General features: G+C 38.2%; 2 protein-coding genes across 2 annotated transcripts; one reads left to right on the plus strand and one right to left on the minus strand.

Moving 5' to 3' along the window:
- The first annotated feature begins 31105 nt into the window (after positions 1-31105).
- On the plus strand, positions 31106-36184 carry LOC127107905 (6,7-dimethyl-8-ribityllumazine synthase, chloroplastic). Its single transcript, XM_051045250.1, has 9 exons — positions 31106-31280; positions 31504-31665; positions 31834-31949; positions 33135-33230; positions 34204-34299; positions 34430-34508; positions 34641-34687; positions 34788-34847; positions 35887-36184. The coding sequence occupies exons 2-9, from the start codon at positions 31512-31514 to the stop codon at positions 35923-35925; spliced, it is 687 nt and encodes a 228-aa protein (XP_050901207.1). The 5' UTR covers positions 31106-31280; positions 31504-31511; the 3' UTR covers positions 35926-36184.
- A 1780-nt stretch (positions 36185-37964) lies between these two features.
- Positions 37965-43810, minus strand: LOC127107906 (copper-transporting ATPase RAN1). The gene is made up of 9 exons (XM_051045252.1): positions 43286-43810; positions 42537-43157; positions 41623-42052; positions 41121-41446; positions 40339-40397; positions 39891-40233; positions 39462-39659; positions 38989-39246; positions 37965-38738 (listed from the first exon to the last, which is right to left on the minus strand). Exons 1-9 carry the CDS (start codon positions 43553-43555, stop codon positions 38262-38264), a joined length of 2982 nt encoding a protein of 993 aa, XP_050901209.1. The 5' UTR covers positions 43556-43810; the 3' UTR covers positions 37965-38261.
- Between the last annotated feature and the right edge of the window lie 28279 nt (positions 43811-72089).

Below are 72089 nucleotides of genomic sequence, written 5' to 3' on the forward strand. Positions count from 1 at the left end.
GAAAAAGTTAAAACAGCAAAGAGCAAGTATCCAAAATCATGTTCAAACATTCAAGAAACAAAACCAATTGGGTTCACATTCATATCAATCATCATCATCATTTCATGAACAAATTAGGTCAAGGTATAGCAAACAGAAGCTCATAGAAGTCAACAGCAAGACTTAACTCAAAAGCAATCTTAAACATTTCCAAAAATCACCAAATAAATCATGACCAATCACAACCCACAGCATGGTAAGCATGTCAAATTTCATCTCATTTGGACAAGTGGAAGGCAGTCAATGAAAATCAGAAAGTCAAATCAATTTTGAACATGCTCAAAGAAGTCAACCAAACATGCATCAACTTAGAAAAATCATAAGTCAGAGATGGTGTATGATAAATGAATGGGATCAAAACCATGGCAAAGATGAGGATGTCTAGTTATCTCATGTAAAATTTCATGTCCATCCAATAAAGTATGAGAATTTCACAAATGAAATGGGAACATGTGTCACAAAAAGTCAACATATGACTAAACAGGGGAGAAAATCTCAAACAATTAGGAAATGCCACAAATAAATCCAAGAAAATTCACATGTGAACTAGACATACAATAGGAGGTTCATGCAAAAAATCAGATCAATTGGAGGTCAAGAAGCATGGTAATGAAAATCATGAAGTCGGACATCAATGGTGTGACACAAATTGTCACACCCTAATTCAAAAATTCATAACTCACAATCCAGATAAGATAAATTCACAAACTCTACACCAAAATCACCATGAGTGTGTCTAGTTTGAGCACAAAAAATTTGGGAGCCATTGGATAAAGTATCACCATTTCACAAATGTTTTGGCAAAGTGTACAAAATTTGCATACATGAACAAAACCCTAATGCCATTTAAAATCTATCCATGCAAAAATTCTGGAAAAAATCATGATAAAATAATAGAGATTCAGATGAACACAACACAAAAATTCCCATGAAATTTGGATTTGAGATGGATAAGTTATGATTTTTTCAAATAAGCCATGCCAAATGAAATAAAAATTGAAATTAAATGAATTAAAATGGATTAATTAAAGACCGGATGGCATTCTTGTAATTCCTGAATCCACTTATCAAAACACAGCCGTTTTGGTCCAGAAAATGAAATAAGCTGATTGGCTGTGAGGGATTGGAACAGTAACGAAGGCATGCACACACGTGAATGAAGAGAAAATCTGGAAAAATGGCTAGGGTTTACTGTAGCATCATGAAGCTTCATCATCTTCCCAATTCGATTCAAAAGAAAAAATTCCAGAAATCAACATTAAACATACCAAAATGATCAGCAAGCTTCACTCATGCATAATCCATCATCCATTTTCGTTAAAACAAGCCAGGCATTCGGAATCGAGTAAAAACACATTTCATCATCAAACTTTAAAACGGCATAACTCCTAAACTACTTAACCAAATCAAATGATTCAAAGCTTAACGTGCTCAGGGACAAGAGATCTACAAAGTACATATCATGGTTTTGGAAAAAATGAGGGTCGAAAATTTACCTAATTTGTAGAACAGTCGTGATGTAGCTGTTGTTTTGTTACAAATGGCCAAAACAGCTGCTCAACAAGTGTCCAGGAGGTGAATGGTGGAGAGACTTTGGCTTGCAACAGCTTGAAGAGACTTTAAACAAACTCTGCCATGGATGATGTGTGAAGAAAAACAGTCATGGAAGTGGTTGTCCAGCTGGAGAATGGTGGTGAAAAAAGGTTCAAAATGATGAATGGATGTTGTAGCAACAGTGGTATGGTCGTGCTCTTTGAAGGTTTTTACAGATTTTTGGAAAGTGCAAGCAATGAAGTTTTTTAGAGAATGAGTAATTGTTGTGTTTCTTTATGGCTGCTGCTGCTACTAGGGTTCTCAAAAATGACAGAAAATGATGTTAAGATCTGCTGTTTTTGTGGTACAAATCCAAGTTCATGAAAATATGGGATGGAGTGGTTGAAAGTTGTACTTTTGGCCAATTTTCAAGCAAGTAGGGAATGGCTACATGTACTGCATAAAAATGGTCTTGCAACAAGTCATAAACCACATTTCTGAACTTTTTTCAATTGGCCAAGTGGTTTAAAAATGATTATTTTGAAAAGTCAAAATTCAACTCACTTGAAATTAATCAAGGCAAGTCCAAAATGCCATTTTGATTGGTGAAGTTTTGGTACATGAAAGTTACATTTTTGGAAAGAGGGGATCAAATGTGACTTGTAGGAAAAAACCCCACCCAAATTGGCCAAATGGTTTGAGAGATATGGCCTTTTGAAGTTCAAGAATTTCTGAAAATGATTTGATCATAACTTGCCAACCATACATGGGAATTGAGTGTTCTTGGACTTTTTGGAAATGGGAGAACAAGATCTTCAACTTTCATGTTGGGCAAAAATTCATTTGAAGCTTGTATCATGATGTAAGTTTGAGGATCAAGACTTTCCATTTTTGGTAAGTTTCAGTTACAGGTCCAGTTTCCATTTTTGGAAATTTCTGATCTGGCTTCAAATTCTTCCATGATGGTGTTTGACATGATATATGAGACCTATTTGGACATGCATAAGCTCTCTCAAACCAAATCCCAACATCAAAACCATAAAATCAGACACAGTTGACCAAGTTTGACTTTTTAGGGTTTCTGACTGACTGTGCATTGACTGATGACTTCTGAACATCCAATCCTTGACCAAAACACTTCAAATGGATCCCCAAGTCATGTGAACATGTTGGACCAACCCTAGGGGCTTGGCTCCTTGAGAATTGTGCTTGCTTGCTTGACTGACTGATCTCCTGATCAGTTTGACCTAATTTTCTTGACTGGCTTGCACCTGAGGCAAATGGGACAATGCAATGCTATGCAGTGGACCATGTTACGTTATGACCTAATATGAGAATGTATGTACAATGATAGGTGCAAATTTGAGGTGCTACAGCTGCCCCTATTCAATCAGCTGGGAACCCGAACGGATGAGAGCAACGGCTGTCAGACTTTCAGGGTAAACAGGGATTGAATACCAAGAACCGTAGAAATTTGCACAATACAGGGATCCACCAATGGAAACGTCCACTGGGATTTGATATTTATTACTGGGTATATATATTTTTTTTTGGTTTTGTTTTGAAAGGGTACGGCCACATCCAGACATCGCAACGACGATGAATGGGAAAAGAAATCACAACTAGATGCCAACGGACAACTAGGAAAAACTCAACGTTTACCAAGACCAACGGAGAGGTAACCAGACATTAATGAATGACTGGAAGGGATACAACCATCCGTCAACGGACGAAATGGGAAAAAACTCAACGTTTACCAAGACCAACGGAGAGGTAAACAACTGGGGACGACCAGGAAAAATTCGACGTTTACAGACATCGAAAGATGATGTTTACAGACACCAAAAGGATCGACCAGACATTTACTGATGAATGGGAAGACTCGACGTTTACAGACATCGAAAGATGATGTTTACAGACACCAAAAAGATCGACCAGACATTTACTGATGAATGGGAAAACTCGACGTTTACAGACATCGAAAGATGATGTTTACAGACACCAAAAAGATCGACCAGACATTTACTGATGAATGGGAAAACTCGACGTTTACAGACATCGAAAGATGATGTTTACAGACACCAAAAAGGTCGACCAGACATTTACTGATGAATGGGAAAACTCGACATTTACAGACATCGAAAGATGATGTTTACAGACACCAAAAAGGTCGACCAGACATTTACTGATGAATGGGCAAAAGAGGAATACAACCAGACGTCAACGGACGAATGGGAAAAACTCGTCGTTTATCAAAACCAACAGAGAGGTAAGTCCACATGGGGAGGGTACAACTAGACATCACCGGATGACTAGGAAAAACTCGACGTTTATCGACACCAACGGAGAGGAGGAAACTCTTCTGGGAGGGACGACGTTACGAACATCGAAAGATGATGTTTACAGACATCAAAGAAGACCAGACACTTACGCACGACTGGGAATCACCGAAAGATGGTGTTATCGACACCAAGGAAAACAAACACACGCGGGTGCTGACGGGATACTGACATCCACAAGATGACCGGGCAAGGCTGAACACTTGCAGGGGGGTCTCACTGGGGAGAAGCAGGCTTTCCTTTCACCAACGGATGAGGAAATAAACCTCTGTGGGGATATCAATCCTGAGTACTGTCAGGAGCAACTGTAGCAAACGTGCTGTACAGGTTGAACAAAAATCCGTCTCTGCAAGGGATACGGTCTGATGGAGTTAACACATGAATGCATATGTTTGAATTTTTCCATGGCGTAATGCTCCATTTATGAATGGAAATGCTACGCGATTTTTGAGGATGCAATGATTACTACATGCAAAATGCAAATGAACCCTGGCTAGGGAGCCGAAATGATCAGATACTCTGACTCTGTGGGGAGACTCCTCTTGGGGAAATACCCTGCGGGGAACTCTGCTTGGGGAATGGTAAACTCCGCTGGGGATATCCTTCAGTCCACAGATAGGATAAATGTTGGAGATAAATTTCAATGAAACGGCCTCACTCGGGGAGGAAATCGGCAAATACAGGCCTGCTGGGGATGGGCAATCCTTAGATCTGCTGGGGAATAGAAGGCACTATCCACAGACGTCTCCGCAGGGGAACATAGCTCTGATAGCTTCCAAACTTGCTTGGGGGAAAATATCTGCTGAGAAAACGTCCTCACAGATGCCAACCTGAAAAACAACAAAATGCCCCCAGGGATACATGGACAAGATACGCTCAAGTGTCCTCAACATTCAAAATGATTTTCAAATGTTTTGTCATCCTGCAAGCCATTGTTTAGCCTTCATGTTCTTATATGCAATGCTTATCAAAAATTCGGACATTTTTGCAAACAAAACAGTAAAAACAAAAACAAAAGAGCTATTTATCTGAATAACGACTTTTATTGATTGAAAATGTTCCTGAAGAGGCAAATACACTGGGAAGCAATTCCTAGAAAGAGGTAATTGCGCATAAAAGGAAAAATCTATCCTAATGGCAACGTGAACACGGCATCCACTATTTCCCAATTCTGTTATAACTCACAGATCATCAGTTTTCCTCCCAACTCCTTGCTTTCTGAGAAGAATGACTGGACGGATCACATCTTTCGAGATGGCAGACGACAAAGCTCGATGAAGTACAGACAACTCAGATTGTAGTCTTCGCTTTAATCCCTCTTTTGGCTGGATTGCCCTTTCGGGTTTTCAATCCACCGGGATACCCATTTTTGCCTAAGTCGCCCTTGCGGGTTTTCGACTTACCGGGTGTACAAATTCTTTTCATTTTTATCCCTAATTTTTGCCCGAACCTTTTCTTTCTGTTTTTTGGTTCGCCGGGATGCCCTTTTTTTGCCTGGACTCTTTTTTTCTTTTTGTCCAGCGGGTCAATTTATGCGAAGTATTTTTTGACTACATCTGAGTTGACAGGAGACGGAAAATCTTCACCATCCATAGTTGTAAGCATCAAGGCTCCACCGGAGAATACCTTCTTCACAACATATGGACCTTCATAATTAGGAGTCCACTTGCCCCTGTTATCTGCACCGGGAGGGAGGATCCTCTTCAAAACTAGATCACCGATTTGATAGCTTCGAGGACGCACTTTCTGATCAAAGGCTCGCTTCATCCTTCTCTGATACAACTGTCCATGACATACAGCTGCTAGCCGTCTCTCCTCGATAAGGCTTAACTCGTTAAACCTTGTTCGAATCCACTCGGCTTCGTCTAGCTTGATATCCAATAAAACTCTCAAAGAAGGAATCTCCACTTCAACAGGTAGGACGGCTTCCATACCATACACAAGGGAGTAAGGGGTTGCCCCGGTCGACGTACGTACTGAGGTACGGTACCCATGCAAAGCGAAAGGCAGCATCTCATGCCAATCCTTGTACGTAACGACCATCTTCTGCACAATCTTCTTGATATTCTTGTTCGCCGCTTCTACAGCACCATTCATCTTCGGCCTGTAAGGAGAAGAATTGTGATGTTCAATCTTGAAATCTTTACAAAGCTCTTTCATCATCTTGTTATTGAGATTCGAACCATTGTCAGTGATGATTCTCTCAGGAACTCCATAACGACATATGATTTCTTTCTTGATGAACCGGGTAACCACTTGTTTGGTAACGTTAGCATAGGAAGCTGCTTCCACCCATTTGGTGAAATAGTCAATCGCAACCAAGATGAAGCGATGTCCATTCGAAGCAGTAGGCTCAATCTTCCCAATCATATCAATGCCCCACATGGCGAACGGCCAAGGCGAATTCATGACATTCAGAGGGCTTGGTGGTACATGCACCTTATCAGCATAAATTTGACACTTATGGCACTTCCGAGCATACTTGAAACAATCGGATTCCATAGTCATCCAGTAATAACCCGCTCTCAGCAATTTCTTAGCCATTGCATGTCCGCCGGCATGAGTACCGAAGGAACCGTCATGAACTTCCTGCATTAACATGTCCGCCTCGGGTCTGTCCACGCATCTGAGCAAGACCATGTCAAAGTTTCTCTTGTACAACACGTCATCCTGATTCAAATAAAAGCTTCCAGCTAGCCTTCTCAGGGTTTTCTTGTCATTCTTAGACGCACTTTCAGGATACTCCTGAGTCTTGAGGAAGTTCTTGATGTCATAATACCACGGCTTCTCATCACCCACAACAGACTCGGCTGCAAACACATACGCAGGCCTCTCGAGTCGATTCACCGCAACATGTGGCACATGATTCCACCAATGAACTTTGATCATAGATGACAAAGTTGCCAAAGCATCAGCCATCTGATTCTCATCCCGGGGGACATGGTACAACTTCACCTTCTTGAAGAACGTCAGTATTCTTCTGGTGTAATCTCTATACGGAATCAAATGCGGCTGATTCGTATTCCAATCTCCATTGACTTGATTGACCACTAGAGCGGAATCTCCAAATATGTCAAGAGTTTTGATCCTTAGATCAATGGCTTCTTCTATCCCCATGATACAAGCCTCATACTCAGCTTCGTTGTTGGTGACGTCAAACGTCAATCTGGCAGAAAAAGGTATATGAGCACCTTTAGGATTGATCAATACTGCCCCAACACCGTTACCATTCATATTCACAGCCCCATCAAACATCAGTGTCCATTTGTCATCCGGATCTGGTCCTTCCTCGACAAGAGGCTCTTCACAATCTTTCATCTTAAGATACATGATGTCTTCATCAGGGAATTCAAACATCATAGGCTGATAATCTTCAATCGGTTGCTCGGCGAGGTAGTCTGACAGAATACTACCTTTGATGGCCTTTTGTGACGTGTACTGAATATCATATTCTGTTAGAATCATCTGCCAACGAGCAACGCGTCCGGTGAGAGCTGGTTTCTCAAAGATGTACTTCACTGGATCCATCTTAGAAATCAATAAGGTAGTATGGTTCAACATATACTGCCTCAGTCGGCGAGCAGCCCAGGCCAAAGCACAGCAAGTTTTCTCGAGCAGTGAATATCTTGTTTCACAGTCGGTAAACTTTTTGCTAAGGTAGTATATGGCATGCTCTTTTCGACCAGACTCGTCATGCTGTCCCAATACACACCCCATCGAGTTCTCAGTCACTGACAGGTACATTATCAGAGGTCTCCCTGGAACTGGAGGTATAAGGATTGGAGGTTTCTGTAAATACTCTTTAATCTTGTCAAAAGCTTTCTGACAATCATCATTCCACTTGATCGCCTGATTCTTTCTGAGCAGTTTGAAAATTGGTTCACACGTGGCAGTTAGGTGAGATATGAACCTTGCAATGTAGTTCAATCTCCCTAAAAACCCACGGACTTGCTTCTCCGTTTTCGGTTCAGGCATCTCTTGAATAGCTTTGACTTTTGCTGGATCAACCTCAATCCCTTTCTCACTGACAATGAAGCCTAAAAGCTTCCCTGATCTCACCCCAAACGTACACTTGTTCGGATTCAACCTCAGCTTGAACTTTCTCAACCGGTCAAACAGCTTCTGCAAATTAACCAGGTGCTCCTCTTCTGTCTGCGACTTCGCGATCATATCATCTACGTACACTTCAATTTCTTTGTGCATCATGTCGTGAAAAAGAGTCGTCATTGCCCTCTGATAGGTAGCACCGACATTCTTTAGCCCAAATGGCATCACCTTATAGCAGAACGTGCCCCAAGGTGTAATGAATGTCGTCTTTTCCATGTCTTCTGGCGCCATCTTGATCTGATTATATCCAGAGAAACCATCCATGAAAGAGAATACCGAGGATTGAGCCGTATTATCAACCAATACATCAATGTGAGGTAATGGGAAATCATCTTTCGGACTCGCTCTATTCAAATCCCGGTAATCGACACACATTCTGACTTTGCCATCCTTCTTCGGTACAGGAACGATGTTGGCCACCCATGGGGGATAACTTGTAACAGCCAAAAAACCTGCATCCCACTGCTTCTGAACCTCTTCCTTGATCTTAGTAGCCATGTCAGGACTCGTTCTACGAAGCTTCTGCTTGACCGAAGGACATCCTTCTCTAAGAGGTAGTCTATGCACCACAATATCGGTATCCAACCCAGGCATATCTTGATACGACCAGGCGAATATCTCCACATATTCTCTCAGCATCTCAATCAGCCTCCTCTTGACAGAGTCCACTAAAGCAGCCCCAATCTTGACTTCTCTTTTGGCGTCCTCAGTACCCAAATTAACAACCTCCAACTCCTCCTGATGAGGTTGGATGACCCTTTCCTCCTGCTTCAGCAATCTGACCAATTCTGCAGGGAGTTCACAGTCTTCCTCACTCTCCTCTTCAGCTTGGTAGATGGGATTGTCGAAATCATACTGAGCCATAACAGAACTGTTCATAGTGAATGCCATAAGATCGCTTCTGCATGTTTAATGCTTTGTTTTAGAAAAAGAGTTCAATAAAGTCACAAAAAACAAAAACATTGCCATTTTTATTGTTTTTGAAAAAGGATGAAAACAAAAAATAGAAAGACAGGGATCACAAAGTTTGATTTCAAAAAATGTCCTTCATTAATGATAATCATTAAAACATGATGAGACCCTACAATGAATCACTACGCCTTGGGCAGATCGTAGGATTTTCATGCAAAATGACAAAACAACAGAAAATTACTCTGTCAGAAGAGTAACTTGAACCACTTCTTCAGCCGTCCAGTTGTTGATAGACCCCCCTGGTGCACACGGGCGAACCCAGTTGTCCAAATCACAATCACTGTCACAGTCTTCACTACCGGTTGCAGAGACGTCGCCATGATTCATCAGCCCAACGCTGGTAAAAGTACTCGGACCCGTTTGACCATTCTGCTCTGCTTGGAGAGGCTCGTAACCAACGCCAAATTTGTCTTCTTTGACAGGCAAATCCACCATCTTGCCCCAACCTTCAGCTTTGCCAGAATCAACAACCTCCTTAGCCTGCTTGTAAGAAGTAATTGAAACGCCTGGCTTCCTCTGCTCAGCGTACGCCACTTTCTCAAGAGCCACAGTCTCAAACGCCTGGCATAAGGTTTCGTGGATCTCGCTATCCACCTCAACATACTTGAACGAGGATAAATGACTCACCAGAATCTCTTCTTCACCGCACACAGTCACAATCTGACCGTTCCAGACATACTTGAGCTTTTGATGGAGAGTCGACGAGACTGCCCCTGCTGCATGAATCCATGGACGCCCCAATAAACAACTATAGGCGGGCTGGATGTCCATAACATAGAAGATGATATCGAATACCTCAGGACCTATCTTCACAGGCAAGGTAACTTCCCCACACACAGAACGTTTGGATCCGTCGAAAGCACGAACGATCAGGTCACTGGGAGTAAGCACAAACCCTTCCACATCAATCTTCTTCAGAATCTGCTTAGGCAGCACATTCAGCGACGACCCGGTGTCTACCAATACGTGAGACAACACTGCCCCCTTGCACTCCATGGTGATGTGCAAGGCTTTGTTATGGTTACGCCCTTCAGGCGGTAAGTCCAGGTTGGTGAATCCTACACCATGCCTGGTGCTCACATTGGCCATCACACCCTCCAGTTGATTGACAGAAATCTCCTGAGGCACGTAAGCCAGATTCAACATCTTCAGCAAGGCATTACGGTGTGCCTCAGAGCACAACAACAGTGAAAGTATAGAAATCTTGGACGGAGTTTGATTCAACTGATCTACAATCTTGTAGTCACTCTTCTTGATTATTTTCATAAACTCCTCCACGTCCTTCTCAAATGACCCCTCGGGCGCTTCCTTCTGGACAGGCTCTTCCTCAACCACAGCTTGCTTACCCTTTGCTTTGGCGAGAGCCTCAGCATTATTGTCCCTCAAAGGCTGCGGTGCGAACAGACGACCGCTTCTGGTAAAACCTCCTGGACCCCCTACATTATCCACAGCCGGACCAACCGTTGCAGGAACTCTATTCGGTAAACCAATTGTCACTGGAGTTTGATTCACTGGTCTCGTCTGACTTTCAGCCCTTCTGTAACTGCGGTGAGCATTATCATACTTCCACGGCACGGCTCTACTATTCTCAACAGCCCTTCTTCCAGACGCAGCGACAGTAGTTGGAGCACTGATGGTTATAGGCACGGAAATGGTAACTGGGGTACCATTTGCTGCCGGTGCACTAACGACCCTTTGTCCACGTTCTTCAGACGGTTTAAAGTAAATGGTGATAGTTGACACTGTCCCACGATCTTTTACAGCCCTACTGAATTGCAAACAACCCTCATCCATCATACCCTGGATACCGGCCCTTAACTGGTCGCAACCATTCTCAGATTCTGCACAGCCCAAACAATCCTCATCACAGCCCGAGTAGACACCCCCATTCAGCAGACGGCCCTTCACAACTAGCAGAGAAGTCTGAACATCATCAACATTAACAACCAGATCTTCAGCTTCTTTCCCCTCAATATTGTTCACTCTATGCCCACCATGCTGAGGCATAGGGTTGTTTACGACGTTAGGCACTGGAGCGAAGTTGATTGCTTTGGCATCGATCAAATCTTGGACCTTGTGCTGGAGAGCCCGACACTTCTCAGTATGATGCCCTGGTGCCCCAGAGTGAAAGTCACAACGGACGTTGGCGTCGTACCCAGGAGGCAATACTGTAGGCGAAGCCATTGTACGCAACTCAACCATCCCCAACCTGAGTAGTTCGGGCAGCAGTTCGGCGTACGACATGGGTAGCGAATCAAAACGTCGATCAGGCATCCTTTGTCTGGGCTGATACGGACGTTGCTGTTGTTGTTGCGGTTGTTGAACTCTTTGTTGTTGTTGTTGACGAGGTTGAGGTGCCGGAATGGTCACTGCAGCAACCTGACAGCGTTGACTTCTGTTCTGATCTCTGCGGTATTGAACAGCATTAGTTTCACCCTCTCTTCGACGAGGTGCCCCAGCAAACGGCTTCTTAGAAGAAGAGGAACCAGCATCTTGGATCTTCCCAGTTTTAATCAAGCTCTCAGTCCTCTCTCCACAAATGACAACATCAGAAAAACTACCGAACGGGCAGCTCCCCATCCGGTCCATAAACACACCCTGAAGAGTACCGATAAACATATCTGTCAACTCCCTCTCCAACATAGGGGGTTGAACTCTAGCAGCCAGTTCACGCCACCTCTAGGCGTACTCCTTGAAGCTCTCATTGGATTTCTGACAAAGACTCCGCAGCTGAGTCCGGCTCGGCGCCATGTCCATGTTATGTTTGTATTGCCTCAAGAAGGCCTCACCCAGATCCCTCCAGCAACGGATAGAATCTCTCTTCAATTCCATGTACCAGTCCAAAGAAGCCCCAGATAGACTATCTTGGAAAAAATACATCCACATCTTTTCATCATCTGTATACGCAGAGATTTTTCGATAATAAGCCTGCACATGGGTGCGAGGGCAAGAAGTACCGTTGTATTTATCGAAGGACGGTGCTTTGAACTTGTAAGGGATTCTCAAACCTTCCACCAACCCCATATTGGTAACATCAAAACCGAGAGAATTCTGACATTCCATAGCTCTAATTTTCTCAGCAAGGGCGTCAACTTTACGATCCCTCTCATTAACCCTTCCCAGAACGTCTTCGTCTTCACTGAGCAGAGAAAACATATCCTCTTGTCTGTCAACAATCGGAGCAGGATTACGGGCCGGGACACGGACCACTCTGGCATTAGCGGTATCTTGAACAATAGGTTGACCGTTGATTCGAATTCCCCCCAACTCATCACCTGTAGCATAGTTGTTGATGGGTACAGCAGCAGCAACATTGTTATCATTGACCGGGCCTCCCTCTGGCGGAGCATGGTTGACCGGTGAAATTGCAGCCTCTTGTCTCTGAACCATGGCTCACAGTTCTTCCTGACCTTGCGCAACCCCTTGCATCATATTCATAAACTGGGCCATGTTAGCCTTCATCTCAGCCAACTCTGCTTGAACTTGATCCATACCTCTTTGTTGATTCAGTCTTGTTGAGTAGCGGTGTGGACGTTGATCAGCTATCCTGCCTGAACAGGAACCAAGAGTGAGAAGTCACGACCAAGAACACCTGTTATGCAAAATGATATGAGTATGGTGCTAATGATGCGTATGATGCACATGATATGTTCATTTCTCAGGCATTCAAAGAGCCTGAGTCATCCTCAAAAGATGGCAACCTGCAGCAAGAACAACATAGAAGCACAGAAACAACATACACAAGAGTGATGAGTACAAGGTGAAACCAACAACCTCATCTATATGAGTAACAGGATCATACAACCAAGTCGACAAAGAAAATCCAAACAATCGGAGTACAACAATGGATCCCATCCAACAAGCCTGGAGGTGATTCTCAACATACATATCAAAGATACAAGCTAAGACAAACGGCCTTCCGGAATGAGAGTCTTCAAGTACTGACACTGGTCTATCAACAGGTCACATTCTGAACATTCTGGCAAAAGAGTGATCTTCTCCTTCAGTTGTCGTCTAAGCTCTACCACTTCTCCTCCAAGGTGGTTCTCTGATGCCTGTCTCAAGTCTACTTCCTTCTTCAATTGGATGTCTTTATCTCTGAGTTGCTTCTCCAAGTCTCTGATCTTCTTCTGATAGCAGGCCTCAACCCTCTGCAGCCTCAAGCACTCCCGGTGTTCTGCATCTAACATGCTCTCCATCTCCTCGTAGGATCTCTTCTTGCTTCTCAGTCTGCTAGCATCTTCTTCTCGCACTCCTCTGAGTTGATGAGCCAAATTCAAACTATCAGCTTTGGCTTTGTACAGCTCCATCTGGGTATCTTGCTCCTTCTCTCTCAAACGACGATTCTCCATCAGGGCTTGCTTGTAGTGCTCCGCAGGCACATTCTCAGCAAGGATCAAAGGTGGTTGCTCGTGCAACGGCTCCATCCTATCGTAGGGTAACAACAAAGTTTCTACTCTCTCCTTGACCCAATCAGTGTAATCGGGCATAGCAACGGCAAACTTCTTCCCTAAGACAGATCCATCCTTCACACCAATAGACTTCCAAGCTCTCCCTATCTGCTCCAATCTGGCCGGGTCACTTTGCTTCTCATAATACACACTTTCTGCTACCTCAGCCTCAAGTGGTCTTCCCTTCATCACAAACCCCAACTGGCGGAGAGAAAGAACCGGGTTGTAATTGATGCAACCCCTAGTCCCTATGAGTGGCACATTACGGAATCCTCCACAGCTCATAATGACGTTACGCACATCCATCCGGTAAGATTGCCACCTGATATCATAGGAGGTAAGAGACATAACCCTCTGAGTCCACTTATGCGTGCTCTGAGCATCCACAAAAGGTCCACTGACTGGCAGAAGAGACAAGAACCATCTGAGCAAAAGCGGGAGACAACACCTGATAGCCCCACCCTTACTATGCCTACTGTGAATAGCATAGTAAGTGTCAGCTAATAGAGTAGGAACTGGATTCCCTCCAATAAAAATACTGACTGCAGCATAGTCAACAAAATTGGGCATACTCGGAAACAGGACGATCCCATAGATCATGACGGCCAACTGAGCATGAAAGGCTTCCCAACTTCCCTTCTCTGCTTCTTCTCTAGCTACCCTCAACAGAAACTTCAAAGGCAATCCTACAACATCCCCACTGGACTTCCAACTATCACTGACTTCCTTGATACCCAAATGGAGAGCTCTGGCAACAACTCTGAAATCAACCTCCTTGGGCACATCCAAGAAAGGAACCTGATACCGGACCGGGACACTCAGCAGAATGGAGTACTCCTCAAGAGTAGGCGCCAACTGATAATCTTGAAAGGTGAAACAATGAAGCTCTGGGTCGTAGAACTGTAGAAGAGTCTGCAACGGCACCGGATCGACTACCATCTTCAACAGTGTCAGAATATCTCCATACTGGTCAACAAACCCCTTCTGGTTACCAATGGTCATAAGGTTGCTCAACTCAATCAGAGACGTCAAAGATTCACGGTGAAAGCTGTAGGAACAAGTCTTCCGCTTCAACTCTGGGACTGTTGCCATCTCTATCAGTGAACAAGCTCTGGAATGTACCTGAGAAATGATATGCATGCAGGGATTAGTTTTTTTTCTTTTTTTTCTTTTTCTTTTCCTTTTTTTTTGTATCTTTTTTTATTGCGTTTCTTTTGAAAAATAAATATGCTATGATGCAAATGATGCAGACACGACTGGTTGGCTGTGTCTCTCAGAACCCAGGATCAAAGCTTCGGCTTGAACTCGGAACCACAAATTCATCTGAAACCCAAAGTCATCTGAGACCCCAAATTTCTGAACCAAGAGTCACCAACAGGATCACAAGTCACCAACAAGTCACCAACAAGTCACCAACTGTACCTGTAAAAATGATCATTCCCTCCCCACTCACGGGTGTCATCTAGGCCAGGGTAAGGTCGGGAGAAACGCAGCATAAATAACCTTTCGCAGAACATCATCATATACATACCCGAAGTATGTAACGATAATATCCCACCAGGGTCTGAACTGCTCGTGATATCAATGTTCCACTAAGTGGCGCAATACCACCCGCTTCCCATGAATCACTCTATTCCTAAGTATCCTAGATTTCACTCATGGCCTGGGTATTGGGCCTTTTACCTCATGTAACTCCCACCCCAACAGAGAGAAACAGACAACCAGCCAGATGAATAATGAATATGAATGCAAACATTAATGCAAACATAAATGCAAACAATAAATAAATGAATGCAATAAATAACAGCAAACAGCAACCAAAACCCTAACCTAGAGAGCGCTAGGAGAGACTCGCTTAGGGAAGACGGACCAGCACAGGTCAACTTCTCTATGTCCCCAGCAGAGTCGCCAGCTGTCGCATCACGCGAAAAACCGGCGGGAAAACAAGAACAACAGAGCCGCCACCGTGCGTTATTTATCCCAAAAGAGGGAAAGGAAACGCTCAGAGTAAACCTGGGAAAAGACATGGTCTCGCGACCAAAGAGAATGGGTTCGGGAGTCGGTTATGCGAAGGGAAGGTATTAGCACCCCTACGCATCCGTAGTACTCTACGGGATCCACGCACAATAGGAAGGAAAAATGGTTGCTAAACACTGCTCAAACTCACACACACTGGCTGAAAGAGACAAAAGAGACTGACTGAAACTGACTCGGCAGGATACCGCATCCTGGGCCTACTTAGTCTATCAGGCATAGACATCAGAGTCGAAGTAGTTCGGACTGGGGAAACGACACATGCTCGCTAGGATATCGCATCCTATGCATACGTATCTCCTCGGACGAGAGAAGAATCAGAGCATTCGTAGCTCGGCTGACACGCACACAAACAAACACAGGCAAAGGTAAACGTGGAGCCTGAATGCCAATCACTGGACTTACATCAGCATCCGAACCAACAAACCCACACTGGAACCCGAATGCCACTCGATGGACTTACATCAGCTTCCAAGCACACAACAAGACAAAACAAAGACACAGGCGCCCGGAGAGATCAGCTCAATCTCCTGCCTACATACTTCATCTGGTATGAAGATCAGGGCGATGTAGTTCCCCTACGGAGGGATACAGGACTAGCCTAACCAGATAACAGAGGGAGACACAACTAGGGAGACTACGACTCGAGCCTAGATGTTATCATGCAAATTCATCCCTAAGTTAAGGTTTCTAGCTAACTGGCACAGGGAGCCAGCCTATCCTAATCATGACTTGCACAGGAAGCAAGCCACTCACACACTTAACTTGCACAGGAAGCAAGCCAAGCAGAACCTAACTTGCACAGGAAGCAGGTCTCAACTAAACCTGACTTGCACAGGAAGCAAGTCAAACAAACATACAAGCACAGGTAGCACACACTATACACAAGCAAGGGCTCAAACAAGGCTAGGTTTTAGTCGAGGGGTCATATCAACCTCAACAAACAAACCTCTGGAACTGGGTGAATGTGCTCTTAACCTTGCCATTGAGGGGCTAAGGTGAAGCAGATGAAAGGTGAGTGAAGATGAGACTTCACAGCTCTTATCCCTGGCCTGGGAGAGCTTAAGACAAGAATGTGTGGGTTCAGAAAGTGGGAACCCTTCTACACATTTGATACTGACTCAACTGTACAATTGTACAAGATCTTGGGTTTGTATCTGCAATGCTTCAACACAGTGGTGTGAGCAAAGCAGATGACACACAGAATAGCCGGGGATAGGTTGCTTATCCCTTGGGTTCTGCCAATTGCCTCTTCACTTAGGAGGTCTTTGACTCTAGGCAAGGACAAAAGTAAACAGTCACAAACATTGCCTCTTAAGGAGGACTTCAGACAGTTGCCTGGCCAAGTAACAGGCCAGGTCTTCCAGACTACATGAAGATTAGAAGTATACCTCAATGCAAATTGCTTTTAAGCAAAGCAAAGCAAGTTCAAAGAACTAAGCAACTAATGGTACCTGAAATAGTCAAACAGATCAGTACACAGTTCACAAGTTAAAACAAAGGAAATAGGAATCAACAGTCAAATCAGACAATCAAATGTGCAAAGTACAAGACTCAAATCATATGAGTCAAGCCACCTACAAAACCAAGAGGTTAGCTCAATGATATTCAAGCAAGCTCAATCAAAAAGTAATGATCTCATTGGAGCATTTGTTGGTCAACCTGAAAACACAAGCTCAGAAGTGAGTAACAGGACCACTAGGACAAGCCTAGGGTCAAAAAATGAATGAAAAAGTTAAAACAGCAAAGAGCAAGTATCCAAAATCATGTTCAAACATTCAAGAAACAAAACCAATTGGGTTCACATTCATATCAATCATCATCATCATTTCATGAACAAATTAGGTCAAGGTATAGCAAACAGAAGCTCATAGAAGTCAACAGCAAGACTTAACTCAAAAGCAATCTTAAACATTTCCAAAAATCACCAAATAAATCATGACCAATCACAACCCACAGCATGGTAAGCATGTCAAATTTCATCTCATTTGGACAAGTGGAAGGCAGTCAATGAAAATCAGAAAGTCAAATCAATTTTGAACATGCTCAAAGAAGTCAACCAAACATGCATCAACTTAGAAAAATCATAAGTCAGAGATGGTGTATGATAAATGAATGGGATCAAAACCATGGCAAAGATGAGGATGTCTAGTTATCTCATGTAAAATTTCATGTCCATCCAATAAAGTATGAGAATTTCACAAATGAAATGGGAACATGTGTCACAAAAAGTCAACATATGACTAAACAGGGGCGAAAATCTCAAACAATTAGGAAATGCCACAAATAAATCCAAGAAAATTCACATGTGAACTAGACATACAAGAGGAGGTTCATGCAAAAAATCAGATCAATTGGAGGTCAAGAAGCATGGTAATGAAAATCATGAAGTCGGACATCAATGGTGTGACACAAATTGTCACACCCTAATTCAAAAATTCATAACTCACAATCCAGATAAGATAAATTCACAAACTCTACACCAAAATCACCATGAGTGTGTCTAGTTTGAGCACAAAAAATTTGGGAGCCATTGGATAAAGTATCACCATTTCACAAATGTTTTGGCAAAGTGTACAAAATTTGCATACATGAACAAAACCCTAATGCCATTTAAAATCTATCCATGCAAAAATTCTGGAAAAAATCATGATAAAATAATAGAGATTCAGATGAACACAACACAAAAATTCCCATGAAATTTGGATTTGAGATGGATAAGTTATGATTTTTTCAAATAAGCCATGCCAAATGAAATAAAATTGAAATTAAATGAATTAAAATGGATTAATTAAAGACCGGATGGCATTCTTGTAATTCCTGAATCCACTTATCAAAACACAGCCGTTTTGGTCCAGAAAATGAAATAAGCTGATTGGCTGTGAGGGATTGGAACAGTAACGAAGGCATGCACACACGTGAATGAAGAGAAAATCTGGAAAAATGGCTAGGGTTTACTGTAGCATCATGAAGCTTCATCATCTTCCCAATTCGATTCAAAAGAAAAAATTCCAGAAATCAACATTAAACATACCAAAATGATCAGCAAGCTTCACTCATGCATAATCCATCATCCATTTTCGTTAAAACAAGCCAGGCATTCGGAATCGAGTAAAAACACATTTCATCATCAAACTTTAAAACGGCATAACTCCTAAACTACTTAACCAAATCAAATGATTCAAAGCTTAACGTGCTCAGGGACAAGAGATCTACAAAGTACATATCATGGTTTTGGAAAAAATGAGGGTCGAAAATTTACCTAATTTGTAGAACAGTCGTGATGTAGCTGTTGTTTTGTTACAAATGGCCAAAACAGCTGCTCAACAAGTGTCCAGGAGGTGAATGGTGGAGAGACTTTGGCTTGCAACAGCTTGAAGAGACTTTAAACAAACTCTGCCATGGATGATGTGTGAAGAAAAACAGTCATGGAAGTGGTTGTCCAGCTGGAGAATGGTGGTGAAAAAAGGTTCAAAATGATGAATGGATGTTGTAGCAACAGTGGTATGGTCGTGCTCTTTGAAGGTTTTTACAGATTTTTGGAAAGTGCAAGCAATGAAGTTTTTTAGAGAATGAGTAATTGTTGTGTTTCTTTATGGCTGCTGCTGCTACTAGGGTTCTCAAAAATGACAGAAAATGATGTTAAGATCTGCTGTTTTTGTGGTACAAATCCAAGTTCATGAAAATATGGGATGGAGTGGTTGAAAGTTGTACTTTTGGCCAATTTTCAAGCAAGTAGGGAATGGCTACATGTACTGCATAAAAATGGTCTTGCAACAAGTCATAAACCACATTTCTGAACTTTTTTCAATTGGCCAAGTGGTTTAAAAATGATTATTTTGAAAAGTCAAAATTCAACTCACTTGAAATTAATCAAGGCAAGTCCAAAAATGCCATTTTGATTGGTGAAGTTTTGGTACATGAAAGTTACATTTTTGGAAAGAGGGGATCAAATGTGACTTGTAGGAAAAAACCCCACCCAAATTGGCCAAATGGTTTGAGAGATATGGCCTTTTGAAGTTCAAGAATTTCTGAAAATGATTTGATCATAACTTGCCAACCATACATGGGAATTGAGTGTTCTTGGACTTTTTGGAAATGGGAGAACAAGATCTTCAACTTTCATGTTGGGCAAAAATTCATTTGAAGCTTGTATCATGATGTAAGTTTGAGGATCAAGACTTTCCATTTTTGGTAAGTTTCAGTTACAGGTCCAGTTTCCATTTTTGGAAATTTCTGATCTGGCTTCAAATTCTTCCATGATGGTGTTTGACATGATATATGAGACCTATTTGGACATGCATAAGCTCTCTCAAACCAAATCCCAACATCAAAACCATAAAATCAGACACAGTTGACCAAGTTTGACTTTTTAGGGTTTCTGACTGACTGTGCATTGACTGATGACTTCTGAACATCCAATCCTTGACCAAAACACTTCAAATGGATCCCCAAGTCATGTGAGCATGTTGGACCAACCCTAGGGGCTTGGCTCCTTGAGAATTGTGCTTGCTTGCTTGACTGACTGATCTCCTGATCAGTTTGACCTAATTTTCTTGACTGGCTTGCACCTGAGGCAAATGGGACAATGCAATGCTATGCAGTGGACCATGTTACGTTATGACCTAATATGAGAATGTATGTACAATGATAGGTGCAAATTTGAGGTGCTATAGAAGGTTGGAAAACAAAAGGTTATCAATCGTAAAGGTTGGAAACAAAAGGTTATCAACCATGAAGGTTGGAAATAATAGGTTATCAACCATGAAGGTTGAATAAAAGATTCATCAACCGTGAAGGTTGGAAACAAAAGGTTATCAACCATGAAGGTTGAAAAAGGTTCATCAACTGCGAAGGTTTGAAACAAAAGGTTATCAACCATGAAGGTTGAAAAAGTTTCATCAACTACGAAGGTTGGAAAAAGATACCCATCAAACTAGGCTTTAAAAGATGCTAAGAAAGTTGGATTTTGAAGGTGCCAAATAAAATATTGGGCTTCAATTTTCCAAATTTGCACACACAACTTCATTTTATGCTAGATGAATAATATGGATGAGTGAAGCGACGCGATTAATACATGATGATGATTTATGAAATGGTTAAGCCAAAAGCTCATATAAAGGAAAGTGGGAATTTTAGGCTAGGATAATGGTCATACAGTCACGATTCTCCAACACCTACTTCGAGCCGAACAGTCGTTGTCATACCTCTGGACTTGATCTAAAATATGGAGAGAGTTTGTACCTGCGTAGCCTACCTCTTCCCCACTATACTGGGTATATGCACCAATTGCCCCAGTCACAAGTTTTAAAGTAGTCTCATTAGCTGAGTATTTCTATCTGCCTTTACCCAACGTCTTAAAATTGTATTCTCTTGATTAACCATTTCTGGGAGTGATTGACTTCTCATGCTCTTGGAGTGGCCTACTCCAATATGAGCCTCAAAGTAACTTTGCCCTAGTCTGGATGATTTAGAGGTATTTGTAGAATCTCGACGTGGTTTCCCTAGATTGAGTGACTCTTGAAGAGATCTGAGCTATGGTATATTAGGAAAATGTCCAACCTTCCCATTGTGTAAGCTTTCTTGATGTTAAGTGCTTGTTCGCAAGTAAACATGCTAATTTTGAAAGTGATAATTGTAACGTCATCCTCATGCAAGTTTTTAAACTCAAGTATGTTCACTAAGACTATGACATATAATGAACAAATCACCGATTAGAATGCCATATCAGTATCAATACAATTGATAAGCAAATCTTTAGGAGTCAGCTTGACGCGATCTTACCATAGTATGCTTTCGAAATAAACCTTGCTTAAATTAGGTATTTTGAGGGTTATAACATGGCCTGGTTCACAATTTCAAAAAGAAAGGATATAAGGCTCAAAACCCATTATATCCCACCCATTCTCCGTGATGTTCTCCAGTCCTACATTCAGTTAGCTTGAAACAAGTGTTCATCTTTCAAAAAAGGATTTTGAATGTTAACAATGACTGTTATGGAACCCACGAGAGTTTGGAGTGACAGTCACTCACCTTTTACTTTTGTTTACAACCACATATATTTAGTCCTACTAAGGAATTTTTTGTTGATCCTCTTTTGTTCTTTTATTTTTCTTTCCTTTATTTTTGCCTGGGCAGATCCTTTGGGTCTGCAACCTACCGGGATGCCCTAACTTTTGCCTAAGTTAATTTTGTTTTCAAGTTTTTGACTCAGCGGGCTTTTCTCTTGCTTTTGATTTTTCATTTCATCTTTTCTTTTGTATCGGAGAAAATTTTGTGATATTTTGCTTCTTTGATTTGTTGCAAGGTTTGTGACTGTCTCACTCCTTTTATTGGTAAGGGATAACCATTCTAAATTTGTGATTTCATCCTATTGAGAGGGATATGATATGATTGATCACTTGATGGGATATTCTCCTTCTGAAATTTTAATGCAAGTTTAAACTAACCGAAGACTACCCTACCCCTGGTTAAACATGAGGGTTTTATGTGTATAAAGAAAATAAACACCTACTTCAAGGCACAAAGGGGTTGACTAGGGATTAACTTCCTTATATCTCTGGTGTTTAGGGATTTGAACCATTATCATCAGCACGATTTTATTCAAAAGTATACAAATAACAATCTTGCGCATTTTAATTGCATCATTCTTTTTTGATTTTGCTTGAGCAATAGTTTGATACTGATAAAATAAAATATGAGTGAACACGAATGGATTTAAACAAAACATGCATGTTTATTTCATTATTATTATCATCTGAAAACCAGACAAGTTTTACAAATGAACAACATATGACAAACAAGTAAAGATTACAAACGAGGCATGATTGAACAGTATGATATTGCTAGCCTTGATACTCCTCTGAAGAAGCAACTGAATCTGAGAAATCCTCACCACTGGCTGCATTCACTATTTGTCCATAATGATCTGAAAACAGGTTGGTTATAACGTTGGGTCCTGCCTCAGAGAAGGACAAGATCTTCTGATCGATCAACTTTTGTACTATGGCCTTGAAGACTAAGCAATCCTCTATAGAATGTCCTATGTATCTATCGTGAAATACGCAAGACACATTAGGGTTATGCGTGTGATTGTAGGCAGGAGTCATAGGCTGAATCTCCTTTGGCACAATTTCCCCTTGCTAGACAAGATATGAGAGTAACTGAGCATATGATACATGGATTTGGTCATGTTGAGGACGCTTTTTATCATAGCATTTGTCCTGACTCTGACTTTGGTTTCTGTTATCTTGCGAAGGTCACTGATTCAAAGAGACTTGAGCCTGTGGAGGTTGTTAATACTGAGGTCGGTATACATGTTGCTGATATTGAGCAGTGGCAATGTACAAATAAAGGTAATATGGCATAAGATCCATAAGAGCTTGAACATGAGGGTAGACATTTGCTATCACAACACTTGCCTCAACCTCTTTCTTCTTAGCGAAACCCTGAGATTTCTTATCCACTGTTTGGTTATCAACACTGGCAATCTTTCCTGTTTTCAACCCATTCTCAATGCGATCTCCAATGGTTACTATGTCGGAAAAGTTGGACGACGGGCTACCAACCATTTTCTCATAGTACAAACCTTGAAGAGTGCTCATGAAAATATCATCCAATTCAGCATTTGTCAATGTAGGTCTAACTCGGGAAGCTATTTCATGCCACCTTTGAGCGTATTCTTTGAATGTTTCACTGCTCTTGTAGTCTTGATTTTGCAGTTATAACCTGGTGGGAGTTATGTCCATGTTATACTTATATTGCTTGTGAAAGGCTTCAAACAAGTCCTTCAAAGATATGATTTGACTGCGTTCTAAGCTCATGTACCAGTCCAAGGATGCCCCAGATAAGCTGTCTTAGAAGCAATGGATAAGAAGCTCATCATTATCAATGTAGGATGTCAGCTTTATACAATACATAATAACATGACTTCCGGGACAGCTTAAACCCTTGTATTTTGGTAGGTATGACGCTTTGAACTTAAGAGGAAGCAACACATTAGGAACTAAGCATAAATCCTTAGCATCCATACCATAAGCGGAGAAACCTCCAATGACTATTATCCTCCCATCTAGTAACCTATGGTCTGCTCGTCTATTCTGATCTAAACCAAGAGCAATTTGATTAGCAGGTTGAATATTAGCTTGATAATTGGGGAGCCGAACACCCTGAGAAGTTGCCTGAGCAATGACTAGAGGAGAAGTCAATTGGGGATACTCTTGAGGATACATAAATTTCGAGTTAACCATTTGACCAACAGTCTGACCATACTGACCCTGATATGGAGCATAGGGTGCCCCAGGATACACAAATGGAGGTGCAACAACAGAAGATGCCCCATGATAAGGAGGAGGTATTTAAACACCTTGATTCAAATTCTAGATTGTAGGCTGGGTAGCTCGAGGGATAAGACGAAAATGAAGGCTAAGGCCTTTGTACTCATCTCCGCTATCATTAGGAGTTTCAACTATAATTGGTGCAGAAGTTTGAAGAGACTGTTCCGGATTGATCTCATGGTTGTTAGCACTAACCATCTGAGGAAAGTGGGTGGTCATACCCCAAGGATGAGCATAGAGTTACCATTGGCAGGATGTACAACAAACAATTGATATGGCACAAAAGCATTCCCATTAACAACCTGGGGAATAAAGTTTGGAGGCAACCCCCAGGGGTAGGCAACAACATGCCTACTAGGACCCGACTGACAGATCGAGTGGCTTACCATAGGGTGAATCACAGTGTCCACAATAGTATCAACAGAAGTAATGACGACAATGACATCAGTAACCATAACAATAGAAAGATTGGAAAAAGTGGAGGTAACAACCTTCTGAGCTTGAAGGTACTGCAATATGGTGTTCATGTTACCTTGGAAGGTATCCATTTTACCTTGGAACTAAGCCAAGGTTTCCCTATAAGTAGCATTCTCTTATTCCAGATCTGCCATAGGTTTCTATTTTTTAGCTCTCGTGAAGTATTGGTGTCGAAGAGTCGTCGTCTTTCTGGCTAAGAAAAGGACAAGGTGAGCTCTTTCTAGTTGATAGTCATGAGATGCAAATGAATGAATGCACAAGTTAGGAATGGAATGCAAATAATTATGCAACATCCATAGGTTCAAAGAATCAATGGTATAATAATTCAGGTTCAAAATTCTGGCATATGTACAACAATGCAATAATGATATGCAATAATGTATGTTAACAACACAAAATAATCAGGATAATCTGTGTATACTACCCGATGCAGGATTAAAGGTTCAGCGCATCCATGAGAATAAAGGTATGTATAGTCTATGGTTTCCTGCAGAAAAAACCCATATCCCCCTCACAGATAGGTTTTATCCTTCAAAAGCAACCCTAAAAAGGTTCCTAGAGTCGGGGACCCATTTTGAGATACCATTGCCTTAGACGACTAACTCGTCGGACAATGAAGCTCTCAAAAGGATTTACTCTAGGTGTGACGTCTCATGTCAACCATGATCTCAGAATAACTCCACGGAGGTCAAACACGACTCTAGTCACATTACTATCCTATGTCTATGCTCAAGCTCGGGTATAAAGCTTTTCTCTCATGTAACATAGCCCAACCCAACAGAGAGTATAATAGATAACCAGTATAAATAATATTTAAAGCGATAAAGAATGCGATAAATAAAGTGAGTAAAGCATAAAGGTAAACACCCAAGCAAAATGAGAAGCAATCAAAACTAGGCTCGATTCCTTTTAGCGACTAGGAAACACTCCAAGCAGCAAAGTCACCAACTAAAGCTAGCGGACATATACCTGAACGCATCACACACTCGAACATACAACAGAGTCACCATCGAACTTTATTTATTCCCGAAGGAAAGGGAAAACATCGATAAAACCCTAGGGAAAGAGATATTTGGATAAGGAAGTCGGTTATGCAAGGGGAAGATATTAGCATCCCTAACATACGGTACTCCATTAGAACCGTTTTGATTGTTCTTGCTCGAATGTATGTTATATCTAAGGATTACTCACGAAAGAATAAGGAAAAAGGAAAATAATATATAAAGTTCTTGGTGAGGATTGAGGCCCTCACGCCTACGTATCCTTATAGTGCAATAAGGAATTCATAGCTCCGTAGTTCATGGAACTAGTGATGGGAGGTGAAAGAAGTTATGATAAATGTATGGTCTGAACCAAAGGATTATATGATTTGAAATTCAATAAGGGGATGAAAACTGAACCCAAGAGTAAAACTGGCATTGACCAATATGTGGGCTAGGCAGAAGCGTCTGTCACTATATGGTATAGCAAAAAATAAGAAGAATTAAGTGTTTATGTACGAGACAAACATCTCCTGGTTCATAAGGTGATATAAGATAAAGCTCAAAGAGATAATGTATTTGGCTCAAATATGACAGTATATCACATGGAGTGAAGGAAGGTAGAATATGAGTGCATCATGAAGATGAGTGGAATAAATGACCAAAGTCACAGAATTGAAGGATTTGCTAACAATGACTGGAAAGGTGTAATTTGAAACCAAGGGTCAAGGTATATTGGAATCCATAGGAGAAATGAAATTTGCACCATTGAGGGAAACATCATCTTAGTCAAAAAATAAGGAATAAAATGTTTGGGTATGAGCCAAACAACTTTAGGTATATCGTCCTAAAAGGGTATATATGGAATTCCAAAGAAAATCGTATTTGGTTTCAAAGAAATGGTATGTCACTAGGGTGAACGGTTCAATGATTGCAGGTAGATCATGGATCGTGAAAGATATGAAAGGCGCCCTAAGGCAGGAGGAATAATTAGGAATGTGCTCTCCAAGGATTCACATCCTTATGCCTACATATTCTCACTATGCAATGAGAAAGTCAGGACATTTGTAGTTTGTGGAACCACGAGAGCAAATGGGGAGAAGAAAGTGATGAAAAGTGTGACTTGTACCAACAAAATGCTAACAAAAGGTATTTGTCTAAGCAACAGGGACTCACAAGACAAACCCAATTTCAAAGGTTAATTGCAATGGAAACAATGAGAGAGATATTTGTCTAAGTAATAGGGACTCACAAGACAAACACCGCTTCAAGGATTAGTTACAACACTGTATAATACAGGGAATAGTGTGTCATTTGCTGGGGAAGAAATAGTTTGAGATCAAAAATGAATGGTATCTTGGATCCATGAAGGAATGGACTCTGAACCGAAGAGTGAACAAGCGTCTTAGCCAAAAAGAAAGAATTAAATGTTTGGTTACGATCCAAACAACTATGGGTTCACAAGATAGACTGCCACTATATCATCCTAAAAGGATGTACATGGAGTCCAAGGAAAGGTGGTATTTGATCTCAAAGAAATGATATTGATTGATGAATGAAGAATGATAGATTAATAAATAGGGTAGCTCATGGAATATGAATTCTCCTGCCTACGTATTTTCACCATGCAATGAGAAAGTCAGAGCTTTTGTAGTTCAACCCACTAGGACTGACATCAAGAGATTGAGAAGGCAAGAGAAATGATATAATCAACCACAATGACAAATGAGACATGATTGACATACACACAAGAGGATTTATAAGGCAAGTGATCCCAAAGGGTTCGCCTAAGCACGAGAGGTCTTAGAAGGAGAACAATGAATAGGGGATAATTTTCCAACACATGAGAAGGGTTATATGGTAAGAGATTCGTCTAAGCACGTGAGGTCTTATATGACGAACAATGATTATGGAATTATTGGCCTACACACGAAAGGGTTTATAAGGTAAGAGATCAAAGGGTTTGTCTAAGCACAAGAGATCTTATAGGACAAACAAATAATTGGGGGGTTTGCCAGGGAACAAGAGGACTAATAAGGAAAACAATGATTGACTATAGTGGGCCTAAGCATAAGAGGTTTGATAAGGCTCACAATGAATAAGGGTTTGCCATAACACAAGAGGACTAAGAAAGATTTGATCACAAAGGAATTATCCAAAGGATATCTGAATACCAAGAGAGTATGATTGATGATCCACTGAGGAGGAAATTATTGAAGTGCAATTGTGCTTAACTGGTTGAAGTGTTGAACGATTGGTGCTTGCTTGAAGAAGACTTGCTAATTGCATGATTCAAATTACACTAAAGTCTGTGAACAAGGACAAATACTTTGAATAGGTAGGGCCTATGCCATGTACATAAAGTCACTCTAGACAAGGGTATGAGAAACTCCATCTCATCATTCCTCATTACTTAATGCTTATGGCATATGATATTTATCATAACTATACAAGTACGAAAATAACTACTTCTAACATTCCTATCTTCCGAGTTCGCCACGTGAAACTTTGTATGCAACTTGTCTCCGTGCTCTCTCCATGTGTCCTTCAGAAAGAAACCCATAGGTAGTTATGTTGGTGTAAGCCCTAGAGGCCAATACATTTTGGTACTTGTATCGAATAATAAAAGGCATTCTCTTTATTATGGTTGATTAATAACGTCCCTGGAATAGATAGTCCGTTTAATGTATTAAGTGTGACTTAATCATGAGAACACATTAAACATAAGGACATTATTCCTAAAGTATCTGTAGTCGAGCTTTAGTGTGAAGTGGGATAACATTAAAGCATTAAGACTATTATGTTTGTAGACTGATGATCACATCTCATGGATCATGGATAAAGAGTTATCAAGTCTTAAACATAGGTATGAATATTAGGAGTAATATTTATACCGGATTGATCCGCTATGAGAATACTATATAGAAAGTTATGCAAGGTGTCATAAGTTATTCTCATGGTGATAATAGTGTATTCCACTCTTCGACCTGAAACCACTATGGATCCTAGATGTAGAGTCGAGTGCTTTATTGCTGATCCAACGTTATCCGTAACTGGATAACCATAAAGGCAGTTGATGGGTACTCCACAAAGCATGCTGAGGGACATGAGTGACCTAGATGGAATTTGCCCATCCTGCATAACAGGATAAATGTCTATGGGCCCAATATTGAACTGGACAAGGATGACACGGTCTATGCCTTGTGTTCAATATAGACATAAGGGCAAAAGGGTAATTATACACATAAGTATTATCACAGAAGGAATTGTCAGATCACATGACATTTTCGTGTCTTGGGTAGCAGTGATGTGTTGCTAGATACCGCTCACTGTTTATTATGTTAAATACGTGATTTAATATAATTGCCAACGTCACGAAAACCTACAGGGTCACACACAAAGGACGGATTGATGAGAGATAGAGTAACTAAGGAATACCGTAAGGTACGGTGCCCTTAAGTGAGTTATAGAGCATCGTAAGGTATGATGTACTTGAGTAGAATACGAAATATGGTAAGGTACCATGAGCTTAAGTGATTTTGGGCATATTATAAGATATGGGCCAAAATACACTTAAGTGGGCTTTTAGCTTGAAGCCCACACAAGTGGTTCTATAAATAGAACCCTTGTGCAGAAGCAAAAATTTGCGGTTGCATTCTTTTCGTTTTCACTCTCTCTCTCTCTCTCTCATTCAAAGCCTTCATTCGTACCAGCTAGCACTGAGATTGAAGGAACCCGTTCGTGTGGACTGAGTAGAGACGTTGTCATCGTTCAACGTTCGTGATCGCTTCGTGGATCTGCATCAAAGGTTTTGATCGTCACAAGAGATCTGCACCAAAGGTTTCAACCGTCACAAGAGGTAAATACTCTATCACTGATCATGACCATTCGTAAGGATCTCTAAAGGAGAAAATTTTAATTTCCGCTGCGTTTTGGACCGCAATTCTCCTTCAAGTTATTCATGTTTGAATGTAACATCTGCACACTCAAATAACCGTTTTTTCGACCCATCCGCCACTATCGAGAATCCCACATAGTCAAAAGGTTCTTACAACATCCCAAATAACTAAGTCTTGAATCTAATTGAATCAAGACTCTCATGTACACGTCATCAGCGTACCTTCACCTTCGTCCTTTGTAGTGTACCTTCACCTTCGTCCTTTGTTGAGATATTTACCCTTGTCGAAAATCCCGACTAAAAATACCCCAGCGTGAGTTTCAATTTAAGAGTAAGCAATGTCGTATCAGTGGATCATTGAAATGAAATAGACCCGACCATCCATCTTTGTCCTCGTCAACACCGCTTCCTCACCTCTCAAATGTCTTAGAATTTGTAAAAAAAATACAAATAAACACAAACACGGGAAAAACAAAAATTGTAAATTACCTCAACGACATTCTATTTATAAGTTTCCAACAAAAACTTCATCTCTTTTCTTGAAACTAAAATATATCAAACATTAGGGAACAGAAAAATATTTTTTTTCTAAAATGGAAGAAACCCTAGCAAGGTCAAACCTTAATTTTGGTCTAGTAAGGTCGAACCTTAGTTCCAAAGAGGCCACACATGTTGAATACCTAACCAACAAAAGCGGGCCCACCACCACCTTTTACATTGGAATTGAGCATCGACACTCTAACATATTTGGTGGAAGGCGGGGTTGATTTGGAGGTGGATTGGAACGTCACGACAGAGAGCAGTGGCGCGAAGAAGAAAGGGAGGGAGACTGCAGAGGGTAGTTGAGGTAAAAGTGAAGGTGAAGGGTTATGTTGGTTATATATATATATATATATATATATATATATATATATATATATATATATATATATATATATATATATATATATATATAGAGAGAGAGAGAGAGAGAGAGAGAGAGAGAAAGAATTTGAAGATATGTTGTTATTTGTCTTCACACAATGCCTCTTGAATACCAACAATATATTCTTTTCATTTTTCCAGTGTGACTTTAGAGCTAACAAATGTATTGCATTTATTGAGAATCTAAAAAATTAACACTACATTAACAAGTATAACGGTAAATAGTAATGGTAATTAGGTCTTAGTGGACTAAGTATGTTAAATCCAAAATAACTCTATTTAATAAGTAATGACAAATTTTTGAAAAGGATGTTAATGGTATTTAATCAACCTTTAACTTTCAAACAAACAACAAGTTGTTCTGCTACCTCATTTTGGATGTTAAATTTAATCTTCTTAAAAACTACATTCATTTTTATAGGAGACACAACATTGTTATGCATGATTTTTTGGATTCTCCGTAAAAGATCCATTATCATTAGTGCTAGAAAATCAAAAATGTCAAAGACAAATGATATGAAAACATATTGATTATCGAAACACACTTCTTCAAATTTGATCCCTTTACTTGAAACAACTTTAAGGGATGTATTCCTCACAGTAAAACCTTAAGTCCTTAGTCCCACCAGTAGAGAAACTCTAGTTAAATCTACAAATACATATTTTCCTCCTACCCACTCATACACAAAAATATCAACTAACTTAAGTATCAATCGTCCCTCATATGGCTCAGTCAATAACTTAACAAGCGTTTCTTTCTTTACACATACTCTATCCATTCAAAATATATCAAATAAAATATTTCTAACAAAATTATGTCGATATTTAAAATCTAAAATTCCCTTATAATATATTGTATCTAAATGTAACCAAACACGGCTTGTGCAAACATCGGCAATTTAAATATTTAAACTGCTAACTTAAAAACAAAGCTAAATGAATGCGATGCTGAGAATATAAGGTGGACATATGAAATGGGTACCCGCTTTTGTTATTTAAGAAACGGCCACGTGGGAGCATCTGAGACATTGGAATGATCTGACGGCCCATAATGAGTCATTTTTAAACCTGCATCTTTCACTCTTTTATCTCCAGTCAAACGCCAACATTTGAATCTCCATCTCCGCAGTCACCCTCCGTTCCATTTCCGGTGAAAAGCATCTCTGCCGTCACCCTCCGCTCCATTTCCGGTGATTTTTCAGCTTCCTATTTCCATAGTTTTTCGTTTTCATTTTTAACTCACATATTGCAGCATTGCACTTATGTTAATCTGCTTTCAATTATAATTACATTATTAACTCCCACATTTCAGGGCTTTGGATTAGAAATGCAGCTTAAATACTTTTATTAGGGTTAATTTTAACGGTTATTGTTCAGATTAAGATGTTTATTGTGTTCATTATATGTTTTTAGCTTCCATAATGGCTTCATTTGTTTCCACCGATTGTTTCCTTCCCGCACTTAAGTCTCAGCTTGGATTTCTGAATCATGATGCCCAAGATCACTCTTCCGGTAGTATTAGCGTCTCACGTCTTCATAAAGCCCCTAAAAGCCCCTTTTTGCTTTCTTCGCGAGGTTATACTCCTTGTCCTTTCTATGGTTTTTCCTTAGTTTCGGTTTAATTGTGTCATAAAGGGATTAATATTTTCAGCATGTTTTATCATGCTTTTGACTTTGGTAATTTTCTTCTCTTGCATTGAAGCTGTTTTAGTAGCTGAACAGTTCACTGCTTTCATTCTATAGCTTTAGATGTTAAACCACAGGTTCAGAGCACGGGTCGATCATCTTTTTCGCAGACAGCTGCTGTGAAGCATCTGACGGGCTCTGTTACCAGGACTGAGGGACTCCGTTTTGCCGTGGTAAGTATTTCACAAAATTAATGTTAAACTATTTCATGCAATGCCTTTGACAGAGACTTGCCTTTGTTTGTCTTATATTATTTCACTGCTTTTTAAATTTCGACTTGAATACACATACAACATGTTTAGGTAAAAAACTTAGTTAAGCACTTGTTCAATAAGCTATTACGGGGAACTTATTGAAATCATTTAAAAAATGTAAATGTTATCTCATAAGTTGTTTTTATAAGTGTTTCCGAATACTAGTTCAAGCACTTATTGCAGGAGATGAGTTAAAATAAACTTTTCCAAATGCTTGTGTAATATTTGAAACAAAAAGAAAAAACAGAACAAACCAGCAATTTCAATGATATACATGTATGTTTGGAGTTATGATTTCCATCTTACTTTTAGTTGATTTATGGAAAACTCATCACATTCAAATCCGATGTTTTGACATGCCAATATCGCCATGCATTTGACAAAAACTACCCTCTAAATTACTCACCCGCCAAAGTAGAAAAGCACCACATAAAGGTTAGGAATACCGCTTTGTTCCTTGGAAGCAGCAATGCAAAGAAATTATCACTAAAATTCTAGCCTTCTTTTCAGTTATAGTCATCAAATCACAAAGCACTTTCTACATCACCAAAGGAAATTTCCATCTTTCCTCCTGCCAAACCTTTGAAGTAGCAGATAAAAAATTGATCCAAATACTGAAGATTATGCACCACAAATATCTTTTTATTGTCGCAACACAAGATTTAGGGGAGAGAGAGTTTTGTGTGATCTACAAACCTGTAACAATCATTTGTATTATTACTATCTAGTACAACAGCCCATATAAATTGTTGTGTTAGAGGAAATCTTGAGCTTGCCCATTTAGAGTTGGATTCCAAGAATAAAGCGTTGTCTTCTTGGAGAATGAATGTGGAAACTCAAACAGAGTAGTGCCCAAGTCTCATTTTCCAGAGATGAGAGAATTTTAGACAGCAAGGAAGTTGCTAATGGGATTGTTGTATGTAGAGGTTAAACAACAAATGCAGTGATATGTAGTATTGAAATAACATAAGTCTCTACCATGAGGAAGTATCATATTATGCTTCCAGATTTTACATTTCTTTTCCATTTAAAATGGATTATAATCATGTAGATTTTCTTATTGGTTTATGTGTCTTTGCGAGTTTCTAAACACTTTTCTTTTAGGTTGTTGCACGGTTTAATGAAATAATCACCAGGCCGCTCTTGGAGGGAGCTTTGGGCACTTTCAAGAATTATTCAGTTCAAGATGAAGACATTGATGTAAGTGATCTGTTATATAACTTACTGGGATATGACTTATTATTCTATATGATATTACTTTCATAATATTTATTATAAATATAATATATAAAGTATATTAATTTAATCTAATACATCTTTAAGTATCACTTAGAAAAAAAATTGTTTTTTTAAAGTGTCATTTCAAAGTTCAATGTAGTATTGATTGTAGTATTGTCAAAATTACCCCTAATCATTTATTATAGAGAGAAAAAAGTTAAATAAATTACTAAAAAATTAAGGGTATTGTAGGAAAAAAAATCATTGTTTAAAAAATAACAACAATTATTAGTTGTCTTGGTATGTGTAAAAAGTTAAAAAAAAACACTTAAAAAAGAACGGAGGGAGTATTATTTAAAAAAAAAAAGTACTTTATTATGTTTTTCCACATAATAAAGTTTGAAATTGTTCAAAATAATACATAAATGTCCAACATAAAACATTAATAAAATACGGAAAAGTTGTAAAGTGAAACTAGAAATAACTAAATATTAATTTGATTATATTAATGTATGATATTTAACATTAAAAGATTGAATGCAATAGAAGAGATAAATTTTAGTGAATTAAGGCAAGTCAACGTGTTATTTTTTAGTAAAACAACATAAATATTAGTATAATTTTTAAAATTTGTTATGCAGGCCAAACGTCACCTGCGACCCATACTAGCTAGCCCTAATAGGTAGCAAGCTTTGTACGGTCGGGATAAAATGCCATAACCAAATAAGGGCTCTAATTTTAAAGCCTAAGCCCTATGTTTTACCGGACTTGGCGGGCTGGCCATACGGGCTAACCCATTTCGACAGCTCACCATACGTCATGGTTTCAAACAATTTTCTTTGTTCCCTTTTTATCAGATATATGAATGGTGGCAGTTTTTGCCTTGGTCTGAGTGGCCTCACTCTCTTTTGCAATGACTACTAACATAAATTTGTTGCTTTCATTTCTCCCGTAGGTTGTGTGGGTTCCGGGTTGTTTTGAAATTGGTGCTGTTGCAACAAGACTTGGTAAATCAGGCAAATATCATGCCATCATATGCATAGGAGCCGTGGTATGATAAATCTCAAAGCATCATGGTTTAAATTCTTTTGTAGAATTTGTAAAGCCAATGATTACCGATCATCAGTAATTATGTTGACTTAATTTTTGTGTCTATTATGACCAATATTTGTTGTTAACAGATAAGAGGAGATACAACTCACTATGACGCAGTTGCTAATTCAGCAGCATCTGGAGTGCTTTCAGCTGGTCTAAACTCAGGTATGTATTATGTTGTTGTCAATAGTAATCATCTCGAGATACCAACAAATCGCGCTTGGCTTGAGTATTCAGCAGCTGTCCACAACATTTGTGGACATGAAAAATTACTTAAATTTTGTGATTACTTTGCAGGTGTTCCATGCATATTTGGAGTCCTAACATGTGAGGACATGGATCAGGTAATACCATGCTAGAACATTTGTTTTGAAAATTTTGAATTTTCCTGAGATTTATCATTAATTCATGCTGTTTTTTCTTTTCTTTTTTGCCTATCTGCAGGCTATAAATCGAGCTGGTGGAAAATCTGGGAATAAGGGTGCTGAAGCTGCACTGACTGCTGTAAGTTAACAAATTGACATCTCAAAGTTATTATACAGCATCCAAGAATTTATATGCATTGACTGTTATAGTTTTCTTGTGGAGGATGTCTTATCCTCCCGCCTTTGTGTACACAAACCAATTGTTTAAGAACCTTAAGCTATCAGGTGAAGGATCACAAATGACTTCATTACAATATATAGTATGCTCTTACATGGAACCTTTTGTGCTCAGAGCATTATGTTGTTGATCCTATCTTGTGCTGAATTTAACTTCATATATAAAAGAGTAGGTCTTTACTACTTGATTATTACATCTCTAACAGTAGGTCCTTTCTAATTTGGATCCGTTGAAAATGGTTTAAATGTACACTTGAGAGTTATAGTCGTCTAATATAGTATATATATTGTTGAAATTATTGTGGATAGAAAAATGGTTTTTGATTGAACATTATGATGTAGTTTGATACATGTAGCCGATCCCTTTAATGAGATAAGACTCGGTTGTTGTTGTAGGTTATATTATAACGATTTTGAATCCTTGTATGTGTATATTATTCTCCGGTGGGTAATTGAAACACAAGGATTCTCTCAAAGACTTGTATTTTCTTTTTCAGCATGGTATATAGATCCTAGTACGAAATGCTAATATGCACTTACCTGTATACTCACTATCCTTTTTGGTTTCTGCTTCCTACCGCTGTCTTACAAGCTTTTGGAGTGAGTCTCTGCAATCTCCGTCTTCGTTCATCTGAAAATTTTGTTAGATATCTATCACGTACAGATTACTCTCACTTCTTTTAATTTTAGTTAGTAGTTACCGATAATGCTACTTTTGTTAATTAACAAACATGTCATAGTTGTAGCTATTTTGGTTATGACTGTTTATAGTTATTAATATGTAGTGATATAAGGAGCCAAGTACACTCTATTAGTTATAACTTGAATAAATGAGTCTCTAAGTTGTGCACCCTGTCATCTTCCTGAGAGTTTCAACAGGTTTTGCTTGGCTAGACAGTTTAATTGAATCAATATTTCATGTATTATTGTCTGTGGTACAGATTGAGATGGCATCTTTGTTCGAGCATCATCTGAAGTAGTCATGTTTTGGAACGGTGGGCTAATCCCTATTTTCATCTCCAGAAGGGTTATGTCTTGTTCAACGGTATTCAGATCTTCTCAAACTACTGCAGCTTATAAATAAGCAGAAGATTAGTGCTTTTTCTTCCCATTAATTTGAGTTTGTATGGGCACTGTTCAGGGATGGGAAAAAGTTTTATGTAACAACAAATGTAGAATAGAATAACATTTCTTTCTTTCTTTTTGCTCAAATTAGTCTATTGTTTGTGTTTTTGTTCATTTAATTATTACTATTTCTACTCACTACTGATATAACAGAGCAAAGTTCAAATTGAATTACTCTTTGTAAATGTAAAGAGTACTCGACATTATTAAAATTTTCTGAGATAAGTTGTCTTTGAAGTAAAATAAAAGAGATACCTACTCTTAACCTGTTTGTCTACATACCCAAAAAAAAAATTATTTTAAAAATAAATAAGTCGGATATATTTGATTCGAATATGATTTGAATGTTAATGCTCAACTATCACATGTGAGCATATAAATTGATATGATGTCTCCTCATTCAGGCTAGATATATCTTAGAGTTAGAGTTTCCATCAAACATGCTAGCTAAACTCCCAATCTAATAGACTTAGAATTTCTTCGGACGAGATCTGACATAAATCTTGCCTAGAAGGCGCGAGTGGAGTCTAGTATAAAAGACTTAACTTAAGTCTTAACTTTCCGAAGGTGCCTCGTCTCGTCTCAGGGACTTGAAGTCTCATCATTTAGGCCCAATATATCATTTAGGCTCAATATACTTTTGTCTTATGGATTAAGTTCACATCAAGCGGGCTACCTAAAACTCCTTGCCTAAAAGGTTAATGTCTCGGTCATTCTAGTATAAAAGACTTAACTTAAGTCTTAACTTAAATGTTATCCGAAGGTGCCTCGTCTCAGGGACTTGAAGTCTCATCATTTAGGCCCAATATATCATTTAGGCTCAATATACTTTTGCCTTATGGATTAAGTTCACATCAAGCGGGCTACCTAAAACTCCTTGCCTAAAAGGTTAATGTCTCGGTCATCCTGGTACAACATGTTATCGGGAAACTTACGGTTTCAAAATACCTCAATTATCAACTATCGATAATTTAAAAACATTTTGTTCTTTATCAAATCTCTTATACTTGAGAAACTATAATGATATATTTATAAGGGACCTACAAAGTCGGGCGTATTGTAGTCTTCAAAAGGTTGATGACCATATGTCGCCCTCCAATAGGGGTCGTCTTGCCCTAAGTATCCCTTACTCGCCCAGTCATGGGAAACATAAAAAAATATGTTTTTTTATTAGAGAGAAGTTAGGATCACTAGATGATCCAGATTCAAAGGTCTACCATTGACTAGATGGTCGGTTATCATTCCCAAGTAAACCCTAGAACTTATAGCCTCTATAAATACCTCTCATCTAAGATCTCTAATCGCTATAAAATTACTAAGGTCTCTAATATCTCATTCTCGTATTGGAATACCACGCACACTTGTACTTTTTGACCAATACACATATCATTAAAAGAATTTCTCTCTCTCTAAAATAATTATGCAAATTCACGATGGTAAAATATAAAAAATATCCCTTAATTTCAAAAATACATTTCTAGACTCATCTTAAACACACGTTTCAATACTTCGTAAATAAGTCACTCCATTTTGAACAAAATTAATCCAAAAATACATCTTCAAAATATTCAAGAGATGCCTTCTTATCCCAGAGATGGAAATAAAAAGTCAAGGTCTAGATCTATTAAAATGTCTTCCTAGCAACTCGTTTTTGTATGTTTCACAAATTAGAAGAAAGAAAACGGGAACGACGAAAACTGAACTCGTTTTTGTATGTTTGACAAACTAGAAGAAAGAAAACGGGAACGACGAAAACTGACAAGATTTTGTGCTATTTACCAAAATATAAGTCCCAGTTTGTGTCTCTGGCTTCAGCTCTTTCCATGATTTTGTCAACAATCAATGAGTAATGATCAACAGGCATTTTCCAACGCGCAATTCACAAAGCAGGTCCTTACTCAAGAAACTCATTATTAAATTTAAGGATTGCTAACCCATAGGGGAGTTAAACTATGCAAACCCAAGTCTCACATGTATTTGCAGAGAGACACTCCTGGACAGTTATTTTTAAGCCATGAAGAGAGTCCTGAATCTGTTCATGGAGAGAGCTCGAGAGTGCTATGCAATTACAAGTACATTTACAATTAATTGGCATCTACAATTACAATTGCACAATGAGTGCAGGTGGAAGATCCTAAGGAAAATGCACAAAATTGGAATTACTAAGGGTCCAACTCATTTTTTTTCTTCTTTAATTTACAACTATTTCAAGTATTGTAGTAAGTCTGGGTTTTCTATATCTTCTAAGAAGCAAAGAAGAACATACAACACTCACAGACGAGAGAGCCATGCATGCACCAGCAACCCATGGTGGAAGCTTGATTCCCAGTGAAGGAAATAAAACACCAGCAGCAACTGGTACGGCTATAATATTGTAGGCCATCGCGAATACATAATTCAATCGAATACGAGAAAAGGTCTTTTTAGATAGATCAATTGCTGTGATCACGTCTTCCAAATTATCTCTCATCAAAACATAGTTAGCAGCTTCTATGGCAATATCTGTCCCAGCCCCAATTGCCATGCCAACATCTGCAGCAGCTAATGCAGGAGAGTCATTTATACCATCGCCCACCATTGCAACTATACTTCCATCTTTTTGGAATGAACGAACAACATCAGCCTTTCCTGCAGGCATAACCTCTGCTCTAACATCTTGAATGCCAACCTGCCATAAACAGATTTTTTTTAGCCAAGATTGACTATAACATCAATTTCTGCCCAAAATTCATGTTATAACTGTCATGAAGTAGCAGATTTTCATTATGTTCCATGCAAATATGTTGGTTTTCTTGGTAGTAGTAAAATTCCATAGGTTAAATGCATAAACTATAAAGCATAGCCTTGTAACCACACTTAAAGTTATCACAATACCAAGCTTTCCAAACAAAGAAAATATTATAGAAATATATACAAACCTCCTTGGCAACAGCTCGAGCTGTTCTCCAGTTATCTCCTGTAACCATTACAGGCGTGATTCCCATTTTCTTGAGACCCTCTATAACAACAGAAGCTTCTCGTTTAAGTGAGTCTGCAACCCCCAAAACTCCAATCAATATACCGTCACATGCTACAAGGATCCCTGTCTTAGCACTTTCTTCAAGCTCTACAACAAAACTTTCCACTTCAGTAGAAATGTTTATACCACTTTCCACCAGCAGCTTCCTGTTACCAACCTGATCAGAACATACTGCCTTAAATAAGCAACTACTTGAACAAATATAAAACACATTTATCTATTCTATGAAAAATCTTCTCCTAATGGGACATGTGTCCCTCTCTCCATAAAACACATTCCTGCACTTTTGTGTTCAGAAGAACTGTGTTTTTGCACGGGTCACTTTCATTAAAGATAATGACAGACATACAAGGAAGGTAAAAAACACATTACCAAAACACGCTGTCCATCTATAATGCACTGCACACCCTTTCCTGGAATAGCAGAGAAATCTGAGGCATCATAAAGCCACCCTGGTTTTAATTCATTGGCATCATTCTGGGAACCATTGGTAAGAGAGGACTCGTCAAAGAAGTGAAAATGGCGTGCATATTGTAATATTGCTTTTGCCAGCGGGTGTTCACTGCTAGCCTGAATTAAAAAAAAAATTAAATGAGTTTAAAAAATGATTGACAAAAATCCAATTGATTCCTCTAATATGCATCATATAAGAATAGGAAGGTTGAAATTTTCTAACAGACAATCAAAAAGGAAAAAGTTAATTAATCTTCTTCATAATCAGTCCTGATACTATTTCAGAATGCCAAAAGGTTCAAACTATGTGTATATGTGTCAATACCAAAGACAGACAATGAGAGTCACCTCAGCAGAAGCCACCAATTTAAGAAATTCTCCACGATCCATTCCTGCAAACACCTTGGCAACAGATACATTGGCTTTCCCCTGAGTTAGAGTTCCTGTTTTATCAAATATAACATATTTCACCATCTGAGCTCTTTCTAAGGAATCTCCTCCTTTAATTAACACACCATTGTTAGCCCCAACTCCTGTGGCCACCATGACAGCAGTTGGTGTTGCCAAACCAAGTGCACATGGGCATGCAATCACCACAACAGATATAGAAAACATAAGGGCAAAAACAAAGTGATTTCCATTTTCCGGCAGCCATTCATCTGGGTAAGCTCCAAGAGCCCCGGCAGTATACCTAAAGTTATACAAAATATGTACACAAAAGTAGGGATAAGCATTTCAATCACGCAGTAGATATCAAATTTGATCAATATGCCAAAACTAGTCAATGTAACCTTACCAACACAATAGTGTCAATATTGATAGAGCTACAATTGTAGGAACAAATATACTTGCTACCTGCAAACCAAAAGAATGGTACCTGAGTTCATTAATATATCTTCAGTCATTTGTGCCAATCAACAAGCCAGGTTATGAAGTTAAAGTACCGACTACTATTAGAATATCATGTGAAAGCAAATAAACACAAGTTTGAATTTTGACTGAAGCCTAAACCATAAATAATTGGAATCAATATAACAATCCATTCTTATGAATACTTTTATTCAAGAAGCTCTAGTGACCAGATGGGTATGGCATCAAAATATAATTCAGACTCTACGGGATTAATCAGATTTTCATTTTCCAGAGCAGTAGCTCAGGAAAACTAAATGCTGACTCCTTGCTACTCACTGTGTCTTTTAGTTACAAGAACTTTACAATCATTTAAAACGTGAAATTGAGTGTTGCCATTTTCCAGACCACTTAAGAACACATTTCACCTAGTTTCAAAACTGATTCATGAGCTAAAACTTTCTTTGCCACAAAGAATGAAATCCAATCCATGTAAAAAGGCATACATGATACAACACAATAACAAGAAAATATGCGGGGGACACAGTCACATTGCCAGTCCATGTCACAACTGTTCAACAGTTTAATATTGGACACAGACTTGATCACAACCCTCCTCTTAATCCAAGCATTGGATTGGCTATATAATGCGATGCAGGCAGTGCATAAAATTGCTTACACTATTATTAAACACTTGCAGACCATAAAGAGTACGGCCAGAATACTTACATAATCAGCAAACTTTTGAATGGGAGCTTTGGACATCTGGGCTGTCTCCACCAAATTAATTATCTGACTCAAAACTGTATCAGATCCTACTTTGGTAGCATGAATGTGAAGGACACCGTGAAAATTTATTGTACCTCCAATAACAGATGCATTGATTTCCTTCAAAACAGGTAGAGATTCCCCAGTCACCATACTCTCATTCACATAACTTGAGCCCCAGGTAACAATTCCATCAGCAGGAATCTTTGTACCAGGAAGAACTTTTAATGTGTCACTAGGTTGGATGAGCAAGGAATCTATTTCTCTTTCTTCAATAGATCTACCATCTAGAAAAGAAAACAATTATTGGCTGAGTTATAATTTGATATGATGAAATCTAGATTATAAATGAAATAATCATCACTATTTTCAACCTAAATATAAATAAGATAATCATTTCATTAGCTTTTTCACCTCCATTTTCTTAAGAAAACAAAGCACATAAAATCAAAGTGTCATGCACCTTTGTCTTTAACAACCAATAAAGCTGTTGGAGGAGTGAGTTCTACTAACTTCTTAATGGCATCAGATGTCTTTCCCTTAGCGAGACATTCCAAATACTTGCCCAACAATACAAATGTTATAAGCATAGCACTGGTTTCAAAGTATGTTGTAGACCAAAATCCAGTAAGAGCACCATACAGAAGAGCACAAACAGAATAAACATATGATGCTGTAGTCCCCAAAGCAACCAGGACATCCATGTTTGTTGAACCATTTCTAAGAGCTCTGATAGCTGCTATGTAGAAGCGTTTTCCAATCACAAATTGGATGACACTCACCAATGCCCACTTCAACCAATCATCCATGAGGAAAGGCCCACATCTCCAAAGTAATAAGGAGTATATGAATGGGATATGAGGACAAATTACCCCCATGAAGAAAAGAGGAATCTGAAACAAATGCATCAAGCAAAAATCAATGCAAAAGCATGAAAAGAATAAACAAGAATCTAAACAAAAATAAGTGGCGACAATATTACACAGGCACTACAATTCTAAATATGATCTGTTTCTGTACCAATATCAAGAAAAGGATGCCACTTAGCTTCTATGAAGAAAAGGATGCCACTTTCTTTAGATGAAATTTCTGTATGGACTAATACAACCTTTATGCCGCATACATTAATGGGGATCTGATATCACCAGAATCTGAGAGGATGGCTCAATCTACACTAACACCATAATGTTTGAATTTGAGCATACAGCAGATACTAACTACATAATTTCTTACCCTCACTAACTATCTCTCTATATCTACACATGTCATTCAAGAGATACTCGCACTAAGAAGCAAAATAATGCTATCAAACAATTTAAGAAACAAAATGAAACCATACAAACAACAAATATTGGTGTTTATTAAAGAGATACTTACACTAAGAAGCAAGCTGGAAATAAAAAGTCGGAACATAGTTGAACTCTCTGAGACATCTTTAGAAGCCATTCTCGCATAAGGGCTTCTAACATGCAACTTAAATTTGCCATTACTAATGACACGGATCCCATCAACCACTGATCTAGAATTGAGAACTTGAGGATCAAAAACAACATTAAGTTCACTCAACAAAGGATCAAACCGAAACTGCCGCACCCCTTTCATAGCACTAAGCATGCTTTCCAAAACCCGAGCATCAACCAAAGAACACACTCCAACAACCCCTAAAACAATCTCATCTTGACCGGTACTCTGCACAAACGTAGCTTCAAAACCAGCATCTTCAATTGCACAAACAATATCTTCTTTGCTAATCACGTTTGGATCAAACTCAACTTCACCCAACGAAGTAGCTAAAGCCACCACCGCTTTTTTAACTCCGGTGATGTTCTTCAAAATTCCCTCAACGGAGTTCACACACGCCGCACACGTCATACCACCAATCGTGAACTGTCCTACCACCGTACTGACCCCAACCGGTTTCGTCCCGGTCGAAACGGGTTCATGTAAGATCTCAGCTTCAAAACCTGCATCTTCAATTGCATTCTTAATGTCTTCCTCCTAGGGTTCACAAACATACAGCACTTTCTAAAATCAGTTGCTAAACACTTTCAAAAATCAACCAACGAAGAAAAAATCAAGAACAAGCTGAAAACAAAAAAAAACAAAAAAAAAGGAGGAGTCTAAACCTTGACAAGGTTTCTGTTAAAAACGACGTCAGCTTTATTCTGAAGTAGAGCAACGGAAGCCTCGATTACTCCGTCGACGGACTTGAGAGCCGCCTCAACGGAGTTAGAACAGGCGGCGCAGGTCATGCCGGAAATTCTAACCTGAATCCGCCGTGTTTCGTCGTGAACATCGTGTTTGTCGTAGGAGTCTAGGAGGCGGACATCTTCGAGGTCACCGGAGTCGGAGTCTTCAGCGGCGCCGGCGGAAGTTAGTTGAATACTCGGCGCCATTATTAGAGAGAGAGAGAATATTATGGAATGTTGAGAGGTGAATATGAGAAAAGAAATACGAAAGATATATATAAAGAGGGAAAAAGATAAATGAAAAAAACGAAAGAAATGTGAGAAAAAGGAAGAAGAAGAAGAAGAATGTGGAAAAAAAGAGAGAAAAAGAAAACAATTTTCGATGGAGATGGTGAGAAAAAAATATATTTAATTTATAATTTATAATTTAGATTATTGTATTAGGTGCAGACAGCAATTTTTTAACTAAAGTGGAAGGTGCAATAGATTGGATCTTTGGAGATGGAGGGAGATTTGTTGTATTGTATTTCCGATTATGCCCTTATTGTATTGATGGAAATGGCTAATGGGTCCGTTGTACTTCATAAGTTTGTGAAATTGTACTGCATGCCACGGAGGCAGTGTTTGGTTAGCCAGCGGACGCGCTTCTCGTTTTCCCGTCAAACGTGGCGTATGCCCGTTGTCTGACTTGCTCGGTATGAAATGCGTGTGGAATTACGTCTTTTCTTTTGAAAGGTTTCGGCTGGTCAGGGATGATCAATTTTATTATTTTGGGGTAACTTTTACTTTTTATTTTATTATTTATTATTTTATTATTCATTTAAATAAATTTATGTGTGGTTTAATTTCTCTTTAACTAAATTGAATTCAATTTTAATTTTGATCTATTTTTTAAATTAAAGTAATTGTTAGACATCCATGAAACTTGTTCCGTCAAGAAATTAGAAATGTTTGATAAAATGATTGAGTAGAGTCTTAATACGGTAGAATAGATAGTAATATTAATACTTTAACGTCTAAGTCATTAAGAGAATTATGGGTGAGTGATCATTCATAAAATATCTTAGGTTTCACACAAAATATCTTATATATGAAAGGTGGTTACACACCTTATTGTTTTTCAAAATGGTATGTATGAAAGGTGTGTTACACACATTTCTTGCTTTTCAAAATGGTATGCAGGAGAAGGTCTAATAACATTTAAGATCTTATATATGAAAGATGTTACACACATTTCTTGTTTTCCAAAATGGTATGTATCAAAGGTGATTACACACATTTCTTGTTTTTCAAAATGGTATGTAGGAGAAGGTCTAATAACATTTAAGAGTAGACGACAATTCATTATGTGATTTCAATGCAGGGCCGATTCTTTTCTTGTGCAGGTTGTATAGTAGCACAGGGTCTCACTTTTTGTGGGGCCTCAAATTAACTATTATTAATGAATATAAAAAAATTAATAAATAAAAATATTTTTGTATCACATATAATAAATAAAATATTAAAGGCTGAAAAATAGAATATTTGAAAACCAAAGGTTATTTTTGTATCAGATATATTTTTTTCTCCTTTCTCTCACGTTTTTACTTCTCTCTCCTCTCAAACGTTATTTTTTCTTTTCAATTCTCTCTTTTATCAGGTTAGTTTATTCGATTAGTTATTTTCCATTTATTTTTATTCTGATTATTTGATTTTGAAGGTAGAAAAAATAGTAATTTTAGATTTATTTTAAATTTTATGGTGAAATCCTATTTTAGTTCTTGTATCAATATTGATTTTAGATTTTAGATTTTATGGTGGAAACGAGGGTAACTTGTGTTCTTTATAAAATTATAATATATAAATAAATAAAATTTTAGGGTGAAATGGGATACTAGTATACTGTATATACTACTCGGTAGTATCAAAATTCAAAACAAGAATACCGTTGGTGTTGGTGACGATTTTTATACCTACTTTTTTCTCATAAGACCAAATTGCAATTTGGAATCTTTCAAAGCAAAATTAGTATGTATTAGTATTGATATCTTTTATGATTAATTTATAATTTATTTAATTAAATGTAATTTATTTTCTTACTATTAATTTATAATTTGCTTTTAATTTATAATTATTAATTTTTTATGGTACTATATTAGAGAAGAACACAACATAATAAAATATAATTGAATATTAATTAAAGTCTTTTCTTCATGATTTAATTATTAATATTTTTTGATGATTAATTTATAATTTCTTTTATTTAATGTAATTGATTTTTTTTTGTTATTGATGTAGGAATACAATTTCACAATAGGATAATTAGTAGATCATCGACGGACACAAAAGACATTATGAGAATTTCAGGTTTTTCTTACTATGCCTCCTAAGATGCCTCCTAAGAATAGAAAATTTGAATGTGGAAATGATAAACGTAAGAAAAAGAAAAAAATTGAAGAGTTAATTCAATCTCAAGTAGAAGCTCTTGATAAAATTTTAATCAAAGAACCACAAGTTTCAAATGAAAGTCGTTATGTTGATAATATTGATAGTTTGCCTATTGAAAATGATAATCTTGATAGTGTGCCTATTGAAAATGATAATTTTGATAGTGTGCCCATTGAAAATGATAATCTTGATAGTGTGCCCATTGAAAATGATAATCTTAATAGTGTGCCCATTGAAAATGATAATCTTGATAGTGTGTCAATTGTTGATGAAGTTAATAATGATGATGATGCCGATGATGATGATGATGGTGATGTTGATTATGATATATTTCATAGTTAATAATAGTGTGTCCATTTTTAGGATTTTTGAATGTGAATGATACAAGTGGTCAGAGGCTTTTTGATGTTTTACAAAATGAATTGAAAGAACTTGGTCTCGACCTATTTGACGTGAGAGGGCAAGGTTATGATAATGGGTCCAATATGAAAGGAAAACACCAAGGTGTGCAAAAGAGATTTTTAGACATAAATCTGAGAGCCTTTTATACTCCTTGTGATTGTCATAGTCTTAATTTGGCATTGTGTGATATGACTAACTCTTGTATTAAAGCTAAGATTTTTTTGGAGTTGTTCGACGCATTTATACAATTTTTGCCAATTCTACTAAGAGATGACAAATTTTGAAAGATAATGTAAAAGGGTTGACTCCAAAATCATTGTCATCCACTCGTTGGGAGAGCCGTGTAGAAAGTGTCAAAGCTATAAGAACTCAAATGTTAGAATTTACATAAGCTTTGATTGAAGTGTCAGAAAATGATCTTGATCCTAAAATACAAAAAATTAAGGGGTATACTTATTGATGTTGTTATGCAAAAAATTAATTCTGATATAGAGAAAAGGGGTATTGCTCAAATGTTGAAATATTATCTGCAATTAATTCTGTTAGCAAGCTTTTACAGGAAAAGGATATGCTTATTGATGTTGTTATGCAAAAAATTAAGGGGTTGATTTCGTATTTTGAGGGATATAGAGAAACAGGTTTTTATAAGGCATTGATTAACGCTAAGGAAATTGCGGTGGAATTGAATATTGCCCCAATATTTCCTCAAAGGCGTATAATTAAAAGAAAAGGGCAATTTGATGAGAATTTGAATATCCCATCAGTCAAGCTATCAGAAGAAGAATCATTCAGGGTTAATTATTTTCTTTACCTTGTTGATCAAGCTATTGTTTCTCTTAATAAGAGGTTTGAGTAGTACCAAAAGTATGAAAGTATTTTTGGTTTCTTGTTTACTTCTCACAAGTTACAATCATTAGATGATGCAACTTTGAAGTCTTGTTATACTAACTTTGAGCAGATATTGAAACATAATGAGCAATCTGATATTGATGAGAATGAATTTTTTGCAGAGTTGAAGTTACTAAGAGAAATGTTGCCTGAAGAAACCATAAGACCTACTGATATATTATTATTTTTAAAAGGCTTGGATTACTTTCCTAATATAGTTATTGCATATAGAATCTTATTGACTATTTCTGTGCCAGTTGCTTCTGCAGAAAGAAGTTTTTCAAAATTGAAGTTGTTAAAGACTTACTTGCGGTCTACCATGTCACAAGAAAGGCTTAATGGATTGGCATTAATAGCTATTGAAAATGATATTTTGGAGACAATAAAATATGAAGACTTAGTTGACGATTTTGCTTCAAAAAATGTTCGTAGGAAGACTCTTTTTATGTAGTTAGATAATTTAAGTTGTAAGAAATGGTGTTAGTAGTTTAAACAATATCTTTGAACTTTTTGGTACTTCATTTGGTTAATATATATAATTTTATCTTTTGTTTGTCATTTTTAATCATTAAAATATATATATATATATATATATATATATATATATATATATATATATATATATATATATATATATATATATATATAGAGAGAGAGAGAGAGAGAGAGAGAGAACAGGGCCTCTGAATTGATTGGGTTGCCCTGATTATCAATACTAATATTTATCTATCTCCCTATTTATAAACAACTAATAATGATATGAATAGTCAGGGCCGACCCTAAGTAAGGGCAAGACGGTCATTATCTTAGGGCCTCCAAATTGAGAGGCCTCATTTTATTTTATATATATATATATATATATATATATATATATATATATATATATATATATATATATATATATATATATATATATATATATATATATATATATATATATATATATATATATATATATATATATATATATATATATATATATATAATAATTTATTAAATAAATTATAAAATAGAAACTAAGCATGAATTTGTCGTTGACCAAGCGGGATGAGATTGATTTTTAAACATGGTGTTGTAAGTTTTTTTTATGTGTGGTCATTGCAAGACTCTAGCTTAGGTAAGGATATTCTTTTGCTAAAACTTCTACTATAACTAGCTTATAATCTTAATTTGACGATTTTTACTTATGATTAACTATATCAAGGTTGATCTTAATACTATTAATTTATATTTATGAAAAGATTTATGCAGTATTCAGGTTGGAAGAGAAAATAGTTATAGCTAATGTCGACGTTGACAAATACAAGAATTTAATAGAGAAGTGAGTGCAGTAACATCTTTTTATTTGACGAATATAAAAAATTTCTTTTTTATAAAATTGTATTTTTTATTAGGAATCCATTTTTATTATTTGCCTTGGGACCTCTAAAAAGTCAAGATCGTCCCTGTGAGTAGTTATTTGAGACTTTTGGTCATAACGTCACAATATTAAAATTAAAAAGTATATATTTTTTAACTTTTTAGTCAAAAAATATTATTAAAATAAACAGAACCAATATGACTATATTTTAATATGACATGTTTTGATTTATAATTAAATTTTAAAATAAAAAAATCATAATTATCTCAAACGAAATCTTAAATAATTACTCAAATACCATATAATTTCATATCTAGTTTCTAATAATAGATCCATACCAACATTTTATGTTCAATAAATTCATGGATCATTTTTTAAAAAACATAAGGGGGGCACATGCCCCCACAATAATGAACATGTCTCCATCCATGCTCTTTATGGATCATATTGAACCCTTTTTTTATTATGAAAATCCTATAGAATAAAGGAGTTAGAATTATATATATTTAAGATATTCAATATATGTATGAATGAGTTTTGACTAGTGTGCGAACACATGGTGGAGAGACAAACGATTTCTCCATTACAATAGATTTTCATCAAGGTTCAACCCTATGTTCCTACATTTTTACTATAGTTTTAGATGTACTCACTGAATACATCCAAAAGCTAGCACTGAAATGCATGCTTTGTACATATGATATAGCCCTATTTGGAGAGTGGAAAAAGACTTTAAATGAGAGGTTGGAGACGAGTTTTAGAAATACATGGTTTTCACCTTAGTGAAGTAAGAGGAGGTATATAGAATGTAAGTTCAACAAAAGGAGAAGTGTTTATAACCTAAAGGTGAAAGTTAGAGATCTTAATATTCCAAAAGTCACGTAATTTAAATAGCTTGGGTTCGCAATACAAAACAATGTAGAAATAGAAGGAGATGTAAACCATCAAATTCAAGTTCGGTGACTGAAATTGAGGAGGACTTATGAGATTTTATTTTACACAAAGTTACCACCCAAGTTGAAGGGAAAATTTTATCGGATTGCGATAAGACATGCGATATTGTATGAGACAAAATCTTGGACAATTAAGAATCAACACGAGAATAAAGTAAGTGCAGCAGAGATAAAGATGTGTTGGGTGTGTGGTAAGAATAAATAAGATAAGGTTAGAAACGAAAATATTAAAGAGAGAATTGAGGTAATATCTATAGTAGAAAAGATGGTGAAAAATAGGCTTATGTAATTTGGGCATATATAGAGAAGATTTGTATATTCTATGGTAATAAAAGTATATAAGATGGTGGAAAATAAATTGAAAAGCTTTCAAGATCTTCATTGATATTGATCCAATAATGTTTCTAGACACAAATGTCCTACTCCAAACTTTTGTTATACGATGACCTTTACTCTATCATATTGATTTCATGTATGAGTGCTTGTTATACGCGAGAATGATTGGACAACTCTCATCTTTGTTCTACAATAATTTTTACTCGGTCTCATTGAAGTATTCAATGGAGTATAGAGAAACTATTTTCTTGCTTGACGTCAAACTCTAAATGTCATACACATAAAGCGATTCTTTTTTCAGATACACACAACAACTCTTCACAAAAAAACATTACTTTCCCTAGTGTGCCTTGGATCTACCAATCAAACTCAATGTCTAGAGTTGAGCACTACAATAATGGTTTCTTCCAAATTTATATATTAAAACATTACTTTCAGATACACACAACAACTCTGCATAAAATTTATATATTAAAACAGTCAAAATGACTTGTACATTAAAACAATTAAAACAACAAAACTTAAAGTCTTCCAAATTTTCTTCCACCTCATAGTGTTCTTCATATCCACTTTAATTTATACAAGATGTTGCATTTGTGCCCCAATTATGGCTCGTTTGTGTTTCAAGATTATGCAATTGTTATTCATTTGCTTTTGTTAAAACTTTAAACCTCCTTTTTTACTTCATGATATAATGACCTTTCTCTTCTTCCACTTCTTCATAGAACTAATTAAAGAAATCACACTCAGTTTGAGTAGAACCCTGTATGAATTCAGAAATCACACTCTGCGAATGTTGCAAAACAAGCTATGTTTTAGAAATTTCCAGAATGATGAATGTTTTTAGAATATTTACCCTAAAGTGTGGACATCCCAAAATTTGTTTTCTATAATTGGTAATTGTTGTTGCCCTTCGAAGAAAAGCAATATCCCCACACCAATAACTAAGTCTCTATCTCAACTTCGAGTTTAAATACACCTTTGAATTAGAACCTAAGTTGGACCTTACACCCCATATAATCCTTGATTTGACCATAATATTTCAAATTTAAAAAAATCAACTTTTCACTTTCAAAATCTCATTTTTCGAATTTTTTAAAATATTTGGTATTATATCTATGGGTGTCACCAGATTTTTTTATAAAAAAAAATTCAACTTTAGTCATTTTTAAATAATTTTTCAAGTGTTTGATTTTTACTGCGAAATTTGCTGCGTATTATAGAAAATTTTCTACATGAAATACATTACATGCAAATTTTTCTGTAGATTTTAGAATATATGGATTTTATGCATTTTTCCTGAATTTTTAAACAATAGATACCTAATGATCTTACCTGATCAGGAGGGCCTTCCAAGGTCTTGGTGAATGGGCCAGAGAATGAAATGAGAGGGGGGTGTACCTGCAAGGTGCTCCAATGCTTAAGTCAGAAAAGGTACAGAATGAGGTTATCAGAGTGTGAGTTAGAATACCTGCCCCTTTGCCATGAAAGGGGTATTTATACTGAGCCCCCAGCGCTGGGCCAAGGCTCCTAATGGGCTGGATTAGCTAGGCCCAAGGAGGAGCTGCCAGGGGACGCGTCAGAAGCGTTAAGACCTAGACCAAGGTCTGCCCCCTGGTCCAACTGCCCCTATCCCTAAGGAGACAATATAGGGGAGTTGGGTGACGTGGTAAGTGAGATGCCGTTATGGCTCTGCCCGACACAACTTAGGTGTCCGCGACGTGGGTTGACGATAAGTGGATGGAGATCATATGAGGAGGGCCCGGTCGTTGCCCGACACGTATTTAAGGGGCCGGGGAGACGTTCTTCGGGCGGACGGTCGTTCACCTGACGTGTCCTCGTGGTCGTTTGGACATGGACTTGGCGAGCATTGGGCCGTGCCGTGCCTAGTGTCATGGCCCAGTCCAGAACACCTAATATTATACATTTTTAATGGATTTCTCAAAATATCTGGTAATATAAAGTTTTTATAAAAAACATTTTTGTAGCCATTTTTTATAAATTTTTAAGTGTTTGATTTTTACTTGCAAAATTTATTACGGATTATAGCAAAATGTCTTCAAAAAATACATTATAGTATGCGGACATTTGTGCGCTTTTGGAATATATGCATTTTTATTGAATATTAAAAGTTTGATACCTAATTTATATATTTTTATCAGATATTTCAAAATATCTAATGTTATATGTAGGGTGTCACCATATTTTTGTTAAACTTTAGGTATTTTTAATCATTTTAATTGTTTGATTTTTTATCTGTGAAATTTACTACGAATTTTAGAAAAAGAATTTACATGATATACATTAATTTAGTATTATTCTCTGGTTGTTATTTGACAATGATCATGGTTTTTCTCTTGTTTTGGAGTTTTCACGGCATATCATTGTATTATTATTGTTAATGAGTCAAATATTGGGGATCCAAGAGACTTTGACGTCACATATCCATCAAAAACTTAAGACATTAAGGGAATGAACCCTTTCTCTTGTAAATTCAACATTTCCTCCATTTTTAGTCGACGTGAGACTTAGTCATTTAAACACAAGTGTGAGTCCCACACATCATTAACTTTGATCCACTTATGCTCTCCCACTGAGCCTAACCAGACTCTTGATACCACTTGTTAGGAAAAACACAAGGATATAATGTGGAAACGGCAAAATCAGAGAAAATACCACGGTCGTTGTCAAATGACAACCAAAAAATAATGTTATGTGAAAATTGTTACAACACATAATTTACTCTCAACTATCCCCAATACACTCGCACTCTCATAAGCAAATATTTAATTACACCTCACAACACTCTAACACAAGAGTATAAAAGAATAAAGAAAATCAAATACAAACTTAAAGTGTTTTTTTTACTGATGTATCTTATAATGAAGAATTTGAATTATTTATATAGCCTTAGACTCCCTCTTCTTTTACAAAATTAAACGATATGATTGATGTTCTTCAAACATGTATATTTTTAATCAACTCCAATATGATCCAATTTGGGGAGTGCTAGGTAGATTCCTCAAACATATGTGACATTTAATAATAATAATAATAATAATAATAATAATAATAAGATATGCGGTGTCAATCAATCACCACCATATATTCTGCCAAGTCACATGATATTTTAAAACTAGTTATGTAACATAGTTGAATGATAAATTCCTATTAAATGACACTGTAAAATTATTTTATCAATCATGACATCACGTGGTTCAAACCCTCTCCCGTTCGCACTTGCAGAGAATAAATCGTTATCACCCTACTAAATTCAGCGTTAATCACCACCGAATCAACTAACGATGGTTAATGCACTACTTTTGATCAAAAAGTAAAATAGAATATGTCTTAATTTTGTTATCATTTCGTCTCCTTGGATAAATTATTCACAAGTAATCAAAAAAGCTATATTTATTATTTCCATTAAAATCACAAATTATTCACTTTAAATATATTATAAAAAATATGAAACAAACTAAACTTTATTGTTTTCCAACAAATTAACTCACGTATTATTATTTCAATGAGATAATTTATACGTACAATGTATGTATTTTGTCATACCCTAAAATTTGCCCATTAATATTTCAAGACCTTTTTTCAGGGCACTCCGACTCATTTTATGACACTGATCTTAAAGGAACGAAGGCCCAGCTCACGAATGACCCAAACTGGCCTGTTCGCTACACGCTCGCCTAGTGATAACATGAAATTATATTATATTTTATGACTTAATTCAATTAAATTTTATCATTATTTATTTCAGTTCGCTTTATGTTGTTAGATATTACGCGGTATTTTCTTCCTATTTGTCTCAGGTGGCTTATTGGGAAGCACAAGTAAAAATGGAGGAAAAGAGGTGCAAAAAGGAGAGAAAAAATAGCAAAGCCCAGCCCAAAGCGCAAGACACCAATGCTGTGCCTGTGACGGACGTCACAGGGGGTGTGACGAGCGTCACACAAAACAGCCTTGTGACGGACGTCACACATGGTGTGACGAGCGTCACACCATTCCACTATCTTGTTGGCGCAAGTAACGCCCTCAGAAGACTTGAAGAGACGTTGAGGAGTTTGTGTCCTATATCCACGCCATGCATTTAGCCACGTTGAAGACCCTGGGGAAACGAAAAGCAGTTACCAAGACCAATATAAATAGCTACTTCAAAAACCTAAAAGGCTCCTCGGTTTTTCCCCGTTCACGGCCCGGAAGCTTTTCCACATTTTTCCTTTGCCGTTTTCACTTTGCATATTTTCTTTTCCAGCAGCTTAGGCATTGTTTTTCCTACGAGTTCTACACTATTTCCCTTGCAATTTCCTATCTCCTTTTAGCATTTAGTTAATTCTTTTCGCACAATAGTTTCTACAACGGAAACTATTGTGTACCCTTTCACCGGATCTAACCTTACGTTAGGGTCTAGTTTATTTCCTTCATTTTAATTTGTTGTTTAGTTGAAGAATCCAAGAACATATCCTACCGGCTTGTGGTGGAGTGTTCAGGACTACTGTTTAACTTATTCCGAGTAACCCTAAAGGAAAAGCCGGCGGCACCGCTCAATTCGATCCGATCAGCCAATTCAAGGTTGCAATTCAATTGCAAACAGGTTTGCGTTACTATCGTCGCTTTATGTTCCGAATTCACATGTGATACCATAATTGAATGCATAAATATATTTGAGGTTTTGCATGTGGACTTAAGTATGCCTGGATACCTTGAATTGTTGTAATGGATGCCGCTGTTTTTGCTCTGTTTTGATCTTTGCCCATCTGACCTGTTTTATTATAACCATGCTTTGTTTACCTGATACTGTTACTGCTTTGGTGCAACTCTTGATTGCACCCTGATTTGGTATTCTAACCCGTTTGCTGAATGTTGCAAAGGTTCATACACCCCAGGAAAAGATTGTTGTTTAGGTCTTCCACTTTATTTGTGGGATACCCTTGTGAAGAGCTGCCCTAAATTGCTTAATTAATTTGAATGTAATTAATTTCAATGTATTATTTTTAATGTATTGATTTTAATGTGGAGATTCACCCTAATTACTTAATTAACTTTAAAATATGGCCTTTAAACATGTGATTTTGGACCTCTCTTTATTACCCCACGATTACGATATTACGGTCATGTCCCGCGAATATGGGGATATCCTTAGCAAAGACCCTTCGGTTAAATCATCATAGTCCCTCGGATGTTGCCTTCGGAATTACGATTTCGTCCCTCGATGACCCTTCGGTGTAGCCTACGGTTAAATGATGATAGTCCCTTCGAATGCTAAGGTATCCTCACAACTGTTGCCTTCAATGACCAATCGATGACCCTACGATGACCCTTCTACATCCAAGGGATAAAACTACTTACTTCTCAATAGTAAGGACAGTTTTACCCTCATAAGGATAGGAAATGCCCGGAAAGACCTCGGACAGGTATAACCTTAATTGCTCATTAGTAATCTAAAACAATACTTTTTCACACCTCACACCTTTCAAACATCCTTTTGGAAAATCACCACTTAGCATATATCCGTACTAGGATCATTGCCGAGTTATATTTTTCTAAACTACTTTCAAAAAACTAAACGAGATAACCACTTTGTATACATTCATGCAAGAATCATTACAAAGTTAAATTCTCATTTTCAACATATCCCCTACACATTTCTCAAAACACTTTTTCAAACAAGGAAAACATAAATGATTGAGCAATTAAGAGCCCATGGATAACCATGGATACAAAGGGTGCTAATACCTTCCCTTTGTATAAAGTACCTCCCGAACCTAAGAATTTAAAATTAAGGTCTTTCCTGTTCTTTTCCACCTTTCCTTAGGGGATAAAAGAAAAGTCGGTGGCGACTCTTGCTAACCGCGACATTGCGATTAAAAATCCAAAAAAGTCCAGTTCACCGTATGACAGAACTGGCGACTCTGCTGGGGACATACAAAGAGAGGTCCACCTTAAAAATCATTTATGTTTTCCTAATTGTTCTTTCGTTTAAGGGAATTGTTGAGTGAAAGATCCTACACCCGGATCTAGTGTACCTTAGGTAAATAGCAATAGATCATCGTGACTATCCGGCGTATACTGGAATGGTTAAAATGATAGCTACGGTTAATGTGACACTTTGGATGTCCTGATGTTCCTCATGTTCACTTGAGGAGAAATTTGGCATTCGCGCGGTGTCATCAAAGCATTAACCAGACCTTTAGAACCCTAATTGACTTATCCTAGCCATTAGAAAGTAGTGAGATAACTGATTTCGGTTCTGACTGAGGTTGGTTGATACTCGATGCTACACTCTTTGAGATTGGACTTTAGGGAAGCTTCGGTCAACCACTTGGTGTTGCACTGAAGTGGACCTAAAGAAAGGTCGATGATCTGAGATCCTTCTAGAACCCGGTTACTATTCTAGGACAGGTTGAACCAACCAAACCTCAGTGGGGAGGGTACTTACCTATGGAACTCATGCAAGCCTTAAAACCTAGGAATGATGGTTGTGTGACTTGCTTGTGCTTGTTATTTATTTAACCTCATAACATCATAACATCATGACATCATAACATTGTACTAACCATTTCAAGGACTTAGGGATTTAACTTTGCTCTGTTTTGTAAAAAAAAACAAAAAAAACAAAAAAAAAAAAAACAAAAAAAAAGTCTCCTTTTTTTGGTAGTCTATACAAAGTTAAATTCCAAAAGTCCTTGAAAACATTTCATGCATTGCATCGCATAACATAACATTGCATAACAGGTATTCCAAAGGACCATATTCTCACGGTCTGCCTCTTAAACAGAAAAATGGATCTCGAACAAACTGTCAAAGATCTCCAGACTCAGAATGCTCAATTCAAGGAGATGATGCTAAGCTTATCCAAGGGGCAGGAGGAACTGAAGGCTCTTTTGGTCGAAAAGAAGAAAGACAAGAAAGCTGTGAGTTTCATTAACCCGGGAAGAAGGCGTAAAGGACAGGCTACGGGAATCAAATTTGGAATCCCGAATGGCCCAGAAGAGGGGGCGGAAAATGATTCAGAGGAGGAGAATGCTGATTTCTCTAACCCTGAGGATGATGATGAAGAGTATGAAAATGAACAGTACTCTCCGAGAGATGATAAGTACAAACTGCTGGAAGAACGCATGCTAGCCATGGAAGGTCAGAAGGCGCCTGGTCTGGATTTCGAAAGTTTGGGTCTGGTCTCCGATGTGACCATTCCTCGCAAATTCAAAATCCCCACTTTCACTAAGTACGATGGGGCGTCTTGTCCTCAGATGCATCTAAGGGCTTATGTGAGAAAGATCCAGCCGCATACCACTGATAAGAAACTATGGATCCATTTCTTCCAAGAAAGTCTGTCTGGCACTCAGTTGGAATGGTATTATCAGCTCGAGAGCTCTGACATCCGCACCTGGACTGATTTAGCAACAACTTTCTATAAGCAGTACCAGTACAATTCTGAATTAGCACCTACTCGGCTACAGTTGCAGAATATGGCCATGGGATCTAAAGAAAGCTTCAAAGAGTATGCTCAGAAATGGAGAGATTTGGCCGGCAGGGTCAAACCCCCTATGACGGACCGAGAATTAGTAGACATGTTCATGGGTACCCTGACTGGCCCATTCTACAACCATCTACCGGGGAGTTCTTCATCAGGTTTCACTGAACTTATACTGACAGGTGAACGGGTAGAGAGCGGCATTCGAAGTGGAAAGTTACAGGCAGCTACTTCTACAAGCAGTAAAAAGTCCTACCATGGGAAGAATGAATCGAATGCTGTGTATGGTCAAAAGAATCCTAACAAGAAAAATGGTGACCATGCCGTTGGAGCAGTGACAATTGCAGCCCCGCCAGCTCAAAACTTCCAGCAAAGACAAGACAGACCAAGAAGGCAGTTTACCAAGCTCAATATGACCTTAGCACAAGCACTGCAAAGTATGCTAAAGGTAAACTTAATCACTCTCAGAGGTCCTCCTGCAAATGTCAACACTGCTTCGCCTCGTTATAATCCTAATGCCAGGTGCGCATATCACTCCGATAGCCCCGGGCACGATACAAACGATTGTTGGCTGTTAAAGAATAAAATTCAGGACATGATCGACGCTGGGGAAATTGAGTTCGAGCCTCCGGAGACTCCTAATGTCATCACTGCTCCTATGCCTAATCATGACAAGGCTGTTAATGCTCTCGATGACGATTCTCTCATCACTACTGTAGCGGACTTGACATCTCCTCTCCCGATCATAAAGAGGAATTTATTGCGAGCTGGTTTATTTCCAGGTTGTACTGAAGATTGCAATCTCTGCTTACTCTGGCCCGAGGGCTGTTTGAAATTGAAGAATGGTATTCAACGGCTGATGGACGATCGCACAATTCTCTTTGAAAGGGTTGCTAAGACGGAAAACCCTATTGAAGAAGTATCTGTGATTGCAAGGTCCAAGGTTCCAGTGAAAATTACTGCTCCCAGAGTACCTGTGAGGATTATTGCTGAGCCCAAAGTAGCCCCCCTAATCATCACTGCACCTGGCCCAGTACCATATTCCTCGAGCAAGGCCATTCCGTGGAATTATGGAGGTGATGTTTACATCCATGGTGTAAAGCAAGTTGGCAATTCTGCTAATCCTAATGATATTGTTGGGACTAGTAAAGTTACTCGAAGCGGAAGGATCTTCTCTCCAGAAATCTCACCTCCGATTCCCGAAAACCGAGGAAAGGAACCAGTCAACCCTTCTCAGTCAGAGATACCGATCAAAGCTACTACTGAAGACGTTGCCAAACGAGAAATGGAAGAAGTGCTGAAAATCATCCGCAAGAGTGATTTCGATGTGGTAGAACAGTTGGGGCACACTCCTTCCAAAATCTCGATGTTGTCCTTGTTGTTATCTTCCGAATCTCATGCCAATGCATTGATAAAATTCCTGAAGACTGCCCATGTACCTCAGGAGACCTCCGTCGATCAGTTCGAAAACTATGTTGCTAATCTGACTGTCGACGGTGGCCTAGGTTTTTCCAATGCTGACCTAACGCCGGCGGGAAAGAACCACAATAAGGCTCTGCATATCTCCATTGAGTGTAAAGGGATCACACTGTCTCATGTGTTGATCGATAATGGCTCTTCTTTGAATGTGTTACCGAAAGCCGTGCTCGATAAACTTGACTGCAAGAGCGTTGAACTGAGGCCTAGTGACATTGTGGTGCGAGCTTACGATGGTGCAAAGAGCGTTGTCCACGGTGAAGTTGTTCTCCCTGTCAAGATAGGACCTCAAGTCTTCAACACTACCTTTTTTGTAATGAACATTCGCCCCGCTTATTCCTGCTTACTGGGACGCCCTTGGATTCATGAGGCAGGTGCTGTAGCTTCGTCTCTCCATCAAAAGCTGAGGTATCCAATAGAGGGTAAGATCGTCACTGTGTGTGGGGAAGAAGAATACATTGTCAGTAGTGTGCATACCTTCAGATACGTTGAGATGGATGGTGAATTCTTCGAGACTCCGTCCCAGTCATTTGAAGTGGTTCCTCCGCCTAGTCCTGTCCTTAAGCCAACTCCCCTTGTGCCCGAGGTTATTCGAGCTCCTCCTGCCATGGTTTCCCTGAAGGACGCTCAAGCGGTGGTTGAAGATGGTGGCTGTACTGGCTGGGGTCAACTGATCAGCATACCCTACAAGTCTGATAAATCTGGTCTGGGATTTAGCTCTGAAAAGATGGTCAAAGATCAAATCAATGCTGTAGAAGATGCTGACAGTGATTGCGACCTGGATAGCTGGATCTACCCAACAATTGGCGACAGACTCAATAATTGGAAGGCTGAAGACACTCTCCCGATCTCCTTTAGCCAGGAGTAATTGTTATTGTCCATTTAGTATTGCAAATCTTTAATTTTTCAATTGAACTTCTTAAAGCATTGTGTCTACGCCCGGGGCACAATAGCTAATTTGTTAAGGGTTTTGTCATTTCATAAGCATATTTTCATATTCAATAAATCAATGGACTTTTTCGCATTCAAATATTGCGCTCCTTATTTTTCCTGTCGTCTTTCAAACAAGCTATGCTTTCTTACACACACTCACGTAACAAATTGCAGATCCGTATCCACTCTGGATCCTATTTATAATAATTCCGCTACTGTTCATTATGACTTTGAAAATCCAATCTACCAAGCCGAAGATGGAAGTGAGGAAGATTGTGAAGTCCCTGGAGAGCTTGCCAGACTATTACTGCAAGAGGAAAGGACTATACAGCCGCATGAAGAGTCTCTCGAAATTGTAAATCTGGGTACTGAGGTAGACAGAAAAGAAGTCAAAATAGGAGCAGACTTGGAAAACAGTGTAAAAGAAAGATTGATTCAGATGTTGCATAACTATGTAGAGGTTTTCGCCTGGTCTTATGAAGACATGCCCGGGTTGGATACTGATATAGTGGTGCATCGGCTGCCTACAAAGGAAGACTGCCGTCCTGTCAAGCAAAAGGTTCGCCGCATGCGTCCTGAAATGTCTGAGAAAATCAAAGCCGAGGTGATGAAACAATTCAATGTCGGTTTCCTAGCCGTTACTTCTTATCCTCAATGGGTTGCTAATGTGGTGCCAGTGCCAAAGAGGGATGGTAAGGTGCGAATGTGCGTAGATTACAGAGATTTGAATAAAGCGAGTCCCAAAGATGACTTTCCACTCCCACACATCGATGTTCTGGTAGACAATACCGCTCAACACAAAGTATTCTCCTTCATGGATGGTTTCTCGGGTTATAACCAGATTAAGATGGCACCTGAGGACATGGAAAAAACTACGTTTGTGACGCAATGGGGCACTTTCTGTTACAAAGTAATGCCATTCGGTCTAAAGAACGCCGGGGCAACGTACCAGCGTGCTATGGTGGTTTTGTTCCATGACATGATTCATCATGAGATAGAAGTATATGTGGATGACATGATAGCTAGATCTCATACTGAAGAGGAACATCTCGATCATTTATACAAACTGTTCGAGAGGTTGAAGAAGTACAAGTTGAGATTGAATCCGAACAAATGCACTTTTGGAGTAAGATCCGGTAAACTCTTGGGCTTTATTGTCAGTGGTAAAGGAATTGAGGTTGACCCAGCTAAAGTGAGAGCTATTCAAGAAATGCCAGTTCCCCGTACGGAGAAAGAGGTCAGAGGTTTCTTGGGACGCTTGAACTACATTGCCCGATTCATTTCCCACTTGACCGCTACTTGTAAACCCATCTTCAAATTACTGAGGAAGAATCAAGAGATGATATGGAATGACGAATGCCAAGAAGCTTTTGACAAAATCAAGAAATATCTCCAGGAACCTCCAATTCTGATACCACCAGTTGAAGGAAGACCTCTAATCATGTATTTGACCGTGTTAGAAGGTTCAATGGGGTGCGTGTTGGGGCAACATGACGAGTCTGGTCGAAAAGAGCATGCCATATACTACCTGAGCAAAAAGTTCACCGACTGTGAAACAAGATACTCATTGCTCGAGAGAACTTGCTGTGCTTTGGCCTGGGCTGCTCGCCGACTAAGACAGTATATGTTGAATCATACCACTTTGTTGATTTCTAGGATGGATCCCATCAAATACATGTTCGAGAAGCCTGCCCTCTCCGGAAGAATAGCGAGATGGCAGATGATCTTAACAGAGTACGACATCCAGTATACTACCCAGAAAGCCATCAAAGGAAGCGTGCTCGCTGATCATTTGGCTTATCAAGCGGTGGACGATTATCAATCTATGAATTTTGAGTTCCCAGATGAGGATGTCATGCTTGTTACTGATGAGGAAAAACCTAAACCAGATGAAGGACCCGAATGGGGATCCCGATGGACCATGGTCTTTGATGGATCTTCTAATGCATTGGGCCATGGTGTTGGGGTTGTACTCATTTCTCCCGAGGGTTACCATACGCCTTTCACGGCTAGACTATGTTTTCATTGTACCAATAATATGGCTGAGTATGAAGCATGTATTTTTGGACTCAAAGCTGCTATAGATTGGCGAATCAAGTTTTTGAGTGTGTACAGAGATTCGGCCTTGGTAATCAGTCAGATCAACGGAGAATGGGATACTAAACATCCAAATCTCATCCCTTATCGAGAACAGGTGATGACATTAATCCCATACTTTGAAGAGATTACATTTGAACATATTCCACGAGAGGAGAATCAGTTGGCAGACGCATTAGCTACCATGTCATCTATGTTCAGAGTCAGATGGGACGATGAAGCTCCCAGGATTACTATGGAACGATTAGATGAACCAGCACACTGTTATGAACTTCACACTGAAAAGGTACAAGGGAAACCTTGGTTCCACGACGTGAAAAGATATTTAGAAGCTCAGGAATACCCTGAAGGGGCATCCATCAATGACAGGAAATTCCTGAGGAAGTTCTCCGCTAAATTCTTTCTGAGTAATGGAGTGTTATACAAACGTAATCATGACTCGACTCTGCTTCGCTGTGTGGATAAAAAGGAAGCAGAAAAGATTATGGAAGACATGCATGACGGTATTTTTGGGACTCATCCTAATGGGCATACCATGGCCAAGAAGATTCTGAGATCAGGATATTATTGGTCTACCATGGAAGCTGATTGTCACCATCACTCCAGAACCTGTCACAAGTGTCAGATTTATGCGGATAAAGTACATGTGCCTCCTGCTCCATTGAACGTGTTAACAGCTCCTTGGCCCTTTGCAATGTGGGGCATCGATATGATCAGAGAGATTAAACCTACGGCTTCTAATGGACATCGCTTCATTCTCGTCGCTATTGATTACTTCACGAAGTGGGTAAAGGCAGCCTCATTCGCTTTTGTCACCAAGAATGTGGTGACACGGTTCATCAAAAATAGTCTTATTTGTCGGTATGGCATCCCTGAAAGAATCATCACTGACAATGGTACTAATTTGAACAACAAGATGGTTACTGAACTCTGCACGCAGTTCAAAATTAAACACCATAACTCTTCTCCGTACCGGCCCAAGATGAACGGTGTCGTGGAGGCTGCTAATAAGAACATCAAGAAGATCATACAAAAGATGACCGTAACGTACAAAGACTGGCATGAGATGTTACCATTTGCTCTCCATGGTTATCGCACTTCAGTACGCACTTCGACAGGGGCAACTCCTTTCTCTTTAGTCTACGGAACGGAAGCTGTTTTACCAGTGGAAGTCCAGATTCCCTCTCTAAGAATCATGAAAGAGGCGGGCTTAGATGAAGATGAATGGATTCAGACTCGACTCGATCAAATAAACTTGATTGATGAGAAGAGACTTGCGACTGTTTGTCACGGGCAGATATATCAGAAGCGTATGACCCAAGCATTTAACAAAAGAGTCAAGAGACAGGTGTATCAAATTGGCAACTTGGTGATCAAGCGTATCATCCTACCACAAGGGGACCCCCGAGGCAAGTGGATTCCCACATACGAAGGGCCATTTGTGGTTAAGAAAATATTCTCCGGTGGAGCCATGATACTTGCTACAATGGATGGCGAAGACTTCCCGCATCCTGTGAACGCGGACATAGTTAAAAAATACTACGCATAACAGAGACCCGCTAGGTCGACGTACCTAGGCAAAAGTAAGGGCATCCCGGCGAACCAAAACGGTTCGGGCAAAAATTAGGGATAGACATATCAAAATGTACACCCGGCAAGTCGAAAACCTGAAAAGGCGGCCTGGGCAAAAAGGGGCATCCCGGTGGACTGAAAACCTGAAAAGGCGGTCCAGGCAAAAATTAGGGATTAAAGCGTATGACTATGTCCCGTTTTCTGTCAGCTTCAACCAAAGTCAAGGGACTGAACAAGCCAATCACTTCTATCCGACAGCAGGAGATGAGATGCTTGAAGACATAATGACAGTAATGGAGTTAAAATCAACAGGACTTTTTCCTCATAGCTTCTCTTTGTTTTCTTGACAATTTCCTCTTACTAGGATTTCTGTCTCCTTGTACACAAATTGCCTGTTTACAGGCCCTCTTTCAAAATCAATCCAATTTTATTTCCAAAAAGATGCTTTTACTTCCTCTGTTTTGATTGCGTAAACGTCCGTTGATTTAATTTGAATTGATTTATGCATTTGAATATGATTAATGTTTACAAAAATACATGCCTGAAATGGAAATTGCAATTACTACGAGACTTCAGGACCAAGGAGAAGGTCTAAACACGCTTTCCAATGAATCCGTTGCTAGTTCGATTCCCCGGCAACACCAATTATCCCCCAGAAGAGGTCGGCACCACTAGACAGATAGGTCATCTCTTCTATCCCCCAGCCAGGCTCTATCAAGTGTTTCTACCATCAGACAGAAGTCAAATCCCAGTTAAGGGAGGGTCTTCCCTACAACTATCTCCGACCAGCAGACTGAGATATATTTCCCCAGTAGAATCCCCTGGAGGAATGTTCAGACGCCTAATGCATTCATTACATCATTTCACATCACATACCTATATATAATTTTCATTCCGCATCATATACATTACATCATTTCAGATACATGCACACAATGCTCGCATTTATTCCAGACGCATAATTCACTCATCACATCGTTTCATAGCACACGCATGCGTACAACATTTGCATCTCATGCATCATGACATTGCATGAAACTAACTCTATTTTTCAGGCTGATTATCCTCCTGATCGCATTCAAGATTCGAATACAGCTCTCAGATATAATCCATCTGACGAACGTTCTGGCATCTTCCCAATGGTGGCATCTCTAAGCCCACCTCAGATATTCGCTGCAAATACAACAAATATTATTAGATACAGCCTAACGTACGGTTCATTCTGATTCAGCCCAACATATGACTCCTCCAGCTCAGATACGATCTAACGTACGATCCATTCTGACTGTCAACAACTCCAATACGGTCTAACGTACGACCCATTTGGATCTTCAGCTCAGATACGATCTAACGTACGATCCATTCTGATCTTCAACAGCTCAGATATGGTTTAATGTACGACCAAGTTAAACCTTCATCTTCTCAGATGCTACCTTCGGACAGGTACATTTCTGAATGGTAGTCTAGTATACGACTACTCCCTTACTCAGATGCTACCTTCGGACAAGTACATTTCTGAATGGTAGTCTAGTATACGACTACTCCCTTACTCAGATGCTACCTTCGGACAGGTACATTTCTGAATGGTAGTCTAGTATACGGCTACTCCCTTACTCAGATGCTACCTTCGGACAGGTATATTTCTGAATGGTAGTCTAGTATACGGCTACTCCTTTACTCAGATGCTACCTTCGGACAGGTACATTTCTGAATGGTAGTCCAGTATACGGCTACTCCTTTACTCAGATGCTACCTTCGGACAGGTACATTTCTGAATGGTAGTCTAGTATACGACTACTCCTTTACTCAGATGCTACCTTCGGACAGGTACATTTCTGAATGGTAGTCTAGTATACGACTACTCCCTTTTCAGCAGATTCAGCCTAACGGACGGCTCATTCTGCTCAGATATGGTTTAATGTACGACCAAGTTAAACCTTCATCTCCTCAGATGCTACCTTCGGACAGGTACATTTCTGAAGGGTAGTCTAGTATGCGACTACTCCCTTTAAAGCAGATACAGCCTAACGGACGGCTCATTCTGTTACTCAGATGCTACCTTCGGACAGGTACGTTTCTGATCCCTTATCCCCAGCAGTATATAGCATACTCTGACTCCCCAGCGAAGTCAACAGCATGATGGATGATTCATTATACGGTCTAGCGTATGACCCGGTATGACATCCATGTCTTCAGACATCGTCTAAAGTACGACACAATCGGAAGCTCGGCATCAAACTTCCTGGATGGCATCTCTAAGCCCATCTCCATCAAGACTAGCTCCTAATGGACAAGCGCAAATTTTTGGGGCATTCTAGTGTTCAATTATCTTTCACCTTCAGACCACAACGGCACATACCATTCTACTCTCTCGGTTCAAGAATATTGAACAGGGGCAGCTGTCATACCCCAAAATTTGCCCATTAATATTTCAAGACCTTTTTTCAGGACACTCCGACTCATTTTATGACACTGATCTTAAAGGAACGAAGGCCCAGCTCACGAATGACCCAAACTGGCTTGTTCGCTACACGCTCGCCTAGTGATAACATGAAATTATATTATATTTTAGGACTTAATTCAATTAAATTTTATCATTATTTATTTCAGTTCGCTTTATGTTGTTAGATATTACGCGGTATTTTCTTCCTATTTGTCTCAGGTGGCTTATTGGGAAGCACAAGTAAAAATGGAGGAAAAGAGGTGCAAAAAGGAGAGAAAAAATAGCAAAGCCCAACCCAAAGCGCAAGACACCAATGCTGTGCCTGTGACGGACGTCACAGGGGGTGTGACGAGCGTCACACAAAACAGCCTTGTGACGGACGTCACACATGGTGTGACGAGCGTCACACCATTCCACTATCTTTTTGGCGCAAGTAACGCCCTCAGAAGACTTGAAGAGACGTTGAGGAGTTTGTGTCCTATATCCACGCCATGCATTTAGCCACGTTGAAGACCCTGGGGAAACGAAAAGCAGTTACCAAGACCAATATAAATAGCTACTTCAAAAACCTAAAAGGCTCCTCGGTTTTTCCCCGTTCACGGCCCGGAAGCTTTTCCACATTTTTCCTTTGCCGTTTTCACTTTGCATATTTTCTTTTCCAGCAGCTTAGGCATTGTTTTTCCTACGAGTTCTACACTATTTCCCTTGCAATTTCCTATCTCCTTTTAGCATTTAGTTAATTCTTTTCGCACAATAGTTTCTACAACGGAAACTATTGTGTACCCTTTCACCGGATCTAACCTTACGTTAGGGTCTAGTTTATTTCCTTCATTTTAATTTGTTGTTTAGTTGAAGAATCCAAGAACATATCCTACCGGCTTGTGGTGGAGTGTTCAGGACTACTGTTTAACTTATTCCGAGTAACCCTAAAGGAAAAGCCGGCGGCACCGCTCAATTCGATCCGATCAGCCAATTCAAGGTTGCAATTCAATTGCAAACAGGTTTGCGTTACTATCGTCGCTTTATGTTCCGAATTCACATGTGATACCATAATTGAATGCATAAATATATTTGAGGTTTTGCATGTGGACTTAAGTATGCCTGGATACCTTGAATTGTTGTAATGGATGCCGCTGTTTTTGCTCTGTTTTGATCTTTGCCCATCTGACCTGTTTTATTATAACCATGCTTTGTTTACCTGATACTGTTACTGCTTTGGTGCAACTCTTGATTGCACCCTGATTTGGTATTCTAACCCGTTTGCTGAATGTTGCAAAGGTTCATACACCCCAGGAAAAGATTGTTGTTTAGGTCTTCCACTTTATTTGTGGGATACCCTTGTGAAGAGCTGCCCTAAATTGCTTAATTAATTTGAATGTAATTAATTTCAATGTATTATTTTTAATGTATTGATTTTAATGTGGAGATTCACCCTAATTACTTAATTAACTTTAAAATATGGCCTTTAAACATGTGATTTTGGACCTCTCTTTATTACCCCACGATTACGATATTACGGTCATGTCCCGCGAATATGGGGATATCCTTAGCAAAGACCCTTCGGTTAAATCATCATAGTCCCTCGGATGTTGCCTTCGGAATTACGATTTCGTCCCTCGATGACCCTTCGGTGTAGCCTACGGTTAAATGATGATAGTCCCTTCGAATGCTAAGGTATCCTCACAACTGTTGCCTTCAATGACCAATCGATGACCCTACGATGACCCTTCTACATCCAAGGGATAAAACTACTTACTTCTCAATAGTAAGGACAGTTTTACCCTCATAAGGATAGGAAATGCCCGGAAAGACCTCGGACAGGTATAACCTTAATTGCTCATTCGTAATCTAAAACAATACTTTTTCACACCTCACACCTTTCAAACATCCTTTTGGAAAATCACCACTTAGCATATATCCGTACTAGGATCATTGCCGAGTTATATTTTTCTAAACTACTTTCAAAAAACTAAACGAGATAACCACTTTGTATACATTCATGCAAGAATCATTACAAAGTTAAATTCTCATTTTCAACATATCCCCTACACATTTCTCAAAACACTTTTTCAAACAAGGAAAACATAAATGATTGAGCAATTAAGAGCCCATGGATAACCATGGATACAAAGGGTGCTAATACCTTCCCTTTGTATAAAGTACCTCCCGAACCTAAGAATTTAAAATTAAGGTCTTTCCTGTTCTTTTCCACCTTTCCTTAGGGGATAAAAGAAAAGTCGGTGGCGACTCTTGCTAACCGCGACATTGCGATTAAAAATCCAAAAAAGTCCAGTTCACCGTATGACATATTTACTTCCACTTTTTCACAATGAATAATTTATCTATGAAAATAAAATCTGTTTGTTTTAGTTTTTTTAAAATATTATATATTTTATTTTAAAAAATAAATAAAATATTTTTTTAAAAAAATTATATACAAAATTTAAATTATTTATAATAAAAATTATTTTATCTTTTCGGCATGCTTCATTTTGGATGATAAAATTTTAAAAATCTTTAAAATGAAAATTTATTTTGAAGCTTCTCATAAAAACTAATCTTAAAAGATAATTTTTAAATATATATATATATATATGATTTTATTATATTAAAACTTTTAATAACTAATATTAAAATTACTTTTATAATTTATAACAAAAGAGTGTGAAATAATTTATAATATTTTTTAACAACTTTTCAAATAATAAAACTTAATTTTTTAGTCTCTCCATATTGATTTTTTTTAACTTTTTAATATCTTTAAAAAAAACCGCTATTTGGTTCATCTTTATCATGTTATATGTTTTTTGTCCCCTTTCACTTGTTAGTCAAACATGTGACATGACACATTGAAATTGGTCCCACCCACCAACTGCACTTGCCATATAATATTAAAATTATTTAATAATTAATTTAAATTTAAAATATAATTATAATTTATATTATTGTTATTAATTATAAAACAAAATTATATAAATAAGATAATCAATTCATTTCAAACGTAAGTTCACTTATCTTCATCTTCCAGCAGAAACAAAATAACATATTGTTCATCTTCCATCTCCAACCCAGAATTAAAACCCTAACTTGTTTGTGTGTGTCTCTTCATCTCCCTAAGTTGTCTGTAGTCGTTTCCTTGCACGTGTTGTACCAGCTGCGATGAGTAACCCACCAAAACTATGGAAAATGAACGAAGAAGAAAAATATTGTGTTAGGTATGTGTTTTTCTGTTCCTTTTAAGAAATCTAAGTTAGTGGGTGGTTTGATTTGTTGTTTTGCTTGCTTTTACTGAAACCCTCATTTTTTTCAATGGTGTGTGGTCCTATTTTATTAAAATTGTTGCTTGTGGTCCTAATGTACTGATACCCTAATAGTTTAATCTTACATGTTCTCCTTTTAGAATTATATGGTTATTTTTAATGTTATACATGCATGAAACTTGCCAAGCCATTAGGTTAAGAATTCACCATCGAGGTACACTTATACACACTTCTGTTAAATGGTATTTGGATGGGGAATTGTCAGAAATGAGTTAGGGATGTGACGTTGACTATATGTCTTATATAGAGCCAGAGAAATTGATCAAAATAGTGGGATATATAAATATAAAGTGAATTCAGTATTGCAATCCTATGTTTGGCTTTGCTAGGGGACTTACTTCAATTAAAAATGATGTATATGTATTGAAATTTGTTGAAGATGTTAAATGATATGTCTTGGTTGATGTGTATGTTAAGCATTATGTTGATACCTCTGATATATTATATGAGTCAGAGTTATGAAATTCTGATAATGGTGATGTAGTCGAGGATGTGGAAGGGAACAACAATGATTCTGATCTTAATGAGGTTGATGATGAGGGCTGAAATAACAACGCTTCAGACCATAATGAGGTTGATGATGAGGGAGATAACAATAATGCTTCTGACCATAATGAGGTTGATGATGAGGGAGAGAACAACAATGTCTCTAACCATATTGGGGTTATTGATGAGGGAGAGAACAATAATGAATATTCTATTGACTTGGATTAGACAATATTCCTACCGTCTAAGACAATTGAAGTACCATCTGAGCATAATTATGGTGAGGATTTTGATTAACTATATACTCCTCCTTCTAGTGAAGATGAGCAAAAGTACGAGCATTTTCCTAATTTCAAAGACGGTGAGACAATCAAGTTCCAATTAGGTTTGGTGTTTAACAATAAAGATGTGATAAGAGGTGTTGTTAAGGAATATCTCACTAAAAGGATTACTACTCGGAAGGAGGGTATGCATAAGTATGCTGGAGATATATGCCATAAGATCCAATTGATACTTGAAAAAAACAAGAAAATTGCACAAGGTTGGACCCCTACATGGCATGGTGACTATGATATGCCCATTTTTGGAGTAACCAATGGGAAGGAAACATATTGTGTCAATCTCAAACTAGGTAATTATCCATGTAGGAAATAAGAATTGACTGAGATGCCTTGCACTCATGCCATCACATGTATGTGGCATATCAAAAAACCACCAGAGGACTATGCATCTGCTTATTACATGTTTGTTTTAGATGTATCTATTTTATCATATGTGCCATTACGGTGTATCTGAATTACCTGTGTATCATAATTATCTATATGCTTATGTGGTGTGACTGTGTGCAAGAAAGATGTATTTCAAGACTCTTATTCAAATATCATATACCCAACTAACATACACCAAATATGGCCTTTAGATGGGTAACTATAAGTTAATTCATTATTGATGAGAATGGCAATTGGTCTCCCTAAAGAATTGAGGAACAAGACACATAATGAGCCTAAAAACCCATATGTGCTGCCTAGAAACTTTGCCACAGTTACATGCCATAAGTGTGGTGCACTTGGTCATAACATGAGAAGTTGCAAGGGAAAGATAACTGCATATAGAGCCATACCAAAGGATGGAAACAAGGCCAAGAAGGCGAAGGCAACCAATACCAATACCAAGACCAAGACTAAGGCCAAGACAAAAACAAAGACAAAGACCAAGTCCAAGAAGACAACCATTGTAACTCAAATTGGAAGTTCATCACAAGGACCACCTCTTACACAACTAACTCAGGAATATACTTTGGATTAAGGAGTTGTTATTTTGTAATATGTTTTTCTGTAATGTATGTTTTTCTGTAATGTATGTTTTCTATCATGAATAAGTTTTTATATTGATATGTCTATTTTTTGTCATGAACAAGTTGTTGTCATGATCTAGCTGTATATGGATGACATTTTTGACATTTTGTGCAATGTTTAAGAACAAGTTATATGAATAAGATGTCACTGATATTTTGTGCAATGTTTATGAAAAAGTTTATGTTCCATTAAAATGTTACTGATATGTCTAAACAAAATGTTACTGGTATTTTGAATAAGTTGTATGAACAAAATGTTATTGATATTTTGAACAAAATGCTACATTGCTAAACCAAACTCTGTCAAAATGTCCCATCAAAATGCTCGGTTATGAATATCACATTCAACTAAAACAAATTAACGACTTCATTAAAATGTTCTATTACATCAAAATATAATATTGATAAACCAAACTTCATTTCAACATTAAAATGTTACAATCAAAGTTAACATACGTGTAAACTAAACCAAATCAACTATTGCATTACATTTGATAAAACTAATCCAATTAACAAAACAAATGTTATGAACACAATAATTTTCATTACAATGTCATAAACTTTAACTCCATCTTCATTTCTTCAACTTTGATTTTGGCTTCATTCACTTTTATCTTTTCTTGATCCAGTTTTTGGTGCAATGAGGTGATTAGTTCATTGGCTCTTGTAGACATTTCTTCATCATACTAACTAAAATGGATGCACATTTTATACCCCTATAACTAGAACTAAAAAACAGAGATGGAGTAATTTGACAAACATTAAAAAAATCCAAATTTTCATAAAAGTAAGGATGAAGACTACCTTATACATCCCTTACAAAAAAACGGTGAATTGAGTTGGAACCAGTCCATAATGTCATCAATAGAGATTCAAATCCACGTTTGCATTTGATCGCGACTTTATGAGTCGAATTAGGGGTACAAACTGCAAGTGCACAGTTCTATCGCGTAGTTTTAAAAGATATCGATCCCACAGGGACTTATGAATCGATATACCGTTATCTAAGGTTACTACGTAAAGCTAAGGCGGATGATACTTTGATGATTAGGGGGAATAGTAAAACTAAAAATTGGATCTAAATTAAATATCAATTAAGCGGATATCGGTATGTAATTCGTCGTAATTAGGGAATCAAATCTTCGTTGGTTTCTTGGTTTTAAAATAAATCTTTTCAGTAGACACTATTGATTAAAAGCCTTTTCTCAAAC

The sequence above is a fragment of the Lathyrus oleraceus genome, chromosome 7, assembly GCF_024323335.1.
Source record: "Lathyrus oleraceus cultivar Zhongwan6 chromosome 7, CAAS_Psat_ZW6_1.0, whole genome shotgun sequence".
NCBI classification, from domain to species: Eukaryota; Viridiplantae; Streptophyta; class Magnoliopsida; order Fabales; family Fabaceae; genus Lathyrus; species Lathyrus oleraceus.

What these genes read in the sequence shown, in the direction of transcription:
- LOC127107905 (XM_051045250.1), top strand. Translation starts at nt 31,512, where the DNA reads ATGGCTTCATTTGTTTCCACCGATTGTTTCCTTCCCGCACTTAAGTCT. An exon ending in AGGGACTCCGTTTTGCCGTG is followed by an intron (nt 31,950 to 33,134) that starts GTAAGTATTTCA and finishes CTTTTCTTTTAG; the next exon opens with GTTGTTGCACGGTTTAATGA. An exon ending in TTCAGCTGGTCTAAACTCAG is followed by an intron (nt 34,509 to 34,640) that starts GTATGTATTATG and finishes ATTACTTTGCAG; the next exon opens with GTGTTCCATGCATATTTGGA.
- LOC127107906 (XM_051045252.1), bottom strand. Translation starts at nt 43,555, where the DNA reads ATGGCGCCGAGTATTCAACTAACTTCCGCCGGCGCCGCTGAAGACTCC. An exon ending in ATATTGACACTATTGTGTTG is followed by an intron (nt 40,234 to 40,338) that starts GTAAGGTTACAT and finishes GTATAACTTTAG; the next exon opens with GTATACTGCCGGGGCTCTTG. An exon ending in AATTGGTGGCTTCTGCTGAG is followed by an intron (nt 39,660 to 39,890) that starts GTGACTCTCATT and finishes TTTTTAATTCAG; the next exon opens with GCTAGCAGTGAACACCCGCT.